The sequence below is a fragment of the Ornithodoros turicata genome, chromosome 1 (assembly GCF_037126465.1).
Source record: "Ornithodoros turicata isolate Travis chromosome 1, ASM3712646v1, whole genome shotgun sequence".
NCBI classification, from domain to species: Eukaryota; Metazoa; Arthropoda; class Arachnida; order Ixodida; family Argasidae; genus Ornithodoros; species Ornithodoros turicata.
Window position 1 is genome coordinate 215,122,496 of NC_088201.1, and position 72,089 is coordinate 215,194,584.

At 45.1% G+C, this 72,089-nt stretch overlaps 2 protein-coding genes across 3 annotated transcripts; both read right to left on the reverse strand.

The window, feature by feature from the left end:
- Positions 1–9,268: 9,268 nt before the first annotated feature.
- Positions 9,269–44,890, reverse strand: LOC135376401 (atlastin-2-like). Its single transcript, XM_064608911.1, has 13 exons — positions 44,479–44,890; positions 38,385–38,575; positions 33,284–33,602; positions 28,442–28,733; positions 21,323–21,450; positions 20,006–20,062; positions 19,738–19,809; positions 17,729–17,872; positions 16,288–16,350; positions 16,154–16,222; positions 15,162–15,239; positions 11,432–11,509; positions 9,269–9,693 (listed from the first exon to the last, which is right to left on the reverse strand). The coding sequence occupies exons 1-13, from the start codon at positions 44,482–44,484 to the stop codon at positions 9,670–9,672; spliced, it is 1,521 nt and encodes a 506-aa protein (XP_064464981.1). The 5' UTR covers positions 44,485–44,890; the 3' UTR covers positions 9,269–9,669.
- Positions 44,891–57,158: 12,268 nt separating this feature from the next.
- LOC135376413 (uncharacterized) lies at positions 57,159–68,455 on the reverse strand. 2 transcript variants are annotated; one of them, XM_064608926.1, is made up of 6 exons: positions 68,158–68,455; positions 67,924–67,991; positions 67,637–67,730; positions 64,231–64,316; positions 58,855–59,074; positions 57,159–57,303 (listed from the first exon to the last, which is right to left on the reverse strand). In XM_064608926.1, the coding sequence occupies exons 1-6, from the start codon at positions 68,348–68,350 to the stop codon at positions 57,197–57,199; spliced, it is 768 nt and encodes a 255-aa protein (XP_064464996.1). In that variant the 5' UTR covers positions 68,351–68,455; the 3' UTR covers positions 57,159–57,196. The 2 variants fall into 2 exon arrangements, with proteins under 2 accessions (XP_064464996.1, XP_064464989.1); XM_064608919.1 differs by having other exon boundaries at positions 67,637–67,733; positions 68,158–68,454.
- Between the last annotated feature and the right edge of the window lie 3,634 nt (positions 68,456–72,089).

Sequence of the window (72,089 nt, forward strand, 5' to 3'; positions counted from 1 at the left end):
TTCACTGGTACTGCTGCGTATGTTTTCGGTGTTCATAGTGAAAATGGTTTGGTACTGGCTAGACATTTCGAGCGAAATTTAGTTCAGTTCAATAAATATTTGGCTGTCATTTTTATTGACTGTCCTCACTCGTAACCGAATACCATGTCAGTGCAACACTTGCTGGAAGACTAGCAAGTGACACCTTTGGCAGGCTTTAGGCTTCGTGTAGTCACTGTCCCTCGTAATGAGCAATCCCAGCAAAGGAAGAGACCATGTGGTATCTTCACTGGTACTGCTGCGTATGTTTTCGGTGTTCATAGCGAAAATGGTTTGGTACTGGCTAGACATTTCGAGTGAAATTTAGTTCAGTTCAATAAATATTTGGCTGTCATTTTTATTGACTGTCCTCACTCGTAACCGAATACCATGTCAGTGCAACACTTGCTGGAAGACTAGAAAATGATAGCTTTGGGAGGCCAGATGTAAGTTTTTGGTTTCGTGTAATCGCCGGCGCTTACAGCGAGCAATCGCAGCAAAGGAACGGAGTATGCAGGAGCTTCACTGGTAGTACTATGCACATTTTCTCTTTTCACAGTAGAAATGGTTTTGTAGCCAGTCAGGCATTTCAAGCAAAATTGAGTTCCGTTTGGTAAACATTAAGTTGCCATTTTTGTTAACTGTGCTCACTTCTAATGAAATTGCATGTTGCGACAATGAGACAAAGTAGCAAATGAAGGTTCTGGCAGGTAGATTTAGCTGCCAATTTTGTTACAAAAAGTCACATTGTGTGGAAAACGAAAGTCAAAGTGGATGTCGTAATGAGCATCACGGAACAAAATTTTAGACATTAGAGACGTATTATCGGAGAGAGATCATTCGGTTTCCAGAGGCTGTCAAACGGACTCGATAATTAATTTGATCGTAAATATGCCTACGAACATTTTGCGTCTGGCTCTTTTGCGTAATGTTCGTGATACTGCGATATTACAGAAAACGTGTGCCCCCCGAGGACTCGTACATGTTTGGCTTTCTCGAGGATGCGTAGGCGTCCACATCAAACGTCAAAACGAGGGACACAACGCAACGGCGATCGACGAAGGTGCCCAGTCCCAGAGCAGAACTTTTGTTGCGTAGGCAGTACGTCTATCCAGTCCCCCAGTTTATTATCCGTAGCACTCTTGAATGACATATATGACGCTCTGCACCACTTCCACCTTCAAAAAAAAAAAAAAAAAGAAAGAACAACTGAGAAATCACACGAACGCCAGAAGAGCACATACAGCCGAAATTATACCTCCCAAACACGCAGGTTGCCAACCCTACTTTTGCTAGGAAGAGGGATAGACTAAAGAGCCGTGAAGGTATAAAGGGGGGACGACTCACCTACTTTATACCTCCCGGCGAAGTGTCAGGTATATGGTTGAGACATGACACTCATTTACACCATATGAAAGGTTGACAATTAGTCCAGGTGGTATAGATAACGTTAAATGACTCTCGATTGCACCCCACTTATCCCTGTTTTAGTCCTTTCTGGCTGACAGTGTATCTTCGACTTGAGCGAACACGTACGAAGCGAACGAAGAGTGACGCAGATGTCGAATAGCTGGATGCTCCTCAGTTGTGCCTTCGCATCATTTGTAATCTTACCTTATTCCCCGGCATTATTTTGCTGTGCTTAAGCCAGCACTCATTCTGTATTACCAAATTCTGGGCCCACACACAGTGGCACTACACAGCGTCCAACATGGCCGCTTACACAAAGCCGTTACGAGACCTTGAAAATACGACTGTACGTCCATCCTTCTTGTCAGATGCAACTGCCACCGCAGATGAACCATCGACACTATTCTTCCTCATAGTTATTACTGCAAACCATTCGTCGTCGACTCGGCGTGACATATTTAAACAAATAACCGACAGGAACGCTCACGGCATGAGAAGAGCTCCACAAGAGAGAAGGACTACTCCTTCTCTCTTGCCCTGGCCCGGTAATCCAGAAGATGTGGGTTCGAGTCCTACAGCTGACTAACCTTTTCAGTGACTTTCATCTTTCATCGTTCACAGCTCTATGTCCTGAGCCGCCTCCGAGGACGGTTCTGCTGTGTCGAGTTTTGACTCGAGTCTCAGGGCGTCGCTAGTATTGAGCGCGTTTGATGCAACGCTCGGAAACTCTAAGCGAGCTCGAGTAGCAATGCGAACCCGATTTTGCGGTGAGTGTAGTTGGTGCAGCCTAGGGGGGGGGGGGGGGGCTACTACATTGCTGTGGTTTACTCAAGTGCTCCATCCACAGAAAGCAGTGTCATTCCCTGCACTGCTACCTCGCACACCTTTTGTCACCTGCTTAAGTGAGTTGGTGCAGGCATCTGTGCCAGGCTTGGACTACCCCAATGCGACTCACAATGTAACCGTCTTTTTTTTTCGCAGGGCGTACGTCGCACTTCTGGAGGGTGAAGTTCATGTGTGGCAACGTAGAAGACTGGCCGAGTTTGTACAAATTCATGATTCGTGACTGAGGAGAGTAAACAGATAAGCATACACAACAGACACGGGCGGACGCAAACTGCCAACTGAACATTTATTAGGAAACTCGTAAAAGCTACAAGTTCCTAGTCACGACGTTCACGGGGGAAAACTATTTCACCAGCTCCCGTGGCATAGTGGTTAGGATGATCGCTTTCGACGCCGAGCATGGGAGGTGACACGGTTTCGAATCCTGTCACCGGCTGTGCTGTCTCAGGTTTTCCCTGGGTTTTCCGAAGACTTTTCAGACGAATGTCGGCACAGTTGACCCCGAAAGTCGGCCCAGGAATATGCACCCAGGCAGAGGGGCATACTAGCCCCTGTCCCCCACTCCTTCCTGCTATCCTCACTTCATATGTCCACGTTCGTACGCCACTCACAGCCACAGTTGCTTCGCGGCGCTAACACACACACACAAACTAGTTGATAGCCCGATAACACCATTCAAGACGTACTGACACACGTAGGGCCCCATCTACTGATTTCTTCGGCCTCCAAAATTTCCATTGCGCGTGCGTCACGATTTCTCTCTATACTATACAACTACCAGGTAGCATATGTTGGCATCCGCACGTGCTACTTTGGTGAGCAAACCATCCCTCAATATTGTCATTAATGTTGTTTTGATTCTCACGTAATCTGTTACGTGTCCTCATCTGGTTACGCTCCTCAGTTATGTCATGCGCAACACAGAACTTATGGAATAATTATATCTACTAAATTAAGGTGACCTCAAGCGTGCTCCTTCTTGATGTGGTATAGAAAGTTATCATCCCGAGGTCTTCATTACGGGACTGGCTACTGAAATCTCTAAAAGCACCAAAGGGCTTTCAGACACTGGGTGCGGTTCATTGCCCTGCAGGGTCCTCTGGAAACAGAAGTATTCTTCTACGAGTTGTACTTGGCCAAATATAGACATCCGAGCAAGGATCGAGACATCTCGATCGCACACCCGAACAAGGCACACACACGACTGACACACATACAGGCTGGTGCAAGCACGTGACCTCTCCGCGTCCCTGGCGGCATCACGTGCTGTGCTGTACCAGCCCGGTGCATTTCATTATTCACCGCACTAATTTTTCACGCTTGTGCTACCCTCCCCGCTCGCTGTAAAATTGGAAATAAAGGCTGGCAAGTTTCATGCAGCTTACGCTTATCTGCGATGACCTGCGACGAAGTGTCTCAATCCTTTTAAGATGCAATTTCCCCTTACAGAGCAGGTACAGTTGCTGGTACAACATTATACGACAAAATACTCACCGGGGAAGGTGTTTGCAGACACCTGGGAAGTAAGGATATGAGAGTCCGTGGACAGGGGTACTTAGTTCGTTTAGCAGTAGTAGCAACGGTGCCCGTTGCCACTCGACGGTTACCAAATCCAAAAGGAAACGGTAGACGCATCCCAAGAACAACAGAAAAAAAATGTCACAAGCATTCTCCCAGTCGAAAAAAAAAGGAATTTGTCCAATTAGAATTTCTAATTGGTATGAATGGGAAGCAACAGGTCCCAACTCAAAACCTGTTGAATCTTTCAGTTCCAACTGGACTATTCATTTGGTAATTAGGCACCATTTGGAAGGTTCATTGGGCTTCACTCACTCCAACTGGACATTCAGTTGGACATTGTGTAGGGGAACTCCAATTCCATTTGGTCTCACGCTCTCCAACTGGTCACCTCGATTCGCGGGCAAATAGCAACTGTTGGCCGATTGGCAACAGATTCCCATGTAAACTTGTAAAGTAAGTGATGTATGACTCAGTATTTTCGGTACAATTAGTCAGTGCATGTGTGCCTAAACTATTCAAGCTATCAATAAGCAACAGTAATTTAATTAATGTCGTCACTATTTTATATTTTAAGGATTAGTTGTCTTCCGAACGCCGAGATTTTTCGGTACAAATTGCAAAAAATGGGTAAATAGCTTTCATAGCCACAGCTGGATGGAATATAAAATGATAATTGCAAAGAAAGCTCGTGGTTCTATATCGCACGGGCAAAACTTTCGCTGTCTTCACTTCAGTTTTAAACCGAAACTTTGATGCTCATATCGTCACGTCTGACGCAGCGCATCGGCATCACCCAGAAGCTGTCTGAACGAGTTTCCGTTGGCGTCGATCGTGTCGTTTGTGCAGCTCCGTGAATGACGTGTTTCGTCTGGTTTTTCGAACAGTGTAAGAACGTGAACATTATTGTATCCGTGTCGTGGGCTGCCGTGTTATGCGTAGAATTTTCTTTTCGCATCCATGCACCAGCTGAGTTACGAGAAAGGACAAGCGGCCCGTGTAGGACAGTTGCGAATTTCACGAACTCCCAAATCTGAGCTGAGGTGGCTGAACGTATTGGTAACTCGAGAGATGTGTACCTTTATCTGACCCCCCCCCCCACTTTTTATGATGTGTCATCGGCTTGCACCAGATAGCTCATAACTATTCATAATATGACAGTTGTAAGGCACTTTGTTCAGGGCAATTCTAGACAACAAGGAAGTCCAAACGTACAACAAACAAGAAGTTGTTACCTCCTACATATTGTCACGCGATGAAAACAGACGAGCGAGACGGCGAATAATCGGCGAACGCTATATTCTAACTGCTTAGGTGGCTAACACAAGAGCGCAGAGAACTAAGGTAAAGAATGCTCCGGCTGGGAGGCCACAAGCTTTTATACACACCGGCGAACATTGTAGAAAGTGAAGAACATCGGTGAAGAAGAGAAGCTTCTCCTAGGTGGTCGATCCGGCCATGAGATTAATGCGAGCGAAGGAAACGATGCTTCTGGAAACATCGCTCGGTAATCAGCGCGGCCTGTCGTGGATCTCAGCCCGTCGCTCGACGCCTCCCCGCCCGCTGCCGCTGTTCCGTGTGGTCGCTTCAAAGATGATACGTGGCATTGCCCCCTCCGTAGACGTGGCATTGTCCCGATGCTTGAACTTGTGCTATAGCAGATTCGGCGGGCGTTCCGGGCTCTCGAGGTAGCCAATTTTCTTCTGGTTCCGGGGATCGTCCAATCTACCTGGAGTAATAGGGCTTTCGGCGAACAACTTGAACTATTTCATGGGTCGCCGAGAATCTGTGCTGTCTTGACGCACTACTTCATATTCCACCTCTCCTATGCTTCGGAGTATTTTGTATGGGCCGAAATAGCGTTTTTGAAGTTTCTCGCTTAACCTTCGTCATCGGATCGGAGTTCACACCCATACCAGATCTCCTGGGCTAAACTGTTTCGTCGACGTAGATTGTACCTTCTCGTATCCTCGAGGTGTTGCTGTCCGATCAGTAGCCTGGCGAGCTTCCTCGGCTTGTTGGGTGAAGTCCAGGGCATCGCTTTCTTCTTCACTGGGCTAGTGAGACAGCATCGCGTCGAGCATCGTTGCTGCATCACGTCCGTGCACAAGGTGAAACGGCGTGAACCCGGTTGTTTCTTGGACTGCAGTGTTGTAAGCGAACGTGACGTACGGCAGTATTTCGTCTCACGTCTTGTGCTCTACGTCGACGTACATCGAAATCATGTCGGCAAGAGTTTTGTTTAGCGGCTCGGTGAGGCCGTTTGTTCGTGGATGGTACGCCGTAATTCTGCGGTGGACGGTATGGCTGAGGCGGATAATTTCTTGGGTGAGTCTTCTTGTGAATGCTGTTCCTCTGTCGGTAATAATGGTCGTGGGAGCTCTGTGCCGGAGTACAATGCATTCAAAGAACTTCACCACTTCAGCGGCAATCCCTTGAGGGAGGGCTTTTGTCTCGGCGTAGCGTGTTAAGTAGTCCGTCGCCACGATTATCCAACGATTTCCTGAACACGATCTCGGGAAGGGTCCGAGTAGGTCAATCCTCACCTGCTCAAACGGTGCCGACGGCGGCGGAATCGGCTGAAGGCATTCAGACGTACGCACTGGTGGCGTTTTTCGGCGTTGACATTCCCTGCACGTTCTCACGTAATGATGGACAGCTTTGGCTAGCTTTGGTCAGTATATTTTTTCCTTATGCGGGCCAGTGCTCTGCTGTACACCAGGTGACCGGAAGACGGCTCGTCGTGACAGGATACGAGAATTTCCGGGCGCATCCCCGAAGGTACAACTAGAAGCCATGTAGCGCCTTGTGGTTCGTGATTCTGCTTGTAGAGGATACCGCTACTGACAGGCAAAAATGACAGAAGTTTAGCACTCGCAAGTGAATAAAAAGTGGTTAAAGAGATTGAAACATTTATTTTATTCAAAAACAAGCTTTCGGACGGAGTCCGTCGTTCATCAGGTGTGATCGTCTGAAGACGCCAGGGACGTTGCCAGCCCGAGTGCTAATCGACCCGACGGGTCTCTCAGGCCGGCGAGCCACCATAGAGCATGATGGTCTGTAACTACTTTGAACGGGCGTCCGTATAAGTAGGAACGCAGCTTTTTGTTTGCCTATATAAGTGCAAGGCACTCCTTCTCTGTTGCCGAGTAGTTTTTCTCGGCCCTGGATAGCGTTCTACTTCCGTAAGCGATGACACGTTCGAGGCCAACTCGTAGTTTAACCAGCACTGCCTCGAAACCTTCATTGCTTGTGTCGGTATGTATTTCGGTTTCGGCGTTGCGGTTGAAGTGTGCCAGCACAGGTGCAGTTTGGAGGCGTGTCTTTAATTCGTCGAAGGCCCGTTGTTGCGCTTCGCGCCACTCAAAAGAAGCGCCACCCTTCGTCAGTGCGTTGAGCGGTGACGCGGTTTTCGAGAAACTTGAGATGAAGCGGGCGATAGTAGGCGCAGAGACCAAGGAAGCTTCGTACGACTTTAACTTTAGAAGGAACGTGGTAATTGGCGATAACCGCTGTCTTTTCGGAATCCTTGCGTATGCCGTTGCCGCTTACGAGATGGCCGAGAAACATGAGTACTTGGTAGGCGAACCGACATTTTTTTCAGGTTTTAGCGATAGTCCGGCAGCTCTGATTGCTTCGAGAACTTGCTTCAGCCGTTCTACATGTTCCTCGAATGTTCTTGCGAGGACCACGACGTCGTCGAGGTACACAAGACAGGTTTGCCATTTTAACCCTGCCAGTACGGTGTCCATGACCCGCTGAAACGTAGCTGGAGCTGTGGAGAGGTCGAACGGCGTAACCTTGAATTCGTAAAGCCCATCCGGAGTAACGAAGGCCGTGTTCTCACGATGGCGTTCGTCGACTTCCACTTGCCAGTACCCCGTCTTGAGGTCCACCGTTGAGAAGAACTTCGCATTTTGGAGACGATCGAGTATGTCGTCGATGCGTGGTAACGGGTAAACGTCCTTCTTCGTGACCTCGTTGAGTTTTCCGCAGTCGACGCAGGCAATATGTTTCTGTGTCATATTCTCTGATCGAACCATAGATGTAGCCATTCGTGGCAGACCCGGCTGGGCAACTTCTTTAAAATTGGAAGCCTTATTGAGCTCACCTGGACCATTTGACGTAATCATTTGGATTGGTAGAGTGTATGGGACTAATTGGTAAGCCCCTGCTTGCCAGATATTTGTAATGGGGGACCAATTGGTTCCAAATGGTTTCAGTCCAATGGGTGACGAAAACACACCCGGAATCCCAATTGACTTGAATTGGAAAATGTCCAATCAGACCAATTCTTTTTTTTGTTTTGTTTTCAAATGAGAATTCCACGATGAAGGATGAAAGTCACTGAAAAGGTCAGCCAGCTGTAGGAATGGAAGTCGCTGAGAAGGCGTGTTAGCTTAGCTAATTGGTAGAGCCCTGGACCGGCAATCCAGAACCGGCAATCCTGGACCGGCAATCCAGGGTTCGAGTCCTACAGATGGCTAACCTTTTCAGTGACTTTCATCCTTCATCGTTAATTTCTTAGGCAAATTGATGCTCTGTATGTATTTGTCCCTTCTATGTTGTTCCAGCCTCAGAACGTCAGTTCTGTCATGTTCATCAGTTGCCGCCTGCGTCGATCCCGTCGTATGATTGTGTGTGTCAGTGAGAAAAATGTAAGAGTGAAAGGAGGATAAGTGAGAGAGAGTGGCTGGTTTGTCCCTTCAGATGACGCACCCTGGAAGTCGCTGAGAAGGCGTGTTAGCTTAGCTAATTGGTAGAGCCCTGGACCGGCAATCCAGAACCGGCAATCCTGGACCGGCAATCCAGGGTTCGAGTCCTACAGATGGCTAACCTTTTCAGTGACTTTCATCCTTCATCGTTAATTTCTTAGGCAAATTGAGGCTCTGTATGTAGCTGTCACTTCTATGTTGTTCCAGCCTCAGAACGTCAGTTTTGTCATGTTCATCAGTTGCCGCCTGCGTCGATCCCGTCGTATGAATGTGTGTGTGAGTGAGAAAAATGTAAGAGTGAAAGGAGGATAAGTGAGAGAGAGAGTGCTGGTTTGTCCCTTCAGGTGACGCACCCTGAAAGTCGCTGAGAAGGCGTGTTAGCTTAGCTCAATTGGTAGAGCCCTGAACCGGCAATCCAGAAGATGAGGGTTCGAGTCCTACAGATGGCTAACCTTTTCAGTGACTTTCATCCTTCATCGTTAATTTCTTGGGCAGATTGAGGCTTTGTATGTATTTGTCCCTTCCAGCCTCAGAACATCAGTTCTGTCATGGGAATTCCAGTTTACAATTTAGACTGATCCTGCACATTCACAATCTATTAAATCTGAACTAAATACATAAAAGTAGTTGTACAACATCTAGTCACTAATAAGATATCTTGTAGGTGACATACTAACTTATAACACATACGATTTAGTAACGTAAGCAGATGCCTCCCAAGAAAGCAAACCATTATTCAGTAGTTTGTTGAACAAAGAAGGTAGGTTCACGGTCTTTATTTCCGCAAGTGAAAAGCCTGTTGCTAGACAGTTACTAGTTACAACACCTTTAGCAACGAGCAACCAGTCCGTACGTGTGCTAATTGTAAATTACTGTCAAAGTTTACTGCGAGTGTTGTCCATGATTAAACAATGCTAAGATACACGGCTGGTGTTGCGATTAAACTTATTCAATTCGGCTCGGAATTTGCCGTAAAAAACCGTCTTGGAAATGCAAAAGACAAATACAGGCATGTAAATAGTGAATCCAATTGAGTTGAACTGCAGTTCCCATACTCGGCGAATACTGTCATCGTTGCTAGCAACAGCGTGTAACCTTTAACCAAAGTCCCGGCGCAGCCTTGACTGGTCCGTATAGAGGAGGGTCTCGCAGCCTCTGGTTCTTAAAGTATGACGCACGGGTCTTGCTGAGGTTGGAAGAACAACAAATGCCATTACAATTCATACAAAGCAGGAGTATAGGGAAGAATCTTTGCACTGCGTCAAGAAGCGGTATAACAGTTTCACAAGGGAGAAACAATTAACTGATTATGGTTATTGTTGATGTTCTTCTTAATTTTGTTAATTATTATATTTAGCTATTCTTCTTCGCAGAGACGGGCTACCCGAGTGCGCGCATTGGTGGGAACTCCTTTCTGTACTGTAAATCCTTATCTCCTGCCCGTTGTATCAACCACTTCGCCATCGTCACTTCCCGGAGGAATCACCTACAGCTCCACCAAGCGCAAATTCCGTGTGATAAAACAATTTTACTCTCTAGCAGCATCTACAATGTTCGTTAGAAACACCGCTTTGTTAAGCGCGCCTCGTAATTTTAAGCAAACCGTCTTCTTGAAAGCATAATACTTGGGTTAATTTGTATCACGTACTGCTTACAACCTTATCACTCCATTTATAAGTGATGAGACTCTTAACAGTGTTTTGACGCATTACGGCCTTGTCCCTGATGCGCCATAAAAATGCTAATCATCATCATCATTCTTGTGCATTATTATTGTAGTTTGTAGTGTTATACAGGTGCATTTATAGAAGGTGCTTCTCGAGGAGTGGGCGAAATTTTCAAAAACTAATGGATCATTTCTCCTTTGGGAACTAGGTTGCAGCACGTATGAAGGATATGGTCCATTTCGACGCGACACTGTTTTTTACAGCCAGCGTCAACATCATACCAGCTTTCTGTATTTGATTTGCTCTATTAGCCCCTCTATTGGCTTTATTTTGCTTTTGCTTTCAAGGTTCGTTACGTTCATCAATATTATTACGTTATGTCATGATATGTTATTAATATTATTATTATAAATAATATGAATATAAATATTTCGGTGATTTAAAACGCAATGTTGCAGAGTGGATGTCCGAGGCTTGCAATCCTAAAAACAGAAACCGGTGCGTGCTCCTGTGTCGCTGTTTCCTTCAGCTACTGTACAGCTCGAAGAAGAGTGAACTTGAACACGCCTCGGAGCGGGAAGAGAGACACTCTAGCGTCTTAGGAGAAACAAAGGAAAAGAGTGTTCCCAGTGTCCCACTTGTGTTGCGGAGGAGTCCTCCTTGACACGCGCTGCTGCATCGGCAATACCCTCACCTATGGTTGTCATCAAGGCGCTTGTTTGGGTCTTGCAGCAAGTATGCAAGGGTGTGCACTGGTCTATATTGCGCCGATACGATGCCGTTATCTCAGTGATACACGCAGAGGAAGCACGCCTCTGCGTAATCGCCGCAAGCCAAACCAGATGTCGCGATGATAACAATAGCCGAGGGCAATCTCCAGTCAACAGCTCGTGGCTAGGTGGACACCCTCGAGGCTCATGTGGGAGAGTCCTAGCACTATTTTCGTTTACTTCTCCTAAGCGCCGCTGAGGTGGCGCTCTTCCCGCTCCGCAGGTAGGAGCGCATTCCAGTTAACTCTGCTTCAAGCTGCACCTGCCTACCCTGAGCGATACAACCGCATTGTGCTTGTGCGCACACTTGCGAACAACAGCCATGTATGATTTCGCGGCGTGAAATAGGACCAGATGATCTAGAAAAAAAAAGATAAGATAACATACACAGCGCGCCCAACTTCGTTGGCCTTGCTGTTTCCTGGCAAGGGTCGGACTGGGACTTTTGCACGTAGGGTGTTGTTTTGTACTGACTGTATGTGCTTACCTGACTTTCACGTAGTTGAAATTCTCTGCACAATTCAGCCTTCTCGTCCTCATGTCTTCGCCTCTCTTCTTCAATCAGCTAACGTAGAATGCAACGGTCAGTTCATGGATATAGGCGCATTTATTATCTAGGCAACAGTTTGTTTCTTTTTTGACACTTGGGGCCTGGGATCACCAACACCGATAAACATTTGAACCGAGATCAGCGGTCCCTCAACTGGAATTTAGCCCTGAGCTGTGCTTCGCCAACGGCAGTTACTGCCAATCAAAACATTCACCACGATAAACACTAACTAAGAAAGAACTGAGTGTCAATTTGAAGTTTTAGCAACTCTTGATATCGGTTCAATGTTAACCCCCGTTTGTGAAACCGGGCCTGTTCAACTAGAGCTAACGTATAATCAATTCATCAGAGAACTGTGCACGCCCAGTATTGTTCCTTGTGTATATAAACGACATAACTAAATCTGTATAGGGCTGGGTACGCTTAACAGTATAACGCGAGCGCGTGGCCGAAGGGAAGCCAGCGCCGTCCGATTTGACGCTGCGTTCGAGATATTCCGTCTGTGAGCATGTCCGCTTCCTTTGGACTCAAGCTGTGGCCACTTCGACTGCTCTTGTGGCATGCTTCTCCTTTGCCGTCGTTTATCTGCTGTGCGCTCTCGCGCAAGTAGCGCATAGCAATGCGACGGTATTCGTGATCCAAATGAGTGCTAGCGGCTTAGGACAGTGCTATCAGAACTCCTCCCTCGCAGCCTGTTATTGTATTAGTAATACAGTGGTATTCCAAATGATACTGATATACAATACATTAATAGTAATAAAAATAGTATACTGCTCCGCCCTGGTGCATTGCCGAGAAGCAAGAAGAACGGCTGGAAAGGGCGGATGTGGGATTGCAAATAAGTGTTTCTTGGGATGTCCTGTCTCATCACTCGTCTATGGTCGGTTGTAGAAAACTACCAGACATCGCGCTCATTGTTGCCAGGGTGCACTCAGGAACCATAAGCAACACGGGGTTGTCCAGACCGTTTATGAAGTTTCCTCATTTTCAGGACAGTATTGGGTAATGAATTCCAGTGTTCTAGTGTGCGTATGAAGAACTACTACTTAAGGCGGACTCATGAAGTACAGTTTACATCCGCTTCCGGTGAGGGATGGCAGCACCGCCAGAAAATTGTTTCATTTGTCCTGCTTTCTTCCCACCCTCTAAGGAAGTGGTCTAATCGGCCGCAGTCTGCAGGAGATGCTAGCAAACGCGAAAAACTTTATTTTCATTCTCAGAGATCTGGAAAACTGCAGTAAGTTTTATCCAAGTACCAAGTACTGGTCACACATGATCAAATCGAAACCAGTGCTAGAAACACCAAGGAACACACAGGACGGACGCAGTGTACATTTATACATTTGTTGAAAGTACAGTGCGTCGGTCCTGTGTCGTCCTTATTGCTTTTAGCGATTTTATCGAATTTGTCGACTGCAATCATTTTCTTGACCGTCACTGTAAGGAATGGTTTATGCTTGGCCCAGATATCGCGGTTGTGCGTGCTTCGAGCAAAGTTTTGTTGCACTTCCCGTAGATTCCCATATGTTGAAAATATTGCAAGCTTTAATTTGCTTAAAACTCACTGGAGCGCTTCGGGCCTTCAAAATTATGTCATTCCCTAGACAAAGTCGAGAGGAACACGCAAGTTCCCGTTTCGTGTAGAAAGTTAGCAAAGTATTCGAGAAGTCCGAGAACAAAAATTCCTCATAGACCTTCTTAGAAAGTGAGCCCACCTAAATTACATTGGTTCCTGCTAAAACGGGGGTTGACAATTGATCCCAATGACCCAGCCATGCTGTCCTCACAATAGCAGGTCTTACACAATCTGGTAACCGAAATGCAAGAGATGAGAAGCCTGCGGCGTGATTCTAATGTCGGATGGCTATTCCACTGCTGCGTAGTCAAGGTTTGATCTGAGAGGAGCATTATATGCTACAATTTTCCCATCTATTGGTGCATTTTATATTGCACGCCTGAACACGAACGCCACAGTTTTCACTGCAGAGCTTTACGCCATACTCCTGGCTCTGCGGCACATTCAACAAAACGACCTTCAAAATTCAGTTATTTACTCCGATTCGCTAAGCTCTGTGCGTGGGCTGCTTTCATGCTCTGACACCAATAATCACCTCGTCAAGCGAGTTCGTGCGCTTGCGACTCAGCTTTCTTCCCGATGCTCTTCAATCTGTCTCTGCTGGGTCCCCAGCCACATTGGGATCCTGGGGTATAAACGAGCCAACCGTGACGCTCGGCGAGCGTTTGCATAAGAGGAGTGATCTCTAGGACTACCCTACCAAGACATCCTGCCAGTGTTAAAGAGAGCTGTCTACACACAGTGGCAGCAGGAGTGGGACATGGCAGAAAATAACAAGCTACACGTCACACAGCCACACCGTTTCCCCCCGCACATCAACAGATCCTCCGAAGTTCTTTACGCGAGATTGAGGATTGGGCACACATGGCTCACACATAACCACCTACTCCAGAGGTCAGGATCCGCAAGCTTGCGCGCACTGCGGTGACAGCTTGATTGTCTTGCACGTACACTCCTAAAAAAAGGGTGTACTTTAACTCCTTTCCTTGCCACATATATAACACCCTTTTGGAGAGTACAATTACGCTCAAAAGGGTGTCTCCTCACTCCTTCAACGGGGTAGCATAACACCTTCTCCCTGCAGGGGAGTAATATTACTCTCCAGTAGAAAGGGAGTGGGGAGAAAGGTGTTATGCTACTCCCTTGAGGGAGTGAGGGGACACCCTTTTGAGCGTAATTGTACTCTCCAAAAGGGAGTTATATATGTAGCAAAAAAGTAGTTAAAGTACACCCTTTTTTAAGAGTGTACTGACATCCTGCCCTTATTTCGAACACCAACGCCAACAGTATTTCACCGCATTCTACAGATACCATGTCCCATTCCACCCAGCCCTTCTACTGGCTGACACTCCTCTTGTGCCGTTTAATAATGTCATCCAGTTTTTGACTATGTGTGGGTGACTTAGTCACATGTAGATGTTAAGTATTGCTCCGCTTTTCTCTAATATCACCGAACTCCTCATGTAAATATCTAATCCTGGATCACGTCATCGCTCACACTTGTAGATAGCTCTCAAGTGCCATACTCACTTGTTATCATCATCCTCCTCTCTCTCTTATCCTGGACCATCTCATCGCTCCATACCTGTAGATAGCTTTTAACTACCACACACACTCTCTCTCACATCATCTCTCCCATAACCATTTCCCACACACTCACCATAGTTTTGGCGCTCTATGGCCTTTGTTGCCGTTGTGCCATTAAACGCATAATATCTCTCTGTCTCTCTCTCACGTGCGCGCATTTTATATTTTTATTTTTTCATAAGCCATTGTTCTCTTAACGCTCTATCCGTTCCTCCTTATCCAGAACTTCGTTCGAAATTGCGATGTTTCGGTATGATGTGGTGCACAGCTCTACTCTGGTTGCTCCACCTCACGACATGTTGCCCACACATATTCGAACCATTAATCGAAGATATGTTGGAAACGACAAAAGAACGACAAGAAAATAGCTTTTTGTTAATTATCGGAGTCGGAAACCTTATTTTTTCGGTAAGCAGCCCGTTTATTATCGCAAAAAAATGAGAATAATGTGTGTTGTAACAGAGCTATGAGAAATGTCAAAAGAGAACAAAGTATTGAATTTACCTTTTTCAAATCTAAGTTGTGCGCTTCGGCCACATCTCTCATCTCCTTGGCACGTCTCTCGCTCTCCTCCTGAAACATCTAACAGAGAAAAGGAGCTTGATTAGCGCGGGAAAAAAAAAAAAAAAATGAACGGAAATCGTGATGAACATCATGCACTTGTCCCAATCTACTTTTTGTTCCTGTACGATTCTTTTTTTCTCTTTCGGCGAATTTGTGTGCTGATATTCCGTGCGCACTGTAAATTACGATGCTTCGCATTATTATGGTAAGTGAGAGCTTGTTGTCGAGGCTTGTTATGAACTAGATGCTCTCGGAAGCGAACTCTACATCACGACAACCTGACAAACCTCAAATTCACAAAGCGCTGTGATGCCATCAAATTTCTAGTAAGCTACTTTGAATGCCGTGAATGTCCCAATCAAGAAAACCAAACTTGGAAATAGTCAGACGTGATGCTGAGACAACGGTAATGACGAATGAATTTAGAATCGCAATTAAATTTCTTAATGGTAGACATCTCCCTGTTTGAAAAGAAATGTCATACTGTTATCGACAGCGCCACCAATTTGGTAGAGTCCAACTATGCTGGAAGCTGTGGGCGAACAAGGTCACCCCCGAAAGCCACGTTTCTTTTTTTTTTCTTTTTTTTTTGTGGGGGGACATCTTCAGTCCCTCTTTTCTTTCAATAGGAAGCAGCCAACAAGAGCCCATTCGTGGAACCCAGTCCTCCCCCCCTTTCCGAAAATTATTTCGGTTTCAGTCAGTCTACCAATGTCATGATGACGTTTCTCGGGTAGAGGGCTATTAGATTCTGTTTTTTGCAAACGTTCACGGCACGTCGGTTACACAGCGGAGGCAAGTTACGACTGCATTTCCGCTAAAAGGTGCCCCGGTCGGCAGACACTCTCGCTTAGGGCTTACCCTCGCTTAGGGCTGACTACAAGTCACATGACTGCAGGTAAAATCATAAAAAGTGACATTGTAACCATTACCTTCTCCATTCTTGCTTGGTATTCACGTTGACAAAGCTCTCGCTCCTCAGCGACCCGGTTCTTCATTTCCTGCACACAATGAGGCTTATAGGACGACACACAAGCTCAGGAACGCGCATAATAACTCGACTTACATGGCTATACTCCCTCAGCATATTGCGAGTGCGTTTCAAGGTGTCGTAGCGACTATTCAGCTCCTGCAACGAAAATATCAACTTTTTATATATGTATGTTACGCGTATCAGTAAATATAGCTTCTCATCCATAATCGTGGCTAAAATGTGCGATGTGTGTTAGTCTTGGAACCTCTTCTCAGAGTATTCGCAGGCACTCCTCCAGAACAATATCCAGTTTTGATCCTCCATCGTGAAAAACGTCACTGCGGGTCACATTTTATTTGCTGCCCACAATCGTACACACAGAATTCCTCATAGCGGAAAGTACACTACTCCGGCTGCTAGACTACGTTGAAATTCCTAACAGATACCAATCTCTGCGATAATGCGTTTTGAGAATTGCAACAGTGGAACTAGGAAGCAACAACCAAAATACCAAGCCTGGCACGGTTGGGGACAGCCCGGAGCAGAAAATGTGCGGAATTTTTAGAAACAGCAGAAATTGCATTGCATGACCGGTTGCAGATGCCCGACGTTTCAAGTAACAAACTTCCATTACGACATTATTCTACGTGTCTTTTTAACGACATTCCCGGGATTCCAAAACTGCGATGCTACCTCATTCCAAAACAACAAGTCAATGTGGTGCACAAGCGTTGCAATTGGAGAGCAAGAAAGCCTAGAGGACAATAAGCAAGAACATAAAACGAACGCTGTCAAGTGTGATCTATGGAAATACAGGTGGGCAAATGGATGCAACACGCCATTATTCAGCACAATCTCAATAACGATTTCAACTGAGCCAATACTTACTTTCAGCCAATAACATCATCATACCTGCTCAAGGTGGTCCTTTACAGATTTAGCCAGTCGTATATCAAAGACGCCCACACTTACAACACTCCTCTATTTGCCGCAGAAATCTTGTTAGTCGAGTAAATGGGAATGAAACGTGTGACCATAAGCCGTGTTGCTAATAATGTCATCATGTTTATTTTTTTGTTTTTTTTTACCCGAATGCTGATAGTAGCTCCTACTACAATGAAAAGAAACTGCTGCCGCCCTTATACATCTGACTCACCACAACACAGCTTATCAGCAACAAGCACCGGAATACTAAAACTGGGAATACGAAGTGACATTTAATTCCGGGCGCATATTCCATGCAATGTGTATGTTTCTATGCTATCTACGCGTGGTGTATTTTTACGCTTGAGCCGAAACAAGAGCAGGGAATTTATCGAGGGCAAAAACACTTTAGTTTCCTAAACATGATCGAGGAATTTCTTCCCCAGGGGCAACACCCCACCCACCACATTACTGACGGTGTTATAGTTAAATATAATAATGTACCGCTTCATAATAATAATAATAATAATGATCACCATCATCATCATCATCATCATCATGTTGATGGTGTTCGCGACAAGCGAACGTAAAAGCTACTACAGTACATTACCTCTATCAGCTTTTCCCGAAGAGTTGTCACGAAGTCTCCCAGCTTGGGTGCACTCTCGAACTTTTCCAAGCACACTCTCATCAGCCTATCATGTTCAGTTACGATATCACTGTCAGAATCGGAGTCTGCAGTCATCCTGGCGACCTGTAAGAACGATTATTTAATGAAAAGAACTCGACCATTACGTTTCTTTTCTTTTCTTTTTTTCAGTGCAGTTCAATCATTTATTGTCCTTTCGGTCGAAGGGAAGCAAAAGGCAGAGGAGGCTTGAGTAAGGCTACCCTCCCAAAGTACATCGTACAGCAGCGGTAAAAAGTAACAAAATACAAAATAACAATATAAAAGTTAACAGATTAAGAAGTAACGAAGTAACAGAATACAACGTAACAATATTAAAGGCACAACGAGGTGGTTAGTCCATGTTTAGAATGAAACTAGCGAGGTTCTTTTTGGTCATTACTAATAAATTGAATAAACATTGAAGTGGACGTATATTGTAGTGTCCATTCCACACAAATGTGTACATCACTGGTGTATTTCGTGCCTGTTGGCTCCGAGGACCAAATCTCAGGCAGACTGGTTCCACACTAACCTCAATGAATCACGTGAAAATCCTTCCAAAATTTCACCAGCACGCTGATGGCAGTGTACATGTCGTATGGACCGAATGAGGGGCGCCGTCCAAGCCCTCGAGAGGGAGACCCGTCGTTTGGAAGCGTGGTGTTGGGATTTCTACAGGGTGTTTCGCCTCAAGTGACGTACTCGCCGAATTTTTCTGTTACTTTCGGCAATTACCTTCTACAAACTTTTGGTGCCATTTTGAAAGGCTTTCAACAATTTTTAATTCAGGGATTCTTTGCGACTGAGCTTCGTGAATTACCAAGAGAACCTCACTTTTTTAATACACCGGCCCCGGTGGCCGAGTCGGTTGCGTGTTCGCCTTCTGATGCCGAGATCGCGGATTCGGACCCGGCCGAGCACGCCAGCAACTTGTTGGCAGGATACAAGTTGCTAAGACACGACGTCTTTGGCGAGGGACTTTAAATTCGGGGTGCCGTGCGGTGAGCTTGCATCGCGTGTTAAAGAAACCTCAGGTGGGCAAAAGAAATCCACAGACCGACCGGTATGGCGTCGCCCACGATCTCAGTTGTCTCGCGACGTAAACCCCCAATTATTATTATTACTTTTCTAATACAGAAATATGAAGTCATCCACGTATAAGGAGAGATCCAACAAAGACCATGCACAGAATTGCAATAGAAATGGTGTGAATAAAAATTGTGAAAATTACGCGCGCATCCTCGTCGCCAATTGAAGTGGCCGGACTTCGTGGGTAGACTCTTTATTGCACGGAGGCAAGAACTCGAACGCCAGCTGCCTAGCAGCTGCTCACGAGACTCGCCAGTCTCCATTCTTAACATCGGTGCCGGTGGAACTGCAGCGCCACTACAGGATCAAGTGTTAATCGGCGTTGGAGAAACAGGGCCTCAGACAGGGTTCTGAGGCACGTTAAATGTGATCTCGCCAATCAATTTATCTGTACGGTGAACTGCGATCCAGCTAAGACACGCGAAAAAATGGTATCTGATAGGGGGTCAATGAGACAGATAAGCCACGGTGAAACTATGTGATTATCCAGCCCATAATTGAAATGAAAGCCAAGTTAATTTCGCTGGACCGTCGACAAAGCCACACGTTCGACTAAACCATGCGCGGCGATAATCACTGGTGAATTGAATAAGGGATATATTGCAATACACGTCCCAGCGACACAGCGCTTATCCCCAAAGTTACTGCAACCAAATAACTGTTGCTGCGTTGATGTCTACTCCCCATTGATCCTCTCAAACCAAAATTATTTCGGTTGTTCTAGTTGGATGAAGTACCAGATTGATAACTAGGGAAATATTTAGCCTGACGGGCGGAAAAGCGTGCCCGTCCTACATTGTTCTAACTGGTAGACAGAAAAGGAAGTTCTGGTGAGAAAACAACTTCAATGAGTTACTTACCGCTTCCATTTCGGTTTCATATTGTTTTACGATTTCTTCGATGATTCGCTTGTTATTAACATATGCTGTTGCCTGTGAACAGAAAGAATATTGAATATCATTTCTACCCGGTTATCGAAACCCCTCATATATACGACGTACAAAGGAAAACTGCAATTGTTCCTCGCATTAATGCATTCTCGTCGTTGTGTCAGAGGTGTGTTCTTCCCAAAAATCTATTGCTTGTATTCGATTCTACACTACCGAGATCAGGTGCAATGTAACCTACGTTGAAGACTGTCATGGGTTCAGGGAGCTGCTTTCCGCTGAAGACGTTGAAATAAACCTGAAACATATGAATGACTCTTTACAGCTCAATCTCACTCTCAAGCACGGGACTCAACAAAACTAAACCGTATTCGCTCTACAGTGTGCAACACAGACATGAAAGAAGGACGCGTGATCGATTTCGTCATCAAGTAACGAATCTTCCGACGTAAAGTCCTCGACCGTATAGCTATCGGCAACGGTAGCTTTCACTGCGGTTTCGACCGGAGGAGTGGGAGCTGAGTCACCCTGCTGCGGTACAGCTGAACTATTGGCAGAGAGGATAAGATTCTGAGATACACACGACTACGATTGGCACTGATAGGCACGATTGCCTCATCAACGGTGTGCTAAAACTGCCTATTAAGCCTGGTTTAGAGTCCGACGGATCGGTGCGTAACGACGCGCGGCGCAACGACGCGCATCGCCACCCGCCGCCGGTGAGTTCATAGTTCGATGACAGTCGACGAAGCGCGGCGCGGTGGCAAAGCGCTACCAAGCCAGCCGCCGTCGGGGGAGTAGAACAATGCTCTGCATCTGGCGGTGACCAGAGAGCTGTGCACGGCGTGAGCTCCAGTGGACCCGCATTTCTCAACATGGCGTCGCCTATTGAGCTTTTCAACGAAACTGGAAAGGAACATCCGTCCTATATAATAAACGACGGATGGCCTATAGTACTCGTAAGACGTGCGACTTTCTTTAATTCAGTGTTCATGTTGGGGGCTACCAAACAGTGCCAACGATGAGAACACGGATTGCCTTTAATCGGATTCCAGAACCCGGGTACAGATATGATTGCTTTCCCACTAGGAAATGTGGAAATCCCCGGGGCTGTTTTCGTTGCGCTGCGCCGGATCGTATCAGACTGTGATCCCGGCAGGATGAGGAAGCATGGCGTAGCGAACGCTGGCTGTCGGCGCGCAACGCTGGCGGCGATGGACGAATGCTGCGTCGGACCCTATACCAGCCTCTAGGATATCACGTAGCGCGCATCTCGAATGAACAACACAAATATCAGCCATCTCGATAACAGCACCCTCGGAAAGCAATGCCTCCTTTGTAGCGCTTCTGCAACTCCGGACACCCCCGTACACCGCGAAAGTAGCGGAGCAGCACGAAACGCGCCCGCCCAATAGCTCAGCTGTTCGCATAGTTCGCACACTTTTATTCCTCGCACTGTGATGTCTCTGCCTCCGCTCCGCCAATCGAAGCCGCGTTGAAGTTAACACTTTCGAAGAGCCTTACAACGTCTCTACAACTTGGAACGGACGGAGCTTACCTGGAACATAGACACGAGCTCTTTACACGTAATCTTCCTTCCATTAATCATTTTGGGAAGTAGCCTTTCGGTTGAAAGCAGGTAATCCAGGAGGCTGTCTAACTGATCCCTAAAATCCTCACTTAAAGCTGAGAACGAAAGAAGACATGGTGAGGTACTGTTGTACTTGGGTGTTTAGTTACAAAAAAAATGAAGAGGAAGAAGATAACATGTACGATAGGGAAACACAGTCAAAAATGGGGAAAGTCTGGCACTCGCAGGTGAATATGGGAAGAACTTAAAGGTATTGAAATATTCAAATAATTTATTGTACAAAAACACAAGCTTTCAGACGGAGTCCGTCCTTCATCAGGTGCGATGCATTGGACACTTGGTAGAGATATTTATACTAACGCGCATCAGAAAAGAGGACACAGAAGGTAGTAAGCGGGAAATATAAATTTTTATTAGAGAGGATTGAGGGCGCGAAAAACAACACAAAAGATGGGGAGGGGAACGGACAGAAGGTCCAGATTGCAGGCTAAACAGAAGTGCTGCCATTGTTTACCTTGAACATGAGAGAACTGATGTTCTGAGGCTGGAACAACATAGAAGGGACGAATACATACAAAGCCTCAATTTGCCTAAGAAATTACCGATGAAAGATGAAAGTCCCTGAAAAGGTTAGCCAGCTGTAGGAGCCGAACCCACATCTGGGTTCGTCTCCTACAGCTGGCTAACCTTTTCAGTGACTTTCATCTTTCATCGTTAATTTCTTAGGCAAATCGAGGCTTTGTATGTATTCGTCCCTTCTATGTTGTTCCAGCCTCAGAACATCAGTTCTCTAATGTTCAACAGTTGCCGCCTGCGTCGATCCCGTCGTATGAATGTGTGTATGAGTGAGCAAAAATGTAAGAGTGAAAGGAGGTTGAGCGAGAGAGAGTGGCTGGTTTGTCCCTTCAGATGACGCACCCTGGAAGTCGCTGAGAAGGCGTGTTAGCTTAGCTCAATTGGTAGAGCCCTGGACCGGCAATCTAGAAGATATGGGTTCGAGTCCTACAGCTGGCTAACCTTTTCAGTAACTTTCATCTTTCATCGTTAATTGTTTATCTTTTCTGACTTCCTTACCGTCTTCGATCGCCTGAGATATCTAAAAAAATCTTTTATATTTCGTTCGCCCCCTCAATCACATTTGTGTATATATATATATATATATATATATATCTTGAAAAGTTGGAGTTGGATCGGACGGCTACGTAATTATAGTTGAAATAAATGGGAGACAGAAGACGAAAGTAGGGGAAGTAACAAAAAAGGGGTTTATTAAAACTTAAAAATCATAAAAGTTAGGGAGGATGTCTACGTTACGGCGGAAGCTCCGCCTTCTTCGGGACAAAAGAGCTAAATGTGGCCACGAGGCTGATAAGGGGCTTGAGAATGACGTGGTCGGTTGGGGGAAATTCCCGCCACCTGGCGGTTGTCAATTGGGGAAATTCCAGAGCGTTTCTGTGTCAGGTCCAGGAGTGGGGTGATCGTCCTTGTGGGTCAGTGGGGACCTTGATCTGGCTGAAACGAGAAAAGGCAACAGGGTCTTATCTAGGTTGTTAGACTTCTTATTGTTGACAGCATGCCAGGGTCCTCGTTAATTGCCGATCGGAATTTGTATATTAGGTAAGATTCCCGTTGTTCCCGGGAGCGGTCGGAGGTAAAGTTCGACTGGAGAATAAAAACTGAGGCTTCGTTGATTGAATGTTCTGGTTGTTTGAAATGGCGTGAGACTGGGAGATTAGGTTTCTTGGTAACATCCGATCGGTGATTGTTGAATCTAATTCGGAAAGAAGTTTTTGTCTGACCCACGTATTGCGCCCGGCATGTGTTGCATTGGATTAGGTAGATAACGTTGCATGAGTTACAGTCTACGTCTGCGTTGATCTTGACGGTAAAGTTGGAATTCGTACTTCTGACCGTTTGTGCGGTCTGCATTAACTTGCAAATCTGGCATCTCCTGCCATTACATGGATGACAGCCCGTCGGAGGGCTAGTGGGTTCGCCTACTTTAGAGCGGACCAAGCTATCTTGTAAGTTACGTGTACGTCTGTAAGCGACACGTGGTGGATTAGGAAATATGTTTTTCGTGCGTTCTGACTGGAGAAGGATACTGTGGTGGCGGCTAAGTATGTTGTTAATGTTTGGGATATTTCCGGCGAATGTTACAGTTAAGTTCACGGCATTACTTTCTGATTTGTTTTGTCTTTTCTCCAGTAAGCTTAGACGGTTTGCCTTGCGAGCTCTGTTGAGAGCATCTTGAACTAGATCGGGTGGATACTGACGACCGACAAAGGTTTGTTGCAGCTGTTCTAAATTTCTGTCCAGATCGTCGTCATTCGAGCAGATTCTCCTATACCGAAGGGCTTGACTATAGGGAATCGCCAGTTTCGTGTGGCGAGGATGACAACTATGGAATGACAAGTACTGCTGAGAGTCTGTGGGTTTACGGAACAGATCAGACGTTAAAACTCCATTGGTTAGCTTAATTTGAACATCAAGAAAGCTAACAGTGACGGCAGAATAGGTGTGAGTGAAGTTAATAGAAGTATGGAACTCATTGAAATCGCGTATAAATTCCAATAGGCTGTCTTCCGAATGTGGCCAGATCATAAATATGTCATCAAGGTAGCGCTTGTATAAAGTGGGTTTGTCCTCACGCGTGCTCAAGAATGCTTCTTCTAGTGAACCCATGAATAAATTTGCATAATTTGGTGCCATTTTAGTGCCCATAGCGGTGCCGTTGACTTGTAAATAGTGGCCATCGTTAAATTCAAAGTTGTTGTTCTTTAGGATCAGTTCTAGTAGAGTAGATACGACAGATGGATCACAAGAAGAATCAGAGTACTTTGAAAAAGCCGCCTCGGCTGCAGCTATGCCATCATCGTGGGGAATATTGGTATACAGGGAAGAAACATCTAACGTAACTAGGAGACTAGATGGGGGTGGCTGACATTGATTTAGTATTTGCAGGAAGTGATTGGTGTCCTTGATGTACGATGGTAGTCGCGGGGGTATGTCCTTAAGAAGATGATCTACGAAACTAGAGAGTTTTTCAGTGGCTGTCCCATTGCAGGAGACGATTGGACGATTGGAAGAAGACGATTGGAAGAAACTGTGAATAACACCAAACGTAAAAAAATGACAAGGGACCAGATAGATCCTGACCTTATGTCTAAATATAACGCGAATCTCGCAGGTAGTAGTAACATAATTACTCCCTCGTTAGATTCCCAAGGTGAAACCGAACACTGTGACAATCAAAATCCTAACGCTCATGACAACACAACCAATACGTCACCTCAAAATGTTGTTAATTTGTCGTCCCACCCCCTCAGCGATTCTGAATTATCACTTCTTAGCCGTGGGCTTTCATTCTGCCCAAATAATAACAAGGTAGACGAATACCAACTCCATCTCGATTTAGATAATTTTGCCCGACGTATGCGTCTGAAAGAGTATTTTCATGATAAGCCTGATACAACACCCAAACCTTTCAAGCCACCGTGTGAATTTACGCCAGAGCCCAATCGCGAAAAAGCTCTTGATATATATATAAAAGCAGTTCAAAAAGATATAATTACTTCATATAATCCCTCTTCCCGCAAAACCAAACCAAATTTGAGTCAAGCCGAGCAAAGTAGTCTGTCGCATCTTAAAAAATCGAAAAACCTAATAATCAAAAGGGCAGATAAAGGTGGTGCAATTGTCGTAATGAATATGCAGGATTATATCGATGAGGGACTGCGACAATTGGCTTGTGCCACGTTTTACAAAACTTTAGACACTGATCCCACGGAACAGATTGTTTCAGATATCACAAAACCTCTAAAGGCATTAAAGGCTGCAAAGAAGATCGATTCGGCGGTATATGAATACCTTCTTCCCCGTAACTCAAAGCCAGGTAGATTCTACATGCTCCCAAAGATTCATAAACCGGGGAACCCCGGACGTCCAATCGTCTCCTGCAATGGGACAGCCACTGAAAAACTCTCTAGTTTCGTAGATCATCTTCTTAAGGACATACCCCCGCGACTACCATCGTACATCAAGGACACCAATCACTTCCTGCAAATACTAAATCAATGTCAGCCACCCCCATCTAGTCTCCTAGTTACGTTAGATGTTTCTTCCCTGTATACCAATATTCCCCACGATGATGGCATAGCTGCAGCCGAGGCGGCTTTTTCAAAGTACTCTGATTCTTCTTGTGATCCATCTGTCGTATCTACTCTACTAGAACTGATCCTAAAGAACAACAACTTTGAATTTAACGATGGCCACTATTTACAAGTCAACGGCACCGCTATGGGCACTAAAATGGCACCAAATTATGCAAATCTATTCATGGGTTCACTAGAAGAAGCATTCTTGAGCACGCGTGAGGACAAACCCACTTTATACAAGCGCTACCTTGATGACATATTTATGATCTGGCCACATTCGGAAGACAGCCTATTGGAATTTATACGCGATTTCAATGAGTTCCATACTTCTATTAACTTCACCCACACCTATTCTGCCGTCACTGTTAGCTTTCTTGATGTTCAAATTAAGCTAACCAATGGAGTTTTAACGTCTGATCTGTTCCGTAAACCCACAGACTCTCAGCAGTACTTGTCATTCCATAGTTGTCATCCTCGCCACACGAAACTGGCGATTCCCTATAGTCAAGCTCTTCGGTATAGGAGAATCTGCTCGAATGACGACGATCTGGACAGAAATTTAGAACAGCTGCAACAAACCTTTGTCGGTCGTCAGTATCCACCCGATCTAGTTCAAGATGCTCTCAACAGAGCTCGCAAGGCAAACCGTCTAAGCTTACTGGAGAAAAGACAAAACAAATCAGAAAGTAATGCCGTGAACTTAACTGTAACATTCGCCGGAAATATCCCAAACATTAACAACATACTTAGCCGCCACCACAGTATCCTTCTCCAGTCAGAACGCACGAAAAACATATTTCCTAATCCACCACGTGTCGCTTACGACGTACACGTAACTTACAAGATAGCTTGGTCCGCTCTAAAGTAGGCGAACCCACTAGCCCTCCGACGGGCTGTCATCCATGTAATGGCAGGAGATGCCAGATTTGCAAGTTAATGCAGACCGCACAAACGGTCAGAAGTACGAATTCCAACTTTACCGTCAAGATCAACGCAGACGTAGACTGTAACTCATGCAACGTTATCTACCTAATCCAATGCAACACATGCCGGGCGCAATACGTGGGTCAGACAAAAACTTCTTTCCGAATTAGATTCAACAATCACCGATCGGATGTTACCAAGAAACCTAATCTCCCAGTCTCACGCCATTTCAAACAACCAGAACATTCAATCAACGAAGCCTCAGTTTTTATTCTCCAGTCGAACTTTACCTCCGACCGCTCCCGGGAACAACGGGAATCTTACCTAATATACAAATTCCGATCGGCCATTAACGAGGACCCTGGCATGCTGTCAACAATAAGAAGTCTAACAACCTAGATAAGACCCTGTTGCCTTTTCTCGTTTCAGCCAGATCAAGGTCCCCACTGACCCACAAGGACGATGACCCCACTCCTGGACCTGACACAGAAACGCTCTGGAATTTCCCCAATTGACAACCGCCAGGTGGCGGGAATTTCCCCCAACCGACCACGTCATTCTCAAGCCCCTTATCAGCCTCGTGGCCACATTTAGCTCTTTTGTCCCGAAGAAGGCGGAGCTTCCGCCGTAACGTAGACATCCTCCCTAACTTTTATGATTTTTAAGTTTTAATAAACCCCTTTTTTGTTACTTCCCCTACTTTCGTCTTCTGTCTCCCATTTATTTCAACTATATATATATATATATATATATATATATATATATATTTCCTAGAAGAAGAACTTGTATCTTCTCCTTATCACCGTTTTCGTCCCCTTTTTTCTGATGCACATTATATCAATAACTCAACGAAGTGTTCGATGAGCCGCACCTGATGAAGGACGGGCTATACGAACGAAAGCTTGTTTTCACAAAATAAATCAAGAATCTTTCAATCTCTCAAAATACTAATCTCGACAAGCAAACACCTTCACGCAAACGAGTACCGAAATAACGAATTCCTCCAGCTGCCCTGCGAGTGTGGACAAGTGGAAAATGTCGAGGTGTAAGGGATACACGATAGGCGTTATTTGTATTGAAGCGCTAAATCGAGGCCGACTTGCTCGGCCAACCGTGGGCTCACTTCCACCAGATCAACTGGCAATATCACGCTCCTATTTAAGTATAGAGGGACCCTAGTTATAACGTGAAAAGAGTTAACACTTGGACGTGGACTGGATTCGTGTGTTCCGTCCTCGTCTTTCGCTGCACTGAGGGTTTTATCCCATTTTAACTACGACTACCTCTTGCTGTCTGTCAGTGAAAGACTCGGTGCGCTGGCGCACAAGTTCCCACTTTGGCCAATCAACAGCATTTCCCGCGTGAATATTTTTCCAAATCACGCTATCATTAAATATATCTTCTCATTAGCGTATTCTGATGCTGCCCACTAGAAATGCCACGTTCTGCTTATGCTGTTGTTGCGTTTATTGATTCGTTAAATTGTGCACTCGCCGTTCTGCGGGAACTGCTCACGCATAAGCTGTTCGGGAGTAATGTAACGGTCGCGATAAGACACAGCAGCTTTTCACCGTGTACTGGTCTTGTGCAGGAATAAACGGATTCAAATCTTCTTAGTTTTTCTTTTTTTGTCTTTCTACTTCTAGTCCACAAATGGTGCGAAGCCATCGTTATTTATAGTCATTACCGTAACTGCAAGAATCACTACATTGCCGGTTTCGAAGCAAATATTATGCATAAAAGAGCGTCTTAATATCAATACGATTCCCCTCACAGAATAGGATAATTCCGTGTTTCACGTGAAATACTTCCAACGTAGAGGTATGCTTCAAGATATCACGTACTGGGCAGGCTGCATTACGATGGGTGCCCGTGCATAAGCGGCTTTAGAATTTGCGTTTGTCCCTTTATGTGAAAGCTACATGGAGCATTGGTTTCTTCTTACTATCTGCTTCGTTCATCACTGAGGGTAGATGCACGGAATTTGAAAGTACAGGAATCTCACCACTAAGCCTTCCGTCAAAACCCTGGCTCTCTACTGCGTCACCAGGTCTGGGCATGAGGAAACATCCCACTTCGGCGAAGCTGGTTCTGATCCTTTTACGCAGTTCGCATACTTCATCTGGCAGTGTGGGGTCCGTTTCAAGCAAAGCTTGAAGCAGCTCTTCTCCGCCTTCCAGTCCAAAAGATTTCTCTTGCGGAAATTGCCAGTCACGTATGAGAAACAGGAGCTTCTGGAACACTTCATTGCCATCGCCACCAGCATTTCTAGCCATGCTAGCATACTCCGTAAATAGCTGGAAGAAGGAATAAATTACAGTCTGACGACTGATCACAGTTCGATATTTTTCTATACTCGTTTTTTTTTACTTTCATTCTTTCCTTTTTTTTTTTGTGCTTTAACCCATAACGCTATGTTACTCCTCGAGACATGCGTATCATTCATCTTTCATTCCACGTTTGCCCAAGTTGATTTCTTCCCAGACGCTACGACACTACGCCTCTGCGCGTGAGAAGAAGAAAAGGTGGGTGGTGGTGGTGAAAGGATTTGCCGTTGTCGGCCTCACAGATGTGTGCCACGTCACAACTGACGCTCAGGAGAATGTGCGTCCTGGGCCGACTTCTAAGGGAACTGTGACGGCATATATCTGAAAGAACGTGAAGGAAGCCCAAGAGAACCCCTAGACAGCAGAACCGGAACCGGGATTCGAACCAAAGATGGGAGGAAGCCCGTGACAAAGCATCTCTCCGCTCAGACAGCAGCAATAATGGGGTATTTGTAGACGACCATAACATTATCGGGAAAAAGTTGAAGGAACGTGGCCCCACGTGCAGTTATAACCTAATTTGTGAGCGTTCCAATGAGGCCGTTCTACGTACACGAAGGAAAGGGGGAAATCTGAGGGATTGCTAGTAATGCTGAGCTGCTTTCATGACTTGTTGCTATTACATTTGTCGGTGAACGAACGTCCAGATGCTGCGTTCGTATCTGTTGGAGACATTCGAGCTTCTTTCTGCAAGCTAAGCACGATATATATATATATATATATATATATATATATATATATGCAGGGTGTCCACGATATATATATATATATATATATATATATATATATATATATCGTGCTTAGCTTGCAGAAAGAAGCTCGAATGTCTCCAACAGATACGAACGCAGCATCTGGACGTTCGTTCACCGACAAATGTAATAGCAACAAGTCATGAAAGCAGCTCAGCATTACTAGCAATCCCTCAGATTTATATATATATATATATATATCGTGGACACCCAGCATATATATATATATATATATATATATATATATGCAGGGTGTCCACGCTAAGTGTGAACAGATTTTTTAAAAATATATCAATCCTTTTTCCGAGATGAAATCAATTGCAATATAACATATGCTGAAGGGCACTCCCTAGGGGGGCATTAACAGACTCCCAAGGCAATGTCTTAATTAACTTTCAATAATTAACTTTTTAATTATAAAAGCTACGAAGTTGCTCCAATGAGAACATCTGATCTCTTCGGTCACCAGATACCAAAACCGTTTTCAGAACAAAAATCCGTTCGGTAAATCGTCCGCCAAAAATTCGTGAAGGAACGCCATTTTTTTTTTCTTTATTTGGTTTATTGCGCATCTTCGAAGAAGCGGCTTTCCTTTACCCCCAGTGTGAGAGAATGCAAGAGCACAGTGCTGCCTCATGCGTCGAATATTAGCTTTAACTTGCGGAAACAAAACAAAAACACAAATCTATCGGGTGACTCTATCGCGACTGCCCTTATCTTGGGCTGCATTTTCCGTTTTCTTTTAATCTTTTTCCAGGACGCAAGAGGCGATAGTGTGCTCTTTCATCCTCTCGTATTGGGGCGAAGGAAAGACGCGTCTCTAGAGATGCGCAATGAATAAAATAAAGAAGAAATGGCGTTCCTTCACGAATTTTTTGCGGACGATCTCTCGAACGGATTTTTGTTCTGAAAACAGCTTTGGTATCTGGTGACCGAAGAGATCAGATGTTCTCATTGGAGCAACTTCGTAGCTTTTATAATGAAAAAGTTAATTATTGAAAGTTAATTAAGACATAGCCTTAGGAGTCTGTTAATGCTCCCTAGGGAGTGCCCTTCAGCATATGCTATATTGCAATTGATTTCATCTCGGAAAAAGTGATTGATATATTTTAAAAAAAATCTGTTCACACTTAGCGTGGACACCATACAATGCAGGGAAAAAAAGCTGGTTGACCCCTGGTTTTCTAATTCTGAACCGCTCGGTGAGTGATCCCTGGTTTGCCAATTTCGAACGATGCGCAGCTACCCAGAGTTGACGAGTCGCAAACACGGCGAAACACATGTCCTCTGGTGCTGTCGCCTCGTTCCATGAGTATATATATATATATATATATATATATAATGGTCCTGGTCCCGGTCCCGGTCTGGTCGAAACGTCGACCGTTCTTTCATGTGTTAAATTACCCATTAAATAAATTAGTTTTTGTTAACTTTGCTGTAATCTGTAGTTCATGTCTTATTGTTTCACTTTTATTCAACTTCGTAGCCGTCTGATATATTAACCTCTTTGACCTATATATATTTATGTAACGTTCGTTCGCTGAACGAGCAGCTCAATGTTTCGCTAAAGCTAAACTTTGGTTCCGTTACGAAACTACGATGAAAATTATATTGTACTCTTTCCCGTTTCGGCGCTAAGCAGTGAATGGTGCCTCAACTGGTGCATCAGTGTTTCTTAGTCCACTATTCCATTGGCACGTATTCCATTGGGAGAGCAGGTCTTGCCCCGCGCTGGGTGCGTGTTCAGGCGCGGTGAAACGGTTTGCTTGGTGAATGCTTCGTGCTTCGTTTACTTCGTGCTAATACTCGCACGAAGCATGCGCTGCGTGTAGCGCGTGACCGCCTGCTTTCCCGGGCTTCGTCGGTGAAAAACTATTGCTCTTTGGAGCAAACGTTGTGCCCCTACTCCGCCAATGAAACATTCAACGTCTGCTCGGTTCTGACAATGGTATACTTTTCGTCACGTCCAGGGGCAGAACCTTGACCCAGCTTTGCCAATGGAATGCGCTAAAGGGCTAAACGCATGGAGCGTTTTTCCAACGTTTTCAGGACGCGCGCGCGCTCGGCGCGCGTATGATCTCGTGGAAACCAGTTTTTCAACGCGCGCGGAGGGCGTACGCCGGAATCTGTCGACTACAGATATTCGCGCGCGTCTGGGCGCGTTTTCCGAGAAGTAGACAGAACCATGGCTCTCGTGCGGCAGACAAGGTGGCGTATGAGCAGCTCGCATAAATTTTTTGGGCATTATCCATCACACTAAATTTACGTGAACATTTAATGGTATCTGGAATGAAGGAACACAGGAACAACAGGAAAGAAGAGCATCTGCACGTTCTAACAGATATTTGTGGTCAACGAATATAGCAACACTGGCGCGCGTCACTTGCTCCGTACGCGTTCCATGCGTTTGGGGAGGTCGCCTCGCTGGTGTTGCTTCGCCGCGTGTGCAAGGCCATGGCGTACGCGCGACGTTTTGACGCTGAGAAAACGTCCAATGCGTTTCGCCCTTAACAGTGTGCGTTGTGAAGAGACTAGCGTCACTGTTCGAAGACCGTGAAGACAAGATCTGTCGGTGGAACATTCGTGTTGCGGGCTACAATTCAGTGAATTGCTATAGAAAAATGCAGCAGTGCGCATCATGGTGCGCATATGCGGAACTCTACGATCGGACTCGTTTCAAATCTGCACGTCCACGAGGAATGCGCGTGCTTCTCCTGCGGTCTGATTGGATGCCACCGACCTTTGCCTCCCGGGGATCTTATCTGTCGCCGTCAAAGACGGCTCTGTTTTCATTCCCTGTTTCTTCCACCAGCTCCCATGGCTCAGTGGTTAGCGTGCTGGCCATGTCACGTCGAGAGTGGGAGGTACCCGGGTTCGAATCCCGGTGCCGGCTGTGCTGTCTGGGGTTTTTCCTGGGTTTTCCTCAGACGCTTTCAGACATATGTCGGTAGAGTTCCCTTAGAAGTCTGCCCAGGACGCACATTCCCCAGGGCGTACGTTGTGACGTTGCCCACCCCAGTTAGGCCCACAACGGCGAACCCTTTCACCACCTTGGTTGTTCTAAACGGTAGCGTTGGGAGAAGTACCTTTGTTTGAACTGGACCAACTGAAACACGAGCTTTCCTTTGAGAGCAAGTTATTTTTTGCATTTTGGGCCCCTTTAAAGAGTTTCTATCGCGTGTTGAGCATTCGGCAGACGTTATAGAGCCCTCAGGTAGCCACACACCGACGACTGTAACGGGACGCATGATCAAAGTTGTCTCGTGACATCAAGCCACAAAATACTGTTACAGTCCCAACTTGTTAATATGACCACAGCCGTACTAGCGGATTTTGGTCATCGAGCGAATTCGCCCCAAGTTGTGCTCAAAAGACCGGTCATTTCATATAAACGAAATGCATTGTTTTATGAACAAGAGTTACATGCGGAATGCATTGCTAAGAAACAGTTCCCGAAGAAAAAAAAGGGTTATAAAGCGGGGATGCCGTATTAACGAGGTTTGTCTGTACTTCAAAATCTGAGACAGCACAGGAGCACTGCGGGGCTCAAACCCTCTTCAAATTCCAGCCTCGGTATGATAGGCCATCATCCTAAACCCTACGTCACTCGACCTGGTGAGGGCCTCGTTCCCGCTCAAGAGCAAAGAAATCGGAATTGCATGACTGTGGTGCACGTTTTGTTTAGCCTTTCTTTATTAATTATCACTAATATTAAGTTGTGCGCATTATGCACCGGAAGACACGGTAACCACATACGTGACTCATACCCACCTTCAGGTGTTCCAAATCGGCTTGGGTTATTTGTTTGGTGAGGTTGTACAGTTGGATAGAACTCAGCAGCATGCTGATTGAGAAAATTGTAACATTTCCTTCTAGCGTGGTCCTGTTGTCGAATGAACCTTCCGTGTCCATGAGGATGACTGCCACGGTCCCATATCTTTTCGTCTCCACCTTGAACACTTTTCCCCACAGGTGAATGCCAGTCGTCTCCCTTTGGCTGCCGTACCTCCAGGAAAACCCCGTCAAGGGTATATTATCCTGCTCCATCCAATCAGATGAATCTGGCGACGCCTCTAGGTGCTCCAGGTACCTGTCGCGTTGCAGAAAACCAATAAGTACATACGCGGTAGCGTGATAAACGTAAGCTCAAGTCGGTCGTGTAAGTTGCGATCTAAGCAATCTAATACCGTAAACGGTGTCCAACGATATCCCCGGGGATGTGGTTCACACTTTCCTGAAATTTAATATACAACTTACTCAGATATTAGGCTTAGGAAATGTACGGAGTCCTAGATAACAAGGTAGTTCCCTCTGTTCCATTAAAAGTTGGAAACGGTTAATAGGGCCGAGAAAATACAGTTCGCATAGTAATGAAGGATAGGTCAAGAAATCGTGGTAGTGTCTCCCGGTACGAAAAACTAATAGTGATATTCATATTGGTTAGTATTATACTATATGTTATTGGTATATTAAATAGTCGTTTCCCCGCGATCCGCAAGTAAACGCCGAGAATACAATCATGACAATGTCGGCGAGAGCAGAGTGGGAATCTGCAATATTTGAAATTCCAGCGCATGGTGAGTTGTGCACGACGTCATATGAGACAACACTGTGACGTTGCAAGGGCGTTCCCCTCATAGCCTCGCAAGGAAGCGAGCCCGCGGGCTCCTGTTGGCTGTCATCGTCGGTCCCACGTGACTACTCCAGATTGAATGCCATGCAATGTCAAGCGGCCTAATGATCGGCCGTCAGGTTTTCTCCTCCCTGTGAATCTTCCCGCGCTGGAAGCTTTCACGACAACAATAGAGATATGATGACGATGATGAAGGTACATGCTTAATGTACATGCTCGAACAAACGCATTCGTCATCCCAACGTTCATCCGAGTGGACACAAAATCTGCAATGCAAGCTAATGAAAATTGTGGCATACGAGGCTCATCTTCACCCGCAGTGACGGATGTATTGATGGCTTACCACCTTGTGTACGAAGCCCTGCAGAGGCTGGCTTTCCAATGGAGTCCAGCCCATTGGGAATGAACAGCGCCGCGGAAGCAGCACTCGCGTCCCAAAGACGGACGGGCATTGTGCTGCTGTGAGGAGAACGTCGTTTCATTCTCGATGCCTCCGCGTACCCCGCCAATACACAACTCATATTCTCCCCTATAAATGTTGAAAAGAGTTGATCCAAGGTTCGCTTTTGGCATGCCACGAAACACTATCCGTTAAGATGCTGCATTCATTCATCAGAAGCAACTCGATGTTGCATTTACAACTTAGTGTGGTCACCGCTTGAGACAAGTTGACGCTGTGTGTTACCGCGGTGCTCTGGAAGATCTAGAGAACATTATTCTTGAGTGCACAGGCTACGAACATTCCCGGACCGCGCTCTCCGGGTCTCTGAGTCAGCTGCCCTCTTGCCCCCCCCCCCACTCTCTCTCTCTCTCTCTCTGCTTGGTCCCTGGATAAATACAGCCCACCAACGTTTTGTCCTCAAGGCCCTATTGAGCTTTTTCGCCACAATACGACTTCGATCATTATTGTGAAGGAGCTCATTATTTCATTCCCCACATCGCCACCAGCAATGGGGTAGAGCATCAACCCTGGCTACGAAACTCCCGATTCATCATCTCAAAATAAAGTTCTCGTTGTTGTTGTTCATCCGAGTGCCCCCTTGCCCCGCTGTCTAACATTTGGTGAGGGTGCGGAGCCACCGACGCCCTTCTCGGCACGCCGCTGTTACGCAGTGACGGCGAAGCTTTGGGCATCGACGCCCTAGCACGACTGAACCACGAAGACTACTGCGAAGACAATGGGTCACTCACGTGACAATCAAGTGATGCCTAGTGTTGACGATGATGACGCGGTGATTATTGCGGGCGTTCCCCGGTCACGACGACTACACCACGCCCTCAACTTCATGTCTAACGAACAGGTCCAACGAACAGGCGCTGGGGCGGCGGTCCTTGTCAGCTACCATTATCACCATACCACCTTACTCGAGCTCATTCTCTTGCACATCCTCCGCAACCCTCAACGTCGTCTTTGTAGTCATGTCCACACCTGCGCTTACCCTCAACCATCTCTCCTGTCCAGGAGGTCAAGCCTTCGGGAGTGTGTGTGTGTGTGTGTGTGTGTGTAGTGGGGGAATGACAATGTGACGACGATGCTGACGTAATACCCGCGTTCGAATTGAGGCGTTCATCGCATCATCGTTTATACGAGTGCCTCGCCTCTATGCTGTCCGACGAAAATAATTGCCAATACAGCAATCGATACGATACGAAAGTTCTTACAGAGTTGTTTGGTGTGAACTAATCCGCGACATAAGTCTACCGATTTCGATTGCCCTAGTAAGACAACTATCCTTTTAAAGCACTACGGGCGTATCTCTCGTACGTGAATGCATCATGTTGACTCCTATAGCCGACAAGGCGGCAGCATGGCAGTTCAAGCTCGTAACAATCGATCGAGTGGTCGGACTCTGCGTGGTGGAGCGGCAAGGAACCTGCCGGCTACCAGGCGAGAAAGCGCTTGTGAGAACGCGAGAAAGAAAGCTGTACAGTACATGGAGGAGCCTTGTTTGGTGAAAAATATGTAACTGTTTCTATCAAATCAGAAGACCGCGACCAGTCAGTCTTCCGAGCCAAGATTTATTTCTCGTATTATTCGCTGTGATTAATATAATTCTGTGAAATGAATTTGTTATCGTTTCATATCTTTGTTGAGAGGAGCCTTTAACCGGGATTTCTTCCCCCTGAATCATCCTCATACACATTATATGTATTAACCCTTTAACATTCTGAAATAAACTTTAATTGAAAGTGGAATGTAAGTGCCATGACATAATTATTCCTCTTTCTCTCTTCCATAACTCAGTTTCTTTCTCTAAAGCCCTCAGTTTTATTAGGAATACACTTATGTAAAGGGTGTATTAGAAAACACTCATCATTTGAGTGTAAAGGCAACACCAAAAAGATGTGCGCCATGGGACAAGCCATTTACACTAAAAAAGTGTTAAAAAGTTTACTGTGATAGGAAGCCAATCGTGTGAGAGACACCTTATTGGAAGCAGCTGACTGCGTGGCTTCAAGTAATCAAACTGACAATTAAACACTGTGTCTCGCGCACGTAGACGTCCCACACGCGGCAGCCGTTTCAATTCGTGCACGGTGGCAGTATTGCAAGAAACTTCGTTCGGCAAACTTGGAGCATGTCGAAATTTCGGCAATCCATTAATCGTGTTGACGATTGCACGTGTTTGTCGACGTTAAAGGAGGAATCGTCGTGATTAGAAGGTATGCTACCACCGTTAATGCGACAAAAACTCCATGCACGAAACGTTCTGATCACGCCGAATGGGTCACGCGGTCAGTTAATATTTCGCTTACATTTCGCGCTCTGTTTATATTCGACAACAACGCTACAGTGCCGGACAAAAGACTACGGAGCACGCTCCGGCTCATGCCTTCCTTAGTGTAGCGCCCTAGCAAAGAATGCGACCGTACGTACTTTTGGACATTGACCTCGTAACCCAGTCACCTCTTGGCAAGTCCATTCGTTACCATTCGCTGCTACCGCGTCACTGTGAGGAAGGAATTTGCCGGAACTTGTCCCGTAAACTTTTGTTCAGCACCGTACATGCATAAATGGGTGAAACTTAATTGACGCATTGGTCATTTCACCCTAATCTGCGACGTCTAAGGCACTGGAAAGTCATGCAGAGTAAGCTTTTTGACACTTTTTTGGTGTAAATAGCTTGTCCCATGGCGCACACCTTTTTGATGTTGCCTTTACACTCGTATGATGGGTGTTTTCTAAAACACCCTGTAGTTAAGTGAATTCCTAATAAAACACTGTTGTAATGGGTGTTTAAAAACATAAACAGCCTTAAAAGGGGAGTATTCTATTGAAAACACCTTTTAGGACGGAATTATTCTCTGGTAACTTCCGCGGCAGCATGCCGAGACCAGTGGCCGAGACATACAGTTCGACGTTCTTGATTCTGGCAAGCACCACTCTGAACATGGCCGGCAGACTTTCAGCCATGGTTCCATCGTAGAACGTAAACCGGAGCGCAATGCGTCACAGGCACACCTCGTTAACTTGGTACGTGAGTGCCGAGGTTTGAAGAGACCTGGGCACCCTAAGTTGCCTATATGGGCGTATCGGATGGATCATATACTGAAATACAATTTGTTGGGGCACGTTCGTTAGATGTGGTCGGGCGGGAAACGTTTGTAACGGTGACGGGAATGTGTTTTCGCAATTAACACCCATGCTTGCAACGAGTCGAAGATATCAAACGAATTCCTAACATCCTTCCCTGTCAAATACTGTGTTTTTAACTCAGGTTATCGTCTATAATGTGATTACTTGCTGAGCGGAGCTGTGAAACCAGCATAATCTTTCTCTCACGAATTAAAACACCATTTTTAACACCAGACTCCCAATTCAAATGGGGTATAAAAAAGGTGTATTGGACGTAAACACCTGTTTCAACACCCCACTTTACACCCTTAATGATAAGCATCGGATAAAACGTGATGTACGTAAATATTACACCTTTAGTAATGCTCCACTTGCACCCTTTGCAGTATAGAAAAGGGTGTTTTTATAAGAATACACGTTTTTTGAGCGAATAAAGGTGTAAAATGATTTACTGTGTGCTCATTCCGACAGTTACAACTTTCAGCAATGATGCAATGATACCCAAGACATGCAACATGACTGGCCCTGTGGCTCGTAGTTGCTGGCTGGAACACCTAAAAGGGCCGTGTACGTTCAAGCAATTCCCAATGATAAAAACCACTTGGTCAACTCCCGTCTCTACGGCGACCATTAGTACAGTGGCTACATAAACGTGTCTGTACCTGATGCAGAATCCGAGAAGGAAGGACTTTCCCAGTCGGAAGCCTCCGGCGACCGAGAGAACCACCACAGGGAGATCTGCAACATCGGGGTGGGTCAGGAGACATGCCAAGTTATCACTCCGTAGTTCCAAGGAGTTTGGGTCGGAGGCCGGGCGCACGACGACCGGACACCCTGTAGTGTGTACTGGCTCCTGAAATGACCACATTCATTGTCACGGATAGCACCATTTTACACGTGTCCCCTTGCAATAGCATATTTGACCAGCTAGCAGCGGTCGAGCGTATTATCTGCATTTTTTCTGTGGCATATTCCTTACCGAGCCTACACAAATATTCATCAGACATATTGTGAACTTCTGAATTTTTTTTCGGGTTCGCCTCTGTACAGATTGCGGCCACTCTGCACATGGCTACGATTAGACTTTATTTTCTTTATTAGCCTCGTACTATTATTTTGTTCCAAACTGTAAACTAATTAAAATATGCATCTCTCTCAGCGCTGGTACAACACCACATTAAAGCACGTATCTCCAGTTGAGTCTATACCGGGTGTTTCAGCTAAATCCCGGGCTCAATAATTCGCGGACGGGAGCACCTATCCAAGAACTTTTTTTTTACATGTGCTGTGTATACCTGTATACCGCCTACATCTGTATCTGCCTACAGGTGTCTGTACACAGCAATACCGTCTTCAAGCTGCGCATGTGTGAATACGTGGGAGGCGCTCAATATTGAAATAAAAATTCAAATGAGTCTCGTGAAAAACAACTTCTAAAGCAGGGCGGTCTCGGCACTAAAGTGTGTACTACAGCTTCAGTGGACACCTTTTAGAGGAATATCTGCCAACGAAGCTGATCATTTTTTGCAGTAATCAATTGGCTTCGGTTCAGATATTTTTGTTGGGGCTGATAGCGGCCAATCGCAAAAGGGCGTAATTAATTGGTCGATAAGTGAGTGGAAGAACGTCCTTTTGAATTTCACGGCGAGCAGACGCGACAAAATGTTTTTTTATAGATAATGTTTTTTGACGAAGCTCATCTATTTAAATAATGAGCGCCTCCCGCTCATTCACACGGTGCGCAGCTTGTAGGCGGTATCGGACAGATACTTGTAAGAAAGAAAGTTCTCCTACTGGTACACCGATTCAGAACTTATCTAACCCGGGGATTTAACTGAAACGCCCTGCATATGTTGCGAGATCCATATATAATCAGGTGTCCTACAGGGACACGTGAAGGACATGCACGAGCTTGCCGAGAACAAAACGTACCGCGATGACTACCATGAAGGCTGCGATGACTGCCACATTTTAAAACATACGTGACTTACAAATTGCCAAGAGCCATTAGAGGGCTAGCCATGCTTGTGAAGTCATGAGAAGACATCAAAGCCATGGAATCTGGCAACAATCACTGTTGATCATCCATATCGCACCACAGACTACGCCAGTATTGTCTTGAAAGACCAGGCTGTTGTGTGTTAACAAAACAGGTTAATGCGAACGTGGTAACCGCTGCCTAAGTGATATGTGGTCATCAAGAAGCGCTCAGCAAAGCCTCGCAGACATATAAGCTCAGATGCGAATAGCGATCTGAAACCGAAACCATCTTCGCTGATCGTTTCTTACCATAATCACAACTGAGTCGGTGTCATCATCACGGAGGCTTTGAAATTGTTCTTATATCTTCATGGGCATGTTGACACAGCGCGGTATCGATAATGTGTTGACAATGACAAGTGATTTCACACGTGAAGAAGAAACCCAAGCTCAGGGGGACAGCATGTGGCTTGTGACAGATTGCTTCAGTGGATTTCTTTTTGTTTTTTTCGTTTTCCGACGGTATTTGACACTAATTCCAGTTTCTCCATTCTTCAAGTTTCGTTACCTTTCATAGGAAGGAAGCGGGAAACAACCGATATGCTGAACAGAGACTGCTGCTGTATTGGTAATCGTCCTGCTCATAGCAGTGAGTTTAATGGGTTCGCGAACTCTGTGTAAATGAATTTCAGAATACTGTGAGTCGAATCGTGTGTATAGGGAAAGGGTAAGCACAGGTTATTTGGACTAAAATGAACAAATTTCATCGTTGGTGCATTTTGTTGGTGTGGAGAAATGCGTTAGTACCGAGCGAGTGTTGATGTGACAGAGTGAACAGGAAGAAATACCCCTGTCACACGGCAAACTGAATCTCATTCCCAGCGAATGACATTTGTACTGAATGACATTCGTTTCGTTTCACACGGTGACACCATGTAGGAATGCATGCGAATGGTGTTCGACCAGCGAATGTGTTCGGGGAACACATTCACATATCCTTTTTACACCGACTACGTATCCCCGCAGTAGAGACTTGCCCAGCAATTCAGGACAAAACGTTAAGCAGGCTTCACCTGATACTGCTACCATAGAAGCCATGTATTAGGAATAGAAAATCGCGTGCAGCACGCTCCGTTGTTGCCGCTTTCCATTCGTTCTCTAGTGGGACGTTGCCTGTGTCATAGCGAAACATTTGGTGCAAGTTTCGTTAACGAATATTGGGTTCTTCGAGGTTGCACTCTGGTTCCAAATTTCCCACCTGTAAAGGAGGCTTCACGAGATACACTGAAGCTTTGGTTGAGGCCCTCAACCAGGTGAGTTAACGCAAATACATCACGCATTTTGCAAGAAACGCGTGAGTTCAATGCTCTGTACGGCATCTCAAACAGCCTACAAGACAGATAAGTTCGCAGAATTTGTTGCGCATGCAAAAATAAAACAAATCCATCGCTGTCACGAGGCTCTTGCTTCGACGCACGAAGCTTTGGTTGAGGCCCTCAACCAGGTGAGTTAACGCAAATACATCACGCATTTTGCAAGAAACGCGTGAGTTCAATGCTCTGTACGGCATCTCAAACAGCCTACAAGACAGATAAGTTCGCAGAATTTGTTGCGCATGCAAAAATAAAACAAATCCATCGCTGTCACGAGGCTCTTGCTTCGATGCACGAAGCTTGGGATGAGGTGCGAGGTCAGTGGCGCGCAGGCAAGGAATATCGTGATATGAGCGATGGTAAACTATCACAGAGGCCGATATTAGAGCACTAAGTTAATTCTTTTCGCCTCGTAAAGTAGGCATCACCTACCTACCTCCGCGGGATGCGCGCATTGAAAATCGAGGAGCGCGTGTTGTGCGTTGTTGTTCTTATGGCAATGCCTTCAAATGCTGATTTGTGGGTGAATATTGTCAGGTTCCTTTAAGGTTCCAAACTTTTGCGCTCGATTTGCTTGGGAGCCCCATTTGATGGGGGGGGGTCCTCTGCACACTTCCGCAATGAATTTCGCGTGGTCCAAATGCCGCTAAGCCAAAGCCTGCGCACTGCACGGATGACATCACATTGCTAAGCTTGGATTTGATAACTTCCTTTATCGTATCGTTTTCGTAGAATTCTTCCGATGTACTAAAACACACGATAATGCAGAGTTTCAGTGCATCGTATGCTATCGCCTTTGCGTACGTAAGGGATAGCGTGGTGGTCCTGCGCAATGCGCGAAGCTCTCTTTATGTTTTTGCGCGCGCAGAGCGCAGAACCAACAACGCTTTAGTCCATCGTGCGCTATCTCCTTTGCGTTCGTAAAAGGTCTTTTACGTATGCAACGTATGCGCTAAAGCTAGTTTTAGTGCATAAGTGCAAGTAGTGCATAAAACATAAAGAGAGCTACAGAAGATACGCAGTCAGAGACAAGGGACGACAGACACGCAACAACTACTTATTAATAACTGAATTAATCTAATGCAACAGAAAACAAGGGGAAGTGACAGGAAAAAAAACTGACTTGTTAGTCAATATATTAATCTACCTTCTTGTTTTTTCTATGTTTTTTTACAGCCGAAGTGTTGGCTGATTCGATTACAAAAAGCTCCATAAGTATACAGGGTGTTCCAGAAAACGTGTCATTGGATTATAAAAAAAAAAAAAATTACGCCACCTAGAAGCATGCGGTCAATGGCATTTGTTCTTACTAGGTTTTTGAAACCTCCTGATGTGAATGTCACGTATCGTAAGTTTAATTATGTAAATATTTGCGAATTGAACTCTGAAATGTGCCAAGTAAGGGTCGCTTTTTTACCCCACCAATATGAAGAGCGTGTCAAATTCACTCAAACTGATGATAATTTACATTGATATTCACGAGCTATCCCATCGAAAAAAAATAGCCGAATATCATGCTTTCCGCAGCACCGGACCATAACGCGCGACGACTTTTTGAACGCAACCACGGCGTCTCGCTCGCGGGTGTCATGCTGACTGGGAGGTGGTGGGTTCGAATCCTCCCACCGGCTGTGCTGTCTCAGGGTTTCTGAGGTCTGAGGTTTGAGGTTTTCCCTGGGTTTTCCGAAGACTTTCCAGACGAATGTCGCCACAGTTTTCCCCCTGAAGTCGACCCAGGACACATACTAACCCCCTTGTCCCTGACTCCTTCTTGCTGTCCTCTCTCCATCTCTCCTCATCTATGCGCCGCTCATAGCCACACTTGCTTCGCGACGCTAACATCGCACGCGGCGTATCTTACCTGAATACAGAGACGAGCTGCGGCCGAATAACTTGTTTCCGCTTTCATAACATCTTTTGAGTTAGAAGTTATCACACCCGTTGAAACATAATATAGATCATCTAAGTGTGGAAGCAATGGATCACTAAATCGCTAGAAGACGTACGTACGTCATCGTGACATTGCATGGCTTCTCTTCTGTTTTGCTCAACTTTTGCTGTGATTTATCACGCGGCAAATGTTGAAACAACCCATAACCTTCAATGTATTGTGGGAATGGACTCCTTGGAGGTAAGACGTTTGCTGAAGATGAGGTTTGCTAAACTTCCAAGCCTCCGCGCAGACCGCCATAACGCCGAAACACGTGGGGATCACGTGACCAGGAACTAGATGGGCGTGGTATTGCCAGGAGCGACCGCTAGAGGGGTCCCACGGCCCTCCGATCTTATAGCTCTCTCCTTAGTTTCTTCCCTCCATGCTTTTTCTCTATGTGGGTTCGGGGCAACTCATGGCTGCACTAAACGGGTGCGCTCCTTTAATCTGGGACGTGCAGTGCGCACCAGTTCAGTTTATCGAGGATGGCAAGCTGCACCAGGTCGCACCGCAGTGCAGGTTATAGAGGCCGTTATCAGTAGCCTCTCCGCCTACTGATCCCAAGATCACAGATTCAAAACACGTTGCTCAGTTGCTCCGACACGCTCGCCAATGCGATGAACGTTACCCAAGCAGCACAATGTACTGAAAGTCGGGTGCAATAGGGGGGGACGGTATGTGTCTTATCAGTGTTCTTTAGTTTCACGAGTTTGTTCAAGGCCTTCCACCTACCCGTCCACCCCTATTGCACTCGACTTTCAGTACATTTTGCCGCTTGGGTAAATGTGGTGTGTCGTGTGTCGAGATTTCGGCGCATGTGAAGGAACCCTGAGGTGGGTAAAATTGATGCACAGAACCGAGCCCAGTGTTGATCCGCTTGTGATCACAGCTGTCTCGCGACATAAAGGCCCGAATTACTTGTTCCACGTGATAACGCATGTTATCAGTTATGCATGTGCTGAGTCCCATGAAGAGTGACTGTCAAGTAAGGTTCAGAGGCTAGTACACCGCCTCTTCATGTGCAATGGTATGTGCAACTCAGCTACGCTACAAAAAGGGGTTGCGTTCTACGCCATATACCCTCACCTTTTTAGTCAGTTTCATTGTTGTGTTGTTAGTCTTGCAACTGATGCGGAATAGTTCAAAAGTGTGATTAGTGATTATGTAACATTGTAACCAACACTGTTATCTTATACTTTGTGTTCAGCCTTTTCTACCTTGTGTAGCCCCTTTATTTCAACCACAGGGTATTTAAATCAATTAACAAAATAAATAAGTATTTGTTTGCGTCAGCAATGTACTGAAGTTCGCTTAGAAAGTATCAAGTTGTGCTGATGTCCAACGTGTTATTAATATGTACGTGGTGATTTAACATCAGTAACAGCGAAAAGAGTAGCCTTTTACCAAAGTAAGCAGAGCTGCACCCTGTTAGAGAAATTATTCCACAGTGTTGTACTCGAAACGACTTACCTCCATATCGCAGCTGATCCTCGGGCAGAAGTAGGCGATCTGTAAAGCGCGCACGTCTCTTTATGAAGCCGCAATATCAGTAGATTTTATCTCCTCTCCATTTTCTAGAACGGGGGCTGGTGGTTGGTTGACAGCCGCATCCGATAGCAGCTTGCACTTCGCAAATGGGGGAACATTACACCGAAGAGTTTTAGGAAACCGTTGATAGCGTGGTTTGCGTCGAATATCGACCGGAACCAATCAGTGGACAAGATTCTGAGCCAGACGCGACTGTGACTGATCCCGATAGGCGCCATGAGCTTGCCAACGGCGTGCTAAAACTGCCTGGTGTCCCCTTGTGTTGTTGCACTGCATTGAGCAACCTTATTGGAACGGCGCCTAAGTGGCTGTCAGTGAAAAGCAGTGCTGTGTAGTGTTCGCCACAGTCCCCAGTAGTGATGTGTCAATCGCGAATGATTCGATCACAGTGAACGAATCACCGGACTGAACTGTGCGTGTCGATTCTTCGATCACGCAAATATCAGTTCAACAGTTCACCAGCTCACCAAGACAACATCCACGATGACATGACATCCACAATCGCAACAGGCACGAACAGACATAAAAAAGAAACAACAGCGGCGAGTCCATCGCGCCATCTGTGGACGTTGTTGCCATGTGGAGGCGGAGATGGCGTACGTCGTACTGTGGAGTTGAGGGGAGGGCAGCTCGTAATGTAGAGAGACCCATGGAGGCGCGGGTGATTCGTTCGTACCGAGAGTGTTCGAGGGAATCGAGAGTCGGAGAACTGACGAACTAAGCAGATGAATGCTAGATCTCCGGACGGAGAACGAGCTGGAGGCAGGGAGTGGGATACGGGTATCGAGGCGCCAGTGGGCGGTGTCGTGTCGTGTAGTCGCTGCGCTTTTCCGTTCAGAGAGGCTTGCCGGCGCCGTTTGTTGTTTGCAGTCGTGGCTCTCGTATGACGGAGGGCGCCTTGTCGTGCCCCCGTGGCTAGTTGACCTCAAAGGCTCACAATAATGAGTTTTTGGATAACTTGCAATACAGGACCACTGTGTGTACTACCTGGGAATATCAGGTGGTGCAATGAAGCATTGCCGCTCCATACGTTGTCTCACGTTTCACAACGCAGGCTGCATAAATAGCGCCTGTACAACGTGTTTAATCGGAAGTATACTGAATGAGACCAACGATCAAGTCTGAAAGAAGTCCTGAGATGAGCCACATGAGCAACTACCGCTTTGTTTACTGTCCGTTTGGCCGCCGATCACGGGAACAATGTTTTCAGTCCCTGTGGATCTATGCTCTCCGCTTCATGATCAGTGTTCGTGTGGTTCGGGAGTGAGAGAACTGATGAGCTGAATCGCTGAGTGAGAGTTGGACAGAGCGCAACGAGCAAGGCGAACGGGTGAATGGGGTTGTAGCGGTGGCGCTCTTTGAGTTGTTGGTTGAGAAATGGTTTTGGCTGCAGTGAGCTCCTGTACTTTTGTGTATATGTCGTCTCTTCCTTGTTGTGCTCACTCGCTGTGCATTGGTGTGATGTAGCCGCTCTTGCTTTATGAGTTGGCTCGCTGTTTACGACTCGCGCTCTGTCGTCGTTCATGAATTGATGTGATTTGGGAGCTCTGGACTCCCTGTGCGCGGGATGGAAGGCTGTCTCAGGCGATAGATATTTCTTCTTGTACAGTTTTAAGTGGTCGTGCCATGTCAAGCATTGACGGACGCGGCGTAGCCCGTCCGACGACGAAGGTTTTCACTGACATAGCTGTGACCGGTGAGCCTGCATTCCACCAGATAGCACCCACGATGTGCCCATGAGCTGGCTGCAATACCAGTATGACGTCACAAAAACTGTGACGTCACTGGTTCATGAACGAATCATTTGAACGAATCAGTAAAGTGAACTGATTGAAATGAGCCGGTTCACCAAAATGAGTCGGACTTCCCATCACTAGTCCCCAGTATTGAATCTATAAGAATCCATACGCTACGGAGACGTCCGACGTATGAGGTTCCTACTCATGATGATGATGATGATGATGATGATGATTGTATTCTCCAGGTGATGCAAAACATCTGCTGTCGTGCCAGTCCACAAGTCGGGATTTACCAGCTCCCATGGCATAGTGGTTAGGATGATTGCTGTCCACGGCGAGACTGGGAGGGGTTCGAGTCCTGTCACCGGCTGTGCAGTCTGAGGTTTTCCCTGATTTTTACCGAAGACTTTCCAGACGAATGGCGGGACTATTTCCCCTGAAGTCGGCCCAGGACGCATACTAACCCCCATGTCCCCCAGTCCTTCCTGCTGTCCTCTCTCCATCTGTACCCCGCTCATAGCCACAGTTGCTTCGGGGCGCTGACACGGAACAAAAAAAAAGTCCGGATTTCTTCGGAATGTGTCAACTGTCGTCCTGTTAGTCTACCGTACACGTTTTGAAAGGAATTTAAAACGTTTTATTTTCTCGAGTCACCGATATGTGAGCAAGACATGGTTTCGTGCCCCAATGTTGTATCGTTTACGTCCGTGGTAGAACCTTGTGTCTCAGCACGAGGACAAGTAGATTTCATTTATGTCGACATTTCGAAACCACTTGACATGACGAGCTATGATGTTTCACATTGCAAACTTCAACAGACTAGTCTCGGGAACGCCCTCATTGCTTTCTTTCGTTTCAGAGTAACATGCTGTGTCGTGAATCTGCATGGTGTCTTTTATTCTCGTTACTTTACTACCTCTGGTGTTCCTCACAGCTAATTTTTGGGGCCGCTCCTTCTCGATGTCTCTATTGACGGCTTAGTTGGGCATGATCGTCACTCTCATGTACTAGTACGCTGAAAATTAAACTTACCGATGACCCAAGTAACGTTCAAAAGCTAAAAACTGACGTTTCCCTGCAGCTCAACAGTGCTGTAAAAATGTGATCGCTATTTATCATAAGAGGTTTAAAAACGTGCCACTTACTCAAGGATAACGCAATATATATTATTGCTAATGTATATGTTAGAATTATATTCTTATTAATAAAGTGCATATGTTACATAATATGCAATGCGTACACCTATTCTGATCTCGTCAAGCATGTCGATGTCCTGAAGGATTTGGGGGTCGCTTTCGACCCCCAGCTGCGTTTTCAGGACCACGTCTTCTAGGTGCACTCTTCCCCAGCTCTCAAAATTCTCGGCTTGCTCACAGAGACATGCACAATCTTTTCCACGACGTTTGTCTTTATTCACTTTCATCGTTGCTTTAGTTTACCGAGGCGCTTATCGACACCTTATAGATAATGGATAAGACCAGTGCAATATCCGGGAAACGTCACGCGTCTTGCACGGCTCCTATACATTTTCAATGAGCCATCTCTTCTCTGCTTCGTTCTCTTGCTGACATCACATCTATCTGTCGCCAACATCCACAGCAGAGTCACACGACTGACGGAAACTCAAACGAGCGCAGGGGCCTTCTGTTACCTAGAAGGTGTTGCTACAATACGCGGCGGAACTCTCTTTTCTACCCTCACTCGTCACATATTGAAGCAGCCCAGAAAAAAAAATCTACACATTGTACAGAGCGTGTTTCTGAGAAATAGCTCTGACGTTTGCACGTAGATCTACAGGGAGATAATGTCATAGTGACGCGCGGTGCGGCGCTCTTCACCTGTCTATCGTGAAGGCGAAGGCGTCCCAATTTCGCTACGGTTGTACGAATTGTGGAAAAACTGGATTCGGGTGCCTAGCATTCCATACCGAACAAAATCAGAAACAAAGTTGTGTGCCTGTAGACTGCTCCTTTAACGGGGAATGCTGTACCACCGAAGAGTCCACACTTGTCAGAGACCACTACTCCTTCCTCGTGCCAAGCACACGAAGGCTACATCATTTTCAACCCACGTCTGCGACAGTAACCGAGGTGAAGCCAGCGTCAGTCTTTTCGGAGACGCCAGTGTTTGTCGTTCATAAGACTATTTGGATCGAATTTGCTCTAAGGTGGAGTCTGTGCCACTGTTGTTTTCCTTTTCTGTCAGTAAAAGGATAAATGAACGATAGTTTTTGTAATGTGGAATAAAGAAAGAAAACAGCAGTACAATAGTAACACGGACAACCAACAAGAAACCACAAGGAAAAAAGCAAGAAACACACACGGACATGTCGGAAGACATCGACACCGTTTGATCCATTTTTATTGTAGCGCATTGTTAGAAAAGCGATCTCAAACGTATCAGCTGAACGCCAAGAGTGGTCCACTTTCTGTTTGCGGTGTTTCAAGAAGTACTTGATTTTTATTTCTTATTTTTTGTATTTGGTAGCTGAATATCCGACTTGTCGGATAGCACCTCGCAGCTGCTGTGACATGGACTGCCAGATCCCTAAACTGCCGGTCGATAGTTGGGAAAACTGCAAATATTGAGCTCTGCTCACGGGCAATGTACTATGAAGGACGGTCTCCGCACCTGATGAAGGACGGACTCCGTCCGAAAGCTTGTTCTTCAGTAAAATACATGTTTCAATCTCTTTAAATACGTATTTTATTCACTTGCGAGTGCTAGACTTCTCCCATTTTTGTCTGTTAATGCACACGAACATAAGACTCTTTGATGAGACACCAGGGACCCCTCTCAATAGGGAACGGCGAGTACCGCACCCCTGAGTTGCCATTCAAGGCAGTTAAAAACTGAAAAACACAAGAGAAATGGCGCCTCTTAGGAGCGCCATTACAGTTTGAGGGAGATTGAGGGAGCTTTGCACAATTTACACAGGGAGCGATATGCCACCTGTTCACATCATAAAAGTCACATTAGGTACTCTACCACAAAAGGCGCGGGTGAATAAACGATAAAAATGGTGAGCTATGACTTTACCTACTTTTTCAAGTCTCCAAGAAGTTAAATATCATACATCTTGAGAAGCGCCCTCCAACACTATTGTTCCACGTGGGCCAAATACTCGTACATTTTGATCGAAAAAAATAAAATAAAACGGCAATAGTTAAGCGCCCACTTTGGGTCATGTCGCGCGGACTGGCATAGGAGGCATTGTAATTCACAAAATAAGTTTCCCAACAAAATCTGAGCGCAGGTGTAGATCATGAGGCATCCGTTGTATCGTGACTATTAAAGAAACCATGGAAGGCTACTTAACAAGCCTACGGACATTCTCAATTTGCTCCTCCGTATTAAGGCATGCACCCTGTGAAATAAGTAGTAAAAATAAAATATTCTAGATTAACGATAGCCGCAAAATGAGGCTGCTACGTCCCGCCTGCGACGCGAAGAGGCCGTGACGTCAAACACAGGGGATGTTGCCGATCGGCAGATGATCTTTTCCGAGGAAATTGAAAAAAATTCAAGCGAGACACCGTCATGAAATAAGTTTAAATTTGATCTGCAGCAAAGATCGTATCTAATGGATGACGCAGAAGCCCACAGGAAGTGTAATATAGCCGTTGATTGTCGGCATATTTACCGGAACATGTGTTCCTCTCTGAACATCTTTTTCTTCAGAAAATGTCTCCGGCGGTGGCCTCTTGGGAGGTTTTACGTACAGAAGAATTCATAGACGATGTGTGCGTCGCTTTATCGCTTCCGTATCGCCACATTTACAATGCTTACGACAGCAGATATTCAAGAACGTCGTTTGTTGTCCAAACACCGAAACCGCACTCTTACCTGGTCCCACGGGGTGTATGCTCTCGGTCGTCCGAAACTGGCTGAGAGGACTGGGAATGGATGACGTAGGCCCGCTTCGAAGGGACCTATCCGGCAATCATGTTGCGTTATTTCTGCGTGGTAACTGCGCTCCCGATGCACTGAATACGGATAAAGGTGAATGCGTTCATGATAGTGAAAGACCGTGAGAATAGCTTCCAGCATAGTACTCTGAATTCGCGAAAACCGTGTCATGATCCCATTAAAGATCCATAAGCGCCATCCGATTCCGGATCTTTCTCACTGTCAGCCAATTAGAGTGAGTAGGAGGCTATTAGTCTTTTCGGTACAGCGACGCCCTATGAGCGCCAAAAGGAGCTCCTTTACGATTCCGTCTCGTGAACCTCAGGAACTATATTCAAACGTGGGCGATGGCCCATGATTGACCGTATACCCAATTTTATTTGTTATGCACTCGACAGATAAAGACACAGAGAAACAAGCAAACAAACAAGCATCATCATCATCAAATCATCAAGAAACAAATGAAGTTATGACACAGAAGTTAGAGAACACAGCTACAGCTAAGCGAACGGAACCTATTCCGTTCTTCTCTTCGCTTATTGTGCAGCCAGGTGGACGTAGTGCAATTTAAGAACACTAACCGACGAGGACAGAAGGAACCACAGAGGACAGGCGTCGAAATTGCAGTATGCATTTCCACCAAATAGGTCAAGTATCTGCCATTGTTCACGTCCACGTAGTCCGAATTGTCCCACGGGAAGTCGTCCATTTCAATAAAACTCTACGAGTACAGCTGCGTATCACAATCGCAAGACTTACGGGCTGCTGGATCCGTTCTGCGCTTACGGTTGCATAGTAAACGTTTCTTCTCTATATCGTAACGTAAATGCAACCAGGTACTGCGGCAGGAAGTTGTGCCGCATGCGGTAGACGACGACGTTAGTCGTTGCTTTCTCCTCCATCTCATTTTTCCTCCACATTCCCACGTCCCTATCAACTCTCAAGAAATTCCTTCTGCGTTTTGCAAAATGTCTGTACATCGCCGTTGTGTTGTTAGTATATTGTTTTGTGCAGTCTTCGGTATGCGTAATCTTCGTTGCATATGCGCTATTAAACATAGCAGAGATATAGGTGACCAAGTGAACGCTATCGCTTCTCGTTTTTCGTCATCCTGGCAAGCTGTACCTGGAGCGAAAGTTCTTGGAAATGAGACAGGTCCGTTCCAGATTGCCAACGGCATGGGGAGGAACAGATAAGGAAAAAAAAAGACTGATATGAGTAACGCATTCATGTTGTGAAACCGTTTCTGTTGTAGAGGATTCCCATCGGTGATTTCTAACACAGTCATGCCAGGTGGTCCGGTCATCCTCTCAGATCATTTCGCTCCAATATATACTGAATCCTAGGAAGTCTTTAAGAAGTACAGCGGCGGAGGAAATAGCTAAACATATCTTATAGTTGTTAAATAAAAATTTCCATGAGAGACTATTCCGAGAACAGCCCTTCCTCGCACTTTTCAGGTTCCGTATCTTAGTAATCATTAAGACCAGGCAGTTATGTTTTCCCAAGATTATTGCCTATGTGCTGCTGTACTGTTTGCTCTTTCTTCTACGTTCTAGCGTTTGAGCAGTCTAGATAAAAGAAATCGCAAAGTCACCCCATTTGCAAAAAAATCACACTTCTTCGGCGCGTAACTGCTTTTCTACAAATAATCGATAACTGACGTGTGTGACATCGCTCTGTTTGTATTTAAACGCACGCTCTTTCCACTCATGAAAAAGATATTGTTGGAAAATCTGGAATGTACCTCCTGAAGTGCGTAAAGGGGGGGGGGGCAAGCGAAAAAACGAGGAACTTCGATTACCTATTTTCCATATTCGCCCACTCGTGACATTGTTCATTATCCTGACAGGTGTTGTCAGGAGTACTGTGCGAATACTGTGAAACCTCGAACCTCGAAGATAGAGCAAACAGTACAGCACACATTGGAGACAAGCGTAGAAAAAAATAACTGTGTGGACTTAACAGTTATGAAGATACCCAACCCAAAAATTGCGAGGAAGCCCTGGGCTCCAAATGATCAGTCCTGAAGATTATTTTTTTTAAACGATTATACGAGATTTTCAGCCATTTCTTCCACCAATGTACTTCCGCCAATGTACTTCCTAAGCACTTGGCTTCAATATATATTGGAGCGAATAAAAATCAGAGAGGTCGACATGACCACCGTGTGTCTGAACCTGCACATTATCTGGTGTTCATCTGTATGCTTCAGCGTAAAAATTTGTTTTATTTTTACTGTTATTATTATGATTATTGTTGTTCTTATTGTCACTATTATTACGTTTCTGTTATTTTAATTATACAATTTACATTTGTTCCTATGTAAAATTTTCACGAGCCACGTAATAATTAATGACCCATCGAAAGTGTGAATTTAATTAGCTGATCATTTACCTGCACACCTGAATACCAGCCCAAAAACTACATCAACCTCGAGGTAATCACACGTGGCGTACTTGTTAGAAAAGCATCGCATTGTTAATCGCTACGTAAATGCAGCCAGGTATTGCCGCAGTAAGTTGTACCGCAAGTTAGACGACGACGTCCGCCGTAGCTTTCTCCTCAAGACCATATTACTTCTCTACATTCCCTCTTCCCAATCAACGATAAAGAAATTCCTGAAGCGCCCGAACAGGCTTCTGCGTTCTGCAAAATCAAGTAATGTCTGTACATCACCGTTCTACTGTTAGTATATTGTATCATGCCGTCTTCGGTATGCTCAGTCTTTATCGCATACCCACTACTAAACATAGCGGAGATATAAGTCACTCGGTCAATGTTATCACTTCTCGCTTTCTGTCTTCCTGGTAAGCTGTACTCGGAGCGAAAGCTCTTGGAAATGCGGCAGATACGTTGTGGATTGCGAAAAGTCTGAAGAGGAACAGATAAGGAAAAAGATCAGTGATATGAACAGGGAATCCATTGAGTGGAACCGTTCCATTGTAGAGCATTCGTAGGGATGATTTCAAACAGAGTACAGATAGGGGGGTGCGGTCGTCCACTCAGATTTTTTTTTTCCTTCGAATATTAATCGAAGCCTAGTGCCTAACAAGTACAGTGGCGGATGAAATAGCTGTAAATATTTTACACTTGTCTTGAAAAAAAATGATCTTCGGGTCTCACAATTTCGAGCACTGCGCTTCCTCCCAATTTTGAGGTTTCGTATCTACGCAACCACTGAGGCCACTCAGTTCATTTTTTCCACGTTTATTGCCAAGATGGTGCAGTACTGTTTGCTCTATCTTTGAGGTCCTATGTTCTGCACGTGTACAGATAAAAAATCGCAAAGCCGCCTCATTTTCAAAACAAAATTGTCAGGTAGTTGATGTGTGCGAAAATGGTTCTGTTTGTATTTAAACGCTCTTCCCAACCACATAAAAGAAACTGTAGGAAAACCTCGTTCGTAATCCCTCAAGCGGGGTGGTTATGGAGTGGTGGTTAGGCAAAAACGTGCATCTTCTGCTGCGTACTTCCCACCCAAGCAGCACAATGTACTGAAAGTCGAGTGCAATGTTACGAGTCTGTTCAAGTCCTTCCACATACCCGTCCACCCCTATTGCACTTGACTTTCAGAACATTTTGCTGCTTGGGCATATTCGCCCACTCGTGACGTGGTTCATTATCCTGACACATGTTGTTCATCACATGCTCGCATAGCGTAGTGCCAGAAATACGCGCAGAAGAAGTGCGATTTTCGCGAATCAAGCGACTTTGCGATTTTTTTTTATCTGGTAACCTGCCGAACCTAGAACATCGAATATAGAGCAAACAGTACAGCAGCAAATTGGCAATATGCGTGGAAAAAATTAACTGCTGCGTGGCCCTAATGGCCACGGAGATATGAAGCCTGATAATTGCGTGGCAGCGCTGTTGTCGACATGGTCAGTCATAAGAATTATTTTTTTAAGTAGATATTTTGATCTATTTCCTTCACCAATGTTCTTTCTAAGTACTATGCTTCAACATACAAGGTGTTTGCTCTAACGTGTCCAGAAATTAAATTTAAAGCGAGCGATAAAAGAAAAGCAAGTTGTACCTTTGTGCTACTTGAGTAAGAAACAGGTATTGCTTCACTAGTAGCACCTATTTCTTAGTCAAGTAGCTGAAAAGTAGCGCTCGTTTCTGTTTTATCGCTCGCTTTAAGTATAATTTCTGGACACGTTAGAGCCGACACCCTGTATATTGGACCGAAAAAAAAATCTGAGAGGTCGACAGGACCACACTGCCGAAACCTCCTTGAAATCACCCCTATGTAATAATTTCTCTGCACGCCACATTATCTGGAGTTCTTCTGTATGCTTCAGCGCAAAAAAAAGAATCACGTTTATTTATTACTGTTATTAGTATCAGTAATATTGTGTTGTCAGTATTGCTGTTCTTATCATTACTATTGTTATATTTTTATTATATAAATTATACTAGTAGTTTACATTTATTCCTATGTCAAAATTTTATGATCAAGCAACATATTAACTCATCGCAAGTACGAACTGAATTAACTGATTATTTATATTCATAGCTGAATATCTGCTCGAAGATACGTTAACCTCGACGTAATCACGCGTGGCCGTAGTTGTCGCATTATTTCAATCTCTGTTAGTTCCCAGCTATGGCTGTGAGAGGCCTACACAAATAGCACACTGTTGAAAAGTGTGGGTGACAAAAGGGGGTGTATGAAGTCCTGAGCTGAATACAGGGGTGACTACATCGACATTCGTCCCTGAAAACACAGGGACAACCTCAAGAAGCACTGGCAGTAGTACAAGTCGAACCGACCATCTCCCAGCCTCCTGGGCAATCTTGAAGTAGCCACTATCTAGCAGGCTCTATATCCACTCCGCAATGCCGCTGCTATTTGATATTTACATGCACTACTCAGTGAAGGTTTGTTTGTTCATCTCCCATAGGCTCGTCCGGTTGTTCAGGTGACGCCCCGCTCACTCTCCAACAACACCAAATATCCTATGGACATTATCACATGTACATCCTATGACATGTATATCCTATCCTATGATATGTATATGACATATCCTATGTACACCCAGGGGATATTCGGTGTACGGCTACCATCAGTGCGACTTCTAGCGGTAAGGCTACGCTATTTCCAGCGCCTATTTAAGTTATTTCGCAGTTTCCTGCAGTTATTCCATTAGGCATTGTACGCATTCATTGAGCTATGACGAACACGAGATTAATTTGCTTTTGATATTGTTATGTTAACTCAGACGTGGTACACAGATAAATATGACATTAATATGTTTATTCCTGTTGGTTATAAACACTTTTTTAAAAATCGTACTAACAGGAGAGGTGGTGGTGTGGCATTACTGGTCAGAGATACGCTGACGTGTGAAACGCTTTGTGAGCTGAGCTCTTGTAATGACATTGAAATGCTCGCAGTCAAATGCCAAAATGATATTTTTGTAGTGGTTTACCGACCCCCGACTACCGGTATCACGTTGCTATTCACTGCCATGGAAAAAAATTTAAGGACGTGTACCGAAAATATGTACAATATCTATGTATGTCGTGACGTCAACCTTGATATGCTTAACGACAACAATCAAGCATGCGATTTCACGAACTTACTGTAATCGTATGGATGTTACAATGTTATCACATATCCTACACGCGTCACCGATACTTCGTCAACGCTGCTTGATTTGATGATAACAAATTGACCCTCTGAGGCAATCACTGCCGGTGTTATCTCTAGTGACACAGGTGATCACATGCCGACATTCATAGTCATTAAAAATTATTGTCATTAGTCAAACAAAGTACACACCTACAAAGGAAATTGCGGTATCATACAGTCCAAAAGATGGGCGATGAGGAAATAAACCAGTTCAGGTCGCAACTGAGTAATACTGACTGGCACGCCGTATTCACCTCAACACCTGCAAACGAGGCGTGTAACAACTTTATGGCTCTTCTTCATCCTATCTATGTTAGTAGCTTCCCGATGCACCGTGTCAAACATCCGTCACGTGCACGTAAACCTTGGATTACGCCTGCACTATTACGTATGTTGCGAAAGAAAAACAGACTCTAGAAAAAATTTATCGAAACAAAAGACTCGGAAGTCTTTGATATCTATAAAAGGTTCCGCAATAGTGTCAACCGTGCCACTAAACAAGCAAATGCGGGCTACTCTCGGGACCTCTTCTCGGGGAGTTGCGACGTGGTCACTGCATGGAAAAAGTTATGGCGCATTTTAAATCCGACTGTTGTGACGGACAATGTTAGTGTCAGTGGCATCTCAGACGATGACCTTCCAAATCAGTTCAATAACTTTTTCCGCAATATTGCATCCTCCAATGCTACTGACCTACCACCTCCATATTACCGCTGTCACGGAATCGATATTCCTCACACCTGCAGTCGACAAGGAGATAGCCACGATCGTCTGAAACTTGAGGAACAGCAAATCTCTCGATTGCGATGTTTTACAGGTTAAACCGATAAAACGTGTTATTGATATTATCGCTGCATTGCTAGCGCATGTATATAATTTGGCCTTATCCCTTACAAAAAAATTGAGCATCTTTCTACAGGAAGTGGGTAGAACATTAATCACCCAGCCATGAGACTTTGTGTAGAAAGTATCCAGACTGTCTACCACCCACGTCACCTTTCTAAGGGCTATTGGAACACACCTTTCTGTAGAATGTCTACCGACATTTGGTGACAGCAAGTCTATCCACTGTCTGGCCAAAGTCTATCCACTGTCTGGCCAAAGTCTACCCACCAGAGATGCCCTTTCTACCGAAAGCACGCTGCACTGCAGTCACTCCGTCGTGAGAAATTCCACCGAATCCTCACACACATGCTAGTCAACAACAACAGAAACTACTATGCACTCTTCAATTGCCATTTATATATGCATATTGTTGTCCATTACAACATTAGTATTGCACAATAAAGTGTGGCCAGATGTGGCACAAAAAAATGGGCAGTTGGGGGCTGTGTTGGGGGCATTGCCCCCCCTAGGGGCTTTCCACTTCTTCGTATTTCTTGTTCTGTTTTTGAAGGAGGGAGCTTAGGGTCCTTTTTATTGGCGCATCAGAACACTGGAACACTGAGCAAGTCTTTCCTGCAAGGTGAGCAAAAAGGATTTATCTATAGAGATACAATGACCTAGGAGATACGTTTGGGCAGAATAAAATTACACTGAAGCTGCATGCAGACCACCTGTACAATATAAGACATGCAACTACCCATTTTGTCCCTGCTGGTAACCTGCACTTGCGCTCAACTTGTATGCTTTAAATTTTTAATGCAGCTCCATATGAATTGTCGGTGCACTCTGCAAGTATCTCGGGTCTGTGCATATCTCCTCTCTCAGTTATTCCACTTGAGAAACCTCACTGGCCTTGGCAATGCCCTCCCCGTCCCCACTCATGAACAGAGACACGGTTGCAGAGCATATATCAGGCTTCAAGGCAAACGTCTGCAACACTGACATCAGGCTGTTTATATTCAGACCCTGAAATTTTCGGTTTTTGTTCTTATTTTTTTTTCTTTCAAATTCTGTGGTAAAAAAACCAGGCAGAAAAGTTATCAAACTGAATTTTGGAGGAAAGTGGGCCCTGCTATGGAATTGACGTTCGTCCTACTGTTTGTCTGGGGTTCCAGAAGTATCAGAATCTGAGCTCAACTGCGTAATTTGTGGAAGATTAGTATTGCCTTGAGCCTATTGCCTACCTTTGGTGCAATTTTGCAGGCAGTAGTTAACCTCAAACCTCAATACAGGACGCAAATTCGAAGAAAAACAGGGGAAACCCTAAAACTTCAGTGCGTATTCATAATGTGAGAGAGCAATATCTGTTGAAGTTAGTAAGTTAATCTTATGACCGACAGTTAACGCTACTATGCCCATGTACGGGGAGCAGTCCACTACTATTTCATACATGACCTGCAACAAGGCTAATTTTCTACATGCACTTTGGAAAACAATACAGGCTCATGTGGGTACACCTATGCACCTCTAGCAAGTTCATCATTCACTGCACATGCATTGTGTTATAAACATACACTACGGCAGAACGCGAAGAGAGACGGAGACGAGAGGTCTTTAGCACCAGGCAGGTCTCTAGCTACAAAGGAGATCTCTGCTGACGAGAGATCTCCTATGTAGCTGGGGACCTGATAGGTTAGCCCAAGTCTTTTTGTGTAATTAAACTTGTTGCTAGTGGACGCTATGGTTGTGTCTCCCCATCGCTCTTCATGTTCTGCCGTAATGTTTGCTTCTCACCAACACGCTCTCCACCTTTTTGCACTTCTGTTAAACATTCTTGAAAACGTAAAAGTCTAACAGCTTTTTTTGTTCTCTGCAATGATGGTGCAAGTCAACACACGAGAGTGATGCTTTTATTCCAGGTTATTATTGGTAAAAGAAAAGCCATGATTAGTTAAAGGGAAGTTGGTCTATATGTCTCGTGGAGGGTAGCTTTGTGTTACTCTAAATTCTTTTTTTGCTGGAAGTGCAATGCTTCATTTACATCATTACTGCACAGAACCACTCAACAGCAGCAACAGGGCATATAAGTGAAACATGGAGTTAAGCTGCAAAATGTTGTTAGATCCAGTACGCTACACCAAAATGTGCTCTACATTAACAATGCGAAACTTTTGGCAAACATACCAAGAACTGCTTTTACACGCCTTGGGTCCAGGGCATCTTTTTGTTCCTGCCCCTTCCCATTGTTGGCGGGCTTTCCAAAGAGACTCTTTTTCTTCAATTCTTCTTCCGTGAAGAGCACCCTCAACAGCGCACGTGCAAAACGGCATGCTGAGCCTCTGTAGGTTTGTTCTAGACGTGCGAGGGTGGATTCTGGAACCATGACACCGTCCCCCAAGTCAACCTGATGAAGGTAGGGGAATAAGAAAAGATGACTTTGCACACGTTTGTAAAAGGTAACAACAGTGCACAGTGTGCATACACAGCAGTTGAGGTACTGATCTTGACCAGGGGCTAAATAGAAAGTAGCACTTTTAATTGGATGCTGAACACTGATACAAGACTACGTACAGGCTGCGCTGTATTTTTGGCAATAGAACACTTCACAGACAGAGCAATAAAAGTAAGTCGGGCAGTATTCTTCTGCTACCATGAGGCGTGACATGAAGGTATCACCTGTTTGTAACTCAGCCTCCGGTTACCTTTTACCATTCTTTTCATGACGTGTTCCATTTCCAAAAATAAAGAACACACTGTCAATGAGAGTAGGAGACAACAAGCTAGCTGGTGGTATGACGTAGCATGAGAGCAAATGAACTGTGAGCAGAAGAAAAACAATGATACACCAGCACATAAACGTTTACCTGCATCAGGAGATCACTGCAGGACAAAGCTAAACACAAGAGTGAAATATCGGGGTACTTGGATGGGAGACATTCTCAAGGGAATAAAACATCACGAAACTAACACACACAGGACAGATGCACCTGTGCATATGTACTCGCGTCTGCAAACGCAATATCGCAAATTCGTTTGGCAAAGGGCAAAATAATTAAATAAATCGCCCATGCAAATAGAAGTTACACAGCCCCCTCTTCCACAACCTCACTTCGGTGAGGGTGTGGGACTTACTGAGCTGAGCTGATGCACAAAGCAGAATAAACATCTAAAAAATAGAAAGATAGAAATGATGTGCCATCAAGAACTGTCCACTGCGCTACACAGAGACAGTGATAAATGGAAATTCGGAGGCTACCTGTGTGGTGCCGGAGTTACAAATAGGTGCAACGTCGAAAGTAGCACCTGCACCATTCCACGCCATGTGATCCACAGGTGCTGCTTAACCTCCCCTCTCCCCCAGATTTCGACGGGTATCTGTTCTTCTGTGCGTGTGACTTCGTCTGTGAGGAAACCCCATGTCCTCAGATGACAAAATGCACAGTGTTGGCGGAATGTCTCACAGAAATTTGGCTACCTCTTCCAAACCACCATTGCTTTATCCAGTTACCATTGCTGCTGTGACCAAACTAATGCATGGATCATATGGTCTCATTTGCTGGCTGGAAGTCCATTTTGTCATATTTCACATACCTTAGTCTCCCAACGACAAGTTACTGATTCACGAATTATGACAGATATTTGGGAATTCTCTTAAACTTTAAACTTCTTCATATTTATAACAAAATTTCATCTGCATAACTTTTGGTCAACTGTGTATGTACAAATCAATGAACAAAAGCTTCAAATATCAAGCAGCATGGGAACTTTTACAACTACGTACTAGTTTTTTTTTTTTTTTTAACACAGCCTTTCGATGTGAGGAGGTCACAGTGGATGTGTGATCAAGGCTTTGTTTTATGTGTTGCCTTTTCAGGATGTCTTCCAACCTTTACTGTACAAATTCCTTTTCCATGTTCTCTGACAATTGGGGGGCTTGTTCCTGATATGGGCACGGCATTCTAGTCAGGATTAATTTGTCAGATCTTGCCAGGTTTTAATACATGATGCCCATTTCATGGCATTGCTTTTTACAACCTGAGAAGGAGCCTACACAAGTTTTCCGAGAAATCAGGGGTGTGTTCTTTTGCGATTGCTCAAGAAGTCTGTGACCACATAAACCTGCCCAGTTCATCTGTAACTTGCACATGTGATGTCTATCTGCATCCACACCCATCAGCATGACAACTTACGGTTACACTCGCAAAAACTGTGCTGGTGTTGCAGGTGATTCACATTTACCAAAAATTATTCTCACAGTGATGCAAATGGTCGCCTCTTTCACTTTTCATGCAATGTGAGTCATCAATATCAGTCGTGAGAGTAATGACAGCAAGTTCATCACAAGTATTACGTCTCAAAATTGGCTACCAAAGAATAATCTTCAGCACAACTTTCATTCAGGAAGCTAAAGAAGACATGAATTCACAATGTGCAGATAATTCAGGGATACAGGCGATATTCAACACGGCAGGCTGCGGCATGGGTGGTACAGACGCTCCTGCAATTCATCACTTTGGGTGCGGATTTGGACAGGGCGTATGCAAGTTGTGGATGCAGGTATATGTAGGTATATGTAGTAGCCACCTTATTCTGACAGATCCTTATAAGAAGGCCATTCCCATACCAAGAACAAGGCTCCTCCACAGGTATGACTGACAAGTGTAGCTTGCACACGACAGCAACCTAGGCTTATGACTGTGATCAAAGTATATGTAAATGTAATGTTTGGTGCCTTTCACAGAAGAACCAGTTATGCACACAAATCTAGATAAAAGACTTGGTTGCAGCTACCTGCACGCCCCAGTTTTTGTACAAACTGCTAATTTATGTGATTTTTTGCTGCAAATGCTGCTCAACATTTCAAGCTGAGTTTTTTTTTTGTGTGTGTATGTGTGTGTTTGGTTCTTGAACAGTTCAGATATTATTTACAAATATTATGAAGAAGATATTTATTTACTGTTTTAAGGAAATTTCAAAATGTTATTTGCAAATCACGCGTATATCGCTTCAGGTTCGCCGATCAAGGTGTGCAAAGCGCGACACAATGGACTCCGAGCTGTCAAATGAGGCGATTCCCGACACAATCCACGCATTGTTTGGGTCACAGCACGTTAACAAAGTGATGGTGGTTTGCAACGGATGACCGTACCTTGACCATGCATCTTTTAGACTAACACTGGACTAATAAGGAATCAGTAAAGAAATCCTCAATGAAATACTGGGGAAGGGACAAGCAGTGGAATGGGACAAGCAGCACCTTTGATCACTTGCTGTGGAACAGCCCACTTGTTTGTAAGTACCAGAGATGGCCTCCAACTTCCGTTTACTGCTCACACTGTCGTATGCCCTGATCAGTTTTTAATGACACACCCTGTATATACAGTGTCTTTTTCATTGCAAGCATAGCACTACCTAAAAAGGGCAATATAAGGCTGGAGGTTATCTTTTAGGTGCAACTTGAGCTAGAAACAGGTGTGACACAAATAGCACAAATTGTAGCGACCATTTTGCTTTGGGTGCTCTGTTTGTGGAACACTGGTTCCAACAAGAACGACACCCTGTATAGATTACATATGCAACAGTAACGGATGTGCTCAATGCCATTCTGCTTCCAGACCGCCATCTGGTCCTGGTAATTTTCTTTCATTTTAACTGAACTAAAATAAAATTTCTTTAATTGAATTTAATAAAAAATTTCAAAATTTCCAAAGCAACTATGATTTTCTGGGTGAAGCTGAGAAAGCATATCAAATTTTGGCAAATTTACTGTGCCCTACTCTGCAGAGCATCGGAAATAACATACATACAGGGTACCCAGTGAGATACTAGTAAAAAACTAGTTAATAAGCGTGTCTATCAAACTTTACTCTTTTTTAGGTTTTTCCTGACAATTTTCACAGAATTCACTGGCTATCACGGTTTTGTTCGACACGGGCAGAGAGATTTGGGCCTGGACCGCTTCCTGAAGCACAAGGCCCAGCCGAGCCCTGGGCTGGAGGGCTACGGCCCACTCTTTTGCAACTACACGTGTTGTCGGTGCCTTACATGCCTTAGACTGTGCACTTATGACACCCGTCCCCGCTTTCATAGCAATAGTAGTGGGCACGTTGGACCAATAAAAGTTCAGGCCAACCCCAAATTTGGCAGAAGCATATGGCCCGCGCAAGCCTGGCCACCTAGCCTGTGTCAATCTCTGCCATCCATAACGTTGTTTTACGTCCAAGGCCACTCAGCAAACTAACCATTAACGGAAAATGTGAATCTGACACTGAGTCCCACAAACTGGGATATTGCACCAAATCCGCATTAGTAAACTTCCCTACCTTTCGATGCATTTTGATATTTTCCTTGACAGTTCCCCAACTTTCAGTGCCATGTTGAACCCCCATGACAACTTCCTATCTTCCAGGTTGGTTGACACAACTGTCATCATCATTACATAATATAATGAAAACAGTTATATAACATAATTAGGACGTAGCCTGCTAACATAATTATGGAGATACACCGATGAAACCTAGCACAGTAGGTGACAAAAATGTTTGTGAATGTCATCGAACTGGTTGTCAAATTTTGACATTTTCTCAGTGGACACCCTGTAGAATGGCAAGTGTTTTTTGGCTTCTCCCTTCCAATGCTGTGCAACACCGCCTTGAAAACAAGCGACAAAAGGGGGAAGCAGCGTCGCAGCTTCTTTACAGCAAGGAAAGGCGTCCAATTTTCAGACTACCATCATTAGGCAATTTCTTCCTCCTCAGGGGATGTTTCATGCACAGTTTTTGACATGAAGAAACAGCATTTTTTCCTCTTTCAATAGGTTTTGTTAGCCATTTTGTCGGAAGCAATGAAGGGTGAAATAGGACAAACATATCGTGTTTCAGTCTTGACCAGAAGAATATGAGGCTGTTACTGTTTCTGAGGCGACAAAATGCTGTTGAGCACATTCTTAATCATTGTGGAGACACTTGTAAATGTTTTACAGTTTGGTTGGGACACCCTGAACAGAGATGCAATTTACATACTGTTGTGCTGTGATAATCTCCAGCCTCTACCAGATATCATGGGCTTTGAAGTCCATGCTTTTTCTCTCTTACCTCTTGCTTCCTCAGCTCACCATTATTCATCTTTTTTTTTAGTTTTGTCAGCTGCTGAGCAGCCACTGCCCTAAAAGTGACTTCAAGCCATCGACAAAATTATCACACGTGATCACCTTAAATACGCCATGAAAGAACTCAGCTGGGTTGGTGACAGCAAGTTTGCTGCACGTTCAGTGCTTAGCTATGTATAACATACAACCATGACCTTCCTCATGTTATTTTGTTTATAACAAATTTTGAAGTAAACTACCCCACTCCACTAAATATGCTGGCACATTACACTCCCAACACGAAATGAGTGATCCCAACACCAGCACTGGGCAGTGTGCTTAGGTAAGTTTGGTGAATTTTAGAAAGAAGTTCCCAGATATTTTCATTTGACTAGCCACTGGGTATCAAGCGATGCACATGTCCTCTAAAATGTCACTAGCATGCACCTAAGCACCTATTTGCCTATGTTTACCATGGTAGGCTCGCGTGTGGTGCTCTCTCCTGGGCTTTTTATGTTCCTCACGATACGCTTCAGTGTTCTCACTGTTCTTTGTAAGTCTGAAAATTAAGCAGTTGTTATGCAGGGCCTGCACATATCATCATGCACTCATGGCCACTGTTAGCATAGGGCTATAAAAAGCAGGAATCGCTCAGTGGGTGTGGGCTAGTTAATGGGCCTCGCTTTGGTTAAACAAGACCTGGATGCTCACACTTGCAGAAAAGGATAAATTGCAGTAATAGATCCAGGTAGGACAACACAGAAGTCAGGGCAACAAAGGAAGAATGTCCCCAATGTTTTCACCAATTCCCACAGCCTTTCCCACATGACATCATGGATATCATTTTGTGTTCAAATGAATAAATGACATCGTGCCACTACATGCTATTGCCACGCAACAGTTTCAAAGGACAACTGGAGAACACACAAAACAATGCACAGCTTTACCTCTTTCTCTGCACGTGCCAGAAGATGCCAGAAGCTTCAAGAGCCATTGCCTGCTTTTTTGTTGATGCTTGTGTTGCTTCTGGAATTTTCAGCTCAGTGTTTAAAAGCATGTGAGCTCCCAGCCAGAGCATTCTTTTGTTTCAGTTCGCTTCAGAGAGCTACTGTTTTAGTGCCCTGCAGCTAAGCAACTCAATAAACAGTGCAGGTTTCCCAACAAGCTCGACTATGTCAATGGTGTAGACAAGAACATAGCGCTGCTTCCTGTTTCCTCCTCACTCCCTCTATTATCCTGGCAAAACAAAAATGATAGCCAAGAACTCGATAGCAATACATTTGGCAGGAGTGATGATGTTAGGATGCAATTTTAGGGAACGGTGGGAAACAATTGATTCAGATATCTGACAAGCAACTTACAATCAGAATATGCAGAGGTGAGGAGCACTTGTGGTTACAAACCGTTTTCGACATCTGGGTATACTTGAATTTCAACCATTAGAAAATACTGTGTTCCTTAATGTTCCCTGCTGCTTCTCGACATGTGGCTAGCCAATCCTACCACTCCTAACTCCGAGATATTGTTGTTTGATTTAAATACACTGTAATAAAACGCTGCTTTGAAGTCAACAACCGTGGTTGGTTTGACCTCCAACCCCGTGGTGGAATGGCTGTATTCGTACATGTTGTTCCATGCGGTCTTTAGTACTTCTCAGTTGGTGGCTACCAAATTCTACCATTCTTTATTCCCTTATATCAAGTGTTGGCAACTGGAAACCAGAACAAAAAAAAAAAAAAAATACTGAGTGGATCATGCAATTTAAGTTCAAAGGAGGGTCACGGTCTTGGAGAGCCCATGGTTGAGATGGGGAGGAAGCTTCTCGTGTGTCTAGTGAGGTTGCTTCCGTCTTACAGCGAGGGGGAAAGGCTGGTGTCAGAGGTTATAGGCGTCCCCTCCCTCTCTCTGGCTACACTGACACCATCGAAAACGTTCTGCTGTGTGGGTCAGCGTAACCTGCACTGATGGGTTCTCTCGGCACCATGCTCACACTGCCGCACTACACTAAGCCTCACCGAAACAGCCAGTGGAGTTCACCATATAGGGTTCTTCATTTTCGGGTTTTATGCTTTTCCAAATTCTGGAGGGAAAAATCAGGTGCTATTTACGCCCAGGAATTTTGAGAGAAATCGGACGCTATGATCTCTCTTTGATATGTCACTGTGGAATTTTCAGGTGAAACGAAAAGGTATAGGAAACAAGCCACTGCTGTGACACTGGGTCGAGAAACAAGAATCTTTATATTTCTGCTCGGAACTGGGGCAGTAAATGACCGCGGTATTCAAACACTTGCCCGAGCTCCACAAAAGCTTGTCTTTGACTCCTGCAGGAGGGAATCATAAATGGAGGACAAATAGGTTGTCACAAATAGCTCTCTTTGCTGATATTATGATTAATTTTTCCAATGGTTTACCGAGAACGACAAGTTTAAGAACCTCAAGGATTGCAGGTATATATAGTGTTTTACCCGAATTCTTGAATATTTGTGCGGGAGGAACTATCATGAAAAATCGGTTTAACCCAAAAACGGAGAACCTTAACCATATACAAAGGAGATGTTTACAGATGACAAAAAAACAAACAAACAAAAAACTAGAATCAAATTAAAGAAAAGGAACAACTCTGGTTCAGTCTGCAGCACAGTGGCAAGACCAGTACGCAGAGGTGGGCGTTTGTCCTCACGACCCTCGCCCTCACCTCAATTTTCTGGGAAAAAGATTTTTCTCACCTCACCTGAAATTTTTTTAAAAATATTTTCCTCGCCTCAAATTTTTTTTAAAGACCTCATCAGAAAAATTGGCCCTCACCTCACCTCAAATATCATGAGGTGAGGAAACCCTCACCCTCGCACGCCCTCGTGAGGGTGCTCACCTCTGGCAGTACGTCATCCCTCAGGAAAATTTTTCTTAATTTTAACGAAAAACACATTTGATACTTTCTGGTATGCTTTAGACAAATGCTCGGCCTACGAATTTTGCGCATTAAAGTGATTTTGTTAAAAACACCTCCTTTGTACATTTTTATTTCCATAACAAAATGAGGTCCAGATGCCAAGTTATTTCCTTGAACTAGCCACTAGTACTAGACTAGTCGTCAAATAGTAAAGTCTAGTAGATGCTCACCACCAAAGTAAAAATAGCCAGTGAAATCCAGTTTGTGGATACACTGTTAAATTCCTGAGGTTACAATGAACTGACTTTTGCGGCACCAGTTTTCGCGCCCACACTGGGGCAACAAGAGCCATGACTTTGCTCAGCCATAAACGTAAATTTCCTGCACCAGAACGCAACAAGCTGTAATGCTCTATGAGCTCTCAGTGAGTAGCAGCTGGCCCTAGATGGTATGATTGTTTTCTGGATACATGGCGTTCAGTGGAACCTGGTGTCTAGACAGTTAGCGTAAGAGCAGAAAATACTCTATTGTGAGGCATCTTGTGTGACCTAGGAGCACCCCACTTTTTCGTCCAGAAAGAAAAGACAAGGTCAAGCAGGACCTTGATGTTTTCGTGTAATACTGCCCACCTACTTTCTATGATGGGCTCTCTTAATTTTGGACTTCAACCCTCTGGTGGTGGAATGCTTCAGAATTTAAAACAAGCCTTATCAATCCCACAGATGGAACAAATATTCGTGTCCAAATTTAATGGTTCAGCAACATGACCAGGCCTACTGTTATGGGATAAGGGACGTAGGAAGCTCACTGTTTAACATAATTTCCTCCCCACAGAAATCTTTACTCAGCCCTATTCCCTCCCATACTGTATTGAAGCGACTTATGGCGGAAAACAAATCGTGACAGATGAGATAATGGCCACCAGAGCAGAGCTTTGCCAGCCTATCTAGTGCACAGACCACATTGAAATCAGAAAGGAAGCATTACCTATCATGTCTTGCTGCTCCGCAACCTTCCGTTCAAGGTCTTCGTTCCGTTTCTGCAGGTCTTTTACTTGGTCAACGTGGTTGCAGCAGTTGACCTGCTGTCAAGAAAGTTCGACTAATATAAGTTTCAATTTATAAATAACACTATATTGGACATATTTGATTCTATGTGTATCTGGCGACACAAGGTTGATTCACTTATTGCGTTTAATGGAGCGGATACTTACGTTTTATGAAAGTCAACCCTTTGTCAGTACGCACTTGCTTTAATTCAAAGTTATAACACACCTGTGATGCCTGGGTCGATGCTCGCGCTGCCAACCTGTTTCGACGCCGCTCCATTTTTGATAGTTCTCCTGCAAAGCACCGTATTTAGTTCAGTTACTGTTAGTGTTGATCCGGTACTATCCAGTTTTCGAATCACACAGGACAGACGCCTACGCTACGTTCAGACAGAAACATACGAATAATTACAACAACTGTATTACACCAGTTCAACTTCTTCAATCAACAAATGCTCACCTGCAGCTATAATATAGGCTTCTGCTGGGGGTTCCTTGTCCTTCCAAGTTACCATGAATGTGCGTCCCGCAAGCGTCTCCACTACAGTCGGATCAGTCATAATTTCTGTTGCCGTCGCGACATCGGTGATCTTTCTTGTGGGGTACACGTCCCACGCCTCAGCCGTTGCCCATTTGACGAGAATGTGGCTCATTTGTGTTACGACAGAACTAATCAATGATTAAAAGTGGCCCAGACGCCCAAGAGCGAAAGAGAAGTGCAAAGCGCGGGAAGTCCAGACGTGGATTCTTAAATGGCTTGGCTTGTCTTGCGATACTGGCGATACCATCTGGGGGTGGAGGGGGAGGAAATGTTTTAATGGTTTCAGTCATCCCTGGACGAAAAAAAAAAACATATGCAAAGTATGTCTGTAGAAATTATTATTACTACCAGTACTTCTCGGTGCTGTCGATGACCGTGACCTAACATCTCCCGACCATCCCGACCCCGACTGCGCAGCTTTCGCTTTCGTCTGCTTTGCTATCGCGCCTGTCGCGTCTGCAGACGAGTTCGTTTGTTGTTTCAAAATGTATGCATTATCTGCGACGTGGTAATGTGGTTTAGATAGTACGAATGATAGTATGAATGATATGCCGGCGTCCCTTTGTCCCTGTTAACTATGCCGAAAAGATATCGACAATGGTTGTTCGACGACAATGTTCCGAAACCACGCACGACGAAGTTCAGGCACGAAAGAAGCGCCAGGATGTCGTCGCTTTCCTCGGAGCTTGAGCATGCACCACCGACTGGTGACCAAGGACCGAGCGAAGCTCCCGGTGAGGGTGGCAGCGAAACATCAGGTGACGAGGATCGGCAATCAGTGTGGGAAAGTGGACAGGTGGACTGCGGAGCAGGAAGCAGCATGGACGACACAAATATAGTGAGTACGACGTGCTTCCGTTTGTTATTTCTCTTCTTCTTCTTCAGGGGTAGGGTGTGAGATGTGTTGTTTTCGTTACTTTTGTACGGAGTCGCACACACCGTACGTCAACACAGCGCTAGGGGGCGGGGGGAGCGGTCTTAAAGAAATCTCGTGCTTTGCGGCACAGCATCATCCAGGAGATAGGATTTTTGCGTAGGGAACACAGCCGTATGGGGGAGGGGTCCGTACCCCTGCCCCCTCAGTTCCAAACTTCAGCATGGGGTTCAACTGGTCCACCCCAGCAAGCACCTGCCTTTTGTCCACGCGGACACCCTTTGGAAAAATATCCTGGATCGGCCCTTGGTAACTACTTACATTTCAAAGAAAAATATAGCCAACCGAAATTTAGTTACTCTTTCTCTGAAAGTAGAGTGAAAGTATCAGTGAAAGTAAGATGCTTTCAAAAATGAACTGAGGTATAGCTACAGTCAATTCCTAAAAATAGTACTTAAGTTATATCGCTGCACGAGTCGACCTCTTTAGGCCAGTGTCTAGCTAAAGCGTCTCGTGTCTGGCACGTGCATGGCCCGAGCCTAAACAGTTCCTTAAGGTTGAAGTCCAACCCTTCTGGCCCAGCCTGGGCATGACAGTTTTCAACTTTTCAGTCTGAGCTACGTTTTTGCTCATCCTCAGATACCAAATTTCAGCCACATAACCTGATTTTATAATTTTTTCACTTGCTATAGCAGAGGCAGACCTTACAAGGGCACGCACTGCCAAGTCTGAGCCCAGCACAGGCCCACTGAACTCAGCCTTCACCCATGGCCCGGCCTGCCTGAAAATCGCGGTTTCATCTATTTTGGGTCACAGAACAAGGAACAGGAGTCGAACACAAAAAGGGATTTTCCCCATTACACACACATGTAGCACCCACGAAACTCTGAGAACCTACACTAGGCTTCTCTGGTCATGTACCCTTCAGGGGTTGCCATTGTCAGACTTAACCTGTTGATGCACTTGTGGCTTGCTCGTTAAGCTAGGCTGATCTCTTTGGCCAGTCACAAGAGCAGTTTGGGTTTTCTGGATACATACGTTATATTTAACAAGCCAGTTAACGAGTATGAAACTAGTCAAAGTCACTGACAGATTACTTGTAATTCAACCAATACTGCATGATAAGAATGTCTAACAAAACCTTGTTGACATGTGAACCACTTGGCACATATTCAAAAAGACCAGACAGTAGAGTACAGAGTAAGAATGTTTTCACTCTCGTTTACAGGGCGCACATAGAAGTGATACCCCCAGAAAACAAGAGGGCTCTCTTGAATTGGCAAATATTACAGAGAGCTCTTCCACTGACACAAGTGATGACGACAGTGCTTCCATGACAGAAGATGTTGCGAAAACAGAACTGGTAAGCAGTGTGATTCAGCCTTTGCTGTGTGCTTGTTGTCCTCTGATAACAACTGTTTCAAAGAAGACTCTTAGAACAATGAGGATGACTCTGATAGCCTTAAGGGACAGTGTCGTTGTCGTTGTTTCCGGAGCTCCTCTCTAATTACGTTCACAGGCAAAAGGGATTCGTGGTCGTACTGGTCTCTTCTAAAAAAAATAATTATAATCATAGAACTTTAAAGAAATACACACACTAGTGTGTGTATGACTGTTGCCTTCGCTTTACGACATCATTCGGATTGAACAAAGGCATGCCTTCTCCAAAGATGACTATGACTATTTCTTTTACAGGATGAGCCGCTTTACCCTGGATCACGGATCACTAGAGGAGAAAGCTTGGTCCTGATTTTGGCACACAGCCTTCGCCACGGCGCAACAAAGGAGGCGACAGAAAGTGTCTTAAAGCTTCTTGAAGCCCACCTGCCTGAGCATGCTGCATTACCAACATCCAAGTACCTTTTTTTCAAAGAGTTTTTGTCCAGCCATCAAACGATGTCTTATCACTTTTACTGTCCAAAGTGCCTTGAATACCTTGGTAGCAGGGAGGAGGAACCACTTCGCTGCAACACATGCTCTGTGGAGTTTGACATGAACACGCTGACTAAGGAGTTCAGCTATTTTCTTTCTTTTGATATTGGTGAGCAAGTGAAAGAAAAGCTTTCAGCCCCTGAGCTTGATTTTAAGCAGTTGTCCAGGTCTCTTGCTTTTGATGTGGGCGAAATCACAACAAGCAAAGGCTATCACGACTTACCAACTTGTGACAATGACTTATCAGTAACCTGGAATACAGATGGTGTACCGCTGTACGAATCCTCAGGCTACAGTATATGGCCACTGTTGCTACAGATCAACGAACTGCCCCACACACTCCGCTCAAAACACATGCTCCTGGCAGGGCTATGGTTCGGACCAAAGAAGCCAGTCATGAATACCTTCCTAAAGCCTTTCGTTCATCAAATGAACATCTTATCAAGTACTGGGATTGTTTGCGTAGACTCTCAGGGAAATTCAAATACAATTCGCATCTTTCCTGGTCCATGTACCGTGGACACAGTAGCCAGAGCCATGGTCATGAACATGAACCAGTTTAATGGTTCACATGGCTGTGGCTGGTGTGTCCACGGAGGTGAAGTTGTGCCAAAGGGGCATGGCCATGTGCGTGTGTACCCCATTGTGTCACCCCAACCTAGTGCTAGAACGCACCAGTCCTTTCTGGACTGTGCTTCTGATGCTGAGGAGTCTGGAGAACCTACATGGGGCATAAAGGGTCAGAACATACTGTTTTTGTTGACGTTCTTTTCATTTCCAGCAAGTTTTGTCGTTGACTACATGCATGCTGTTTGCTGTGGCTTTGTGCGGCAAACAACATGCATGTGGTTTGACACCAGAACAGCCTTTTCCTATAGCATTGGGTCTCTTGTCAGTGAAGTTGACAGACGGCTTCATGATGTACGTCCCGTGTGGGAAATCGCACGACTGCCTCGGTCATTAACATTACGTAGGTATTGGAAAGCCTCAGAGTGGCAGCACTGGCTTTTATTTTATTCACCCATAGTTCTGCGTGGGCTACTTC

What these genes read in the sequence shown, in the direction of transcription:
- LOC135376413 (XM_064608919.1), bottom strand. Translation starts at nt 68,350, where the DNA reads ATGAGCCACATTCTCGTCAAATGGGCAACGGCTGAGGCGTGGGACGTG. An exon ending in CATCGACCCAGGCATCACAG is followed by an intron (nt 67,734 to 67,923) that starts GTGTGTTATAAC and finishes CTTTCTTGACAG; the next exon opens with CAGGTCAACTGCTGCAACCA. An exon ending in CCACACGCGAGCCTACCATG is followed by an intron (nt 59,075 to 64,230) that starts GTAAACATAGGC and finishes TACCTTCATCAG; the next exon opens with GTTGACTTGGGGGACGGTGT.
- LOC135376401 (XM_064608911.1), bottom strand. An exon ending in ATGAAACCGAAATGGAAGCG is followed by an intron (nt 17,873 to 19,737) that starts GTAAGTAACTCA and finishes TCGTTCTTACAG; the next exon opens with GTCGCCAGGATGACTGCAGA. An exon ending in TGCTGAGGGAGTATAGCCAT is followed by an intron (nt 16,223 to 16,287) that starts GTAAGTCGAGTT and finishes CATTGTGTGCAG; the next exon opens with GAAATGAAGAACCGGGTCGC.